This window comes from Ambystoma mexicanum, chromosome 4p (genome assembly GCF_040938575.1).
Source record: "Ambystoma mexicanum isolate Mex_15411 chromosome 4p, UKY_AmexF1_1, whole genome shotgun sequence".
Taxonomy (NCBI): domain Eukaryota; kingdom Metazoa; phylum Chordata; class Amphibia; order Caudata; family Ambystomatidae; genus Ambystoma; species Ambystoma mexicanum.
The window spans coordinates 839,312,977-839,385,065 of NC_090927.1; positions in this window are offsets into that span (position 1 = coordinate 839,312,977).

Below are 72,089 nucleotides of genomic sequence, written 5' to 3' on the forward strand. Positions count from 1 at the left end.
GAAATAATCCCTGGAAAACAAAATCCCAATATGGAACAAGTGCTTGTGGTCTTGTGAGTGTCTGCACTGGGAACATGACAACATGAGTAAAATCCTGGTAGCCAAATTCTTGAGCAAACTTGCCAACCTAAAAGAAAAACAAGGGGTTGCTTCCACCCTCTGACAAAAAGTTACGCTTCCATCCACATGTGTCCTTTACTGGTGCCATGAAAAGCAGCCACAATCAGGGGAAAATAACTGCATCAGTGTCCAGGATTGCAAACTCTCTTTCCACATTGTGGGCAAATACTCATGCTATGCTTTCCCCTCTCAACATTTCCCATCCTCAACCCCATGTGTAGCTTTCAAAAATGCTCTGCTTTATAAAGATAACTTGAAAAGTACACATACCATAGTGTCATTCAAATATATAAATCCTTGTATAACTATGTTAGGCACATAGTACACAATTGTGGCATTACCCCCCCCCCCCATCTTGACTGGAAACTACAACTACCAGAATGCAATTCAGCAAAAAAGGCAAAAAATGTTCTCTGAGTGCAAAACTGTCAAGGATGATAGTAACACGGTTTAAAAAAAATAATAATGCAGATGCTGCGTGTTATGAGATATTTAAAAATAAGAAAACACATGGCATTCAGGACTGTGGACTGTCTCCTATCCATGCACCAACCCTGATTAGTTTCAAAGCGAGGAAGGGTTCAACCCCCTTAGGCCATGTTTCTCTAGGTGGTATTGTAAATTGGGCTCATTTATCATGCAACATATCCTTAGGGGGCTGTACCCTTCCTTGCTTTGAAGCTAAGCAGGGTTTGCCTCTGTTATTGTTGGAATGGGAAACCCACTGTTGCTTTAAAGATATATATACATTTTGTAGGAGACTACAACTAGCAGAATGCAATTCAGCAAAAGGCAAAAAAATGGTCTCTGAGTGCAAAACCTTCAAAGACTGACAGTAGCATTTTTATTTAAAAAAATAATTAATTTGCATGCACATTCGATCAACCTTCCATGCAGTAGCTGAGAATAACCCTGCTTACCTTCAAAGCAAGGAAAGGGCCAGTTGTCTCTCTAACTGGTCTTGCAACATTTATTGGGTGATATGGCCTGAGGATGCTGGTTACTTCCTAACTTTGAAGCAGAGTCTGTCCTCGTTATTGCATGGATGGGAGACCTGGATGGCAATTGTTTCACTGGCCAGGGTTCCATGGCCAGTAATTTGTATAGCTGTAAAAATATATTTTGAAAAAAACCTGTAACCTCGAGTACTGAACTGCACATACCCTCAGCTAGCTGTAGTCCTGTCTAGCAGCAAATATCTGCCAAAAGGTAGAGAAAAATGCTTTCCTTGCCCCCAGACCTTAATCAAGTGCCCCCCACATCTGTGCCAGCCCCCCCCCCACTCCCCACATGGCCTCCTTACCTCCCCTCTCCCTTTCCCCCCACATCACACGCTGTTTCTATGAAATGGCTTGTTTTGAGATGTCAGCTATTTGAAGCTACAGAAAGCTTTTTTCGTGTTGCAAACTCAGTCCCTAGAACTCCCCCGACACCCAAATGTCACTTGTGCCCTTTAGTCACCCCCCACCTCTAACCTGATGGCATTTGCATGTTTCATGACCTGCAAATAGGTTTTTGCGGCTATAGCGGATATCTCACATCGAGAGAAAAACAAGATAGCGGTCGTTTCATTTCTATACATCCCCGGTTTTGCGTAAATCCCGAATATATCTCTATCTATTTTTGCTAAGAGGGCACCCCCTTCTGCGTCAAATATTTCAAAAACTACTGCACGGAATAACCCCAGATCACACATGAACTGCAAGTCAATGCTTCGTGCCCAAGTTGTTTTGGACCTGGTCCAAATCCGTCCAGCGGTTTGGGCGGTGCACTTTGGCAAAAATGTACCTTATTTTTCCACGGGAAAATTAATATAAAGTAGGCCGCAATTTTGGTTAAAAAAATATTTTGGGACACTTAATAACTTTTTAAATTAATCTTTACAAAAATAAGCAATTCCGGAGGGGGTGGGGGGCATAGGTTTTTAATCACTTTCATAATTGCGGCCAAAAGCATTACTATTGCCGCACTGTTATATATTTATATATAGAAGAATGTGAATACCTACATTTAAAGTATATGCTCCTATTTGGGACACTTCCAACTACCCTGCATTGTTTGGTGAAATGACCTACTGCTGCAATCCATTTCAGAACGGTCTACTTATCTTAGAACAACTCTTATTCAATGGCCTATTTCAGGAATTAAATGACCTTTCTGAGATTGGATTTTTCTTATTTCAATATATGTAGCGTACATTTTATTTTTTCCCACCTGTGTTCAAAATAGCAACACTCAATGTAGATGTAGATAAGAACCCATACAATAGTTAATTACCCAACATCATAGATCACAATGCTACAGGCTAACACGACAGCAAGAATCCGATCATAATTAGCATATCACTCTTCATGGTTGACAGAAGGTATGAGGTTTCTGGAGAAGAACGGGGTAAGTGCCACGGGCTCACTTATCAATTTATAAGAGTAACTTCACTTAAATCAATACTTTACCCAAGATAGGTTATGCTTTACTTTCTTAAAGCTGTGAATTCAACGTTGCGCCTCCAGCTAAATGTTGGAGGTGACTGTGTGCACATGCCTTTTGATAATAGCAAGTTGTTTAAGTACTGCAGCAGGATTACATTTAGGATTGATTTTACAGTATGCCAAAATGTATCTCTTCTAAAAATAAATTTCTGGGAAATTTGACAACAGCACATCCAATGAATTAAAACGTATACTTTTCTTAATAACCATAACTAAAACTCTTAGGGCCCAATTCACAGAAGTGTTTTATAATGGCAAACTCCCATTGGAAAACGCTCTGTGAAATGGGCCCTTAGCATTTCTAATTTGAAAAGCTCAAGATCCCCAACCCTTCAGAAAGGACTTTTAAACGAATGTGGTACTGTTTTTCAATTTACCATAACAGAAGGGGGTTCCATGAAATAATGTCAAATAAAATGGCCACTGGGAAAGGGAATATGTAGTCCATTTTCCCTTTCCATGGCAGCCATCAGGAGCGGACGCGCTGGGAACAGAAGTGTTCACAGCGTGTCCGCTCCCGAGAAAAAGGAAAAAACAAGTTAAGTGGGGTTGGGAGAGCAGGAAGGGGATACTTTGCAGGGGAGGAGGTGGAGGAAATAAAAAACTTAGCTGAGTCCCCGGCGGGGGACGAAGGCAGCCTCAGGGATTGCCCCCTTTTGAGCCTCCTCATTGGCTAAGGGGCTGCCATGCACCCTGCCGGGAACAAACGCAGGTGGAGTACCCGGCACGCGAGGGACGCTCGTACGCCCACGGGAATACCGTGTGATATGGCTCGGAAAAGAGCCAATACACGTGTAGCATTTCCCATGGACAGCGCGTGCCGGGTACTAATATGTTTTGTTTTACTGTGCTTTATTCTCTCCCTCTTTGTCTTTAGAGTCATGATATAATGAATCTCTTTTTTTCCCATGACAAAATGTTTAGCATTTTGTGTTTACTTTTTATTTTAGGCTTCTTTCTTAAATCGATTAATAAAATCATAAATTGCCATGTTTTCGTTTAAAATCCTCTATGCAATTCGTGATATGATCTGCAGTCTTGTCACTGTCTAGCCGGCTTATAGTACAACCAAAGGTGAATAAAAATAAAATAAAATGGAGAAATAAATAACATATTTTGCCTCGGCATAAAGTGCTTTGGGATTTGTGAATGAGACTTAGCTGGGCTCCTACTGAAATACATTGGGAATGTGGAGTGTTTCCATCTCTGTTGTTCTCAAAATACTGCGCATTGATAACATTGCCAACAGCAAAGAATCTGTCATTCTAAAAACTAAAATGGCTGTGCGGATAGTCTGCTGTAGGCTGAGCTGCATTCAATAAACTGAGCACTGCGGCGGCATGCTGCACGTCTTTTTCTTGGAGGTAGCTCTCGGTGGTAACTATATTGTCTTTTAATTAATGGCAAGCTCCACGGGGAATCAATGAATGGGTGAACGCTGGAAGCCAACCACAGAGCTTGCCATGGCGCGCGGAAGGATGCCGCTGCTTTTGCCAAAAATACTCTTGTCAGGGACGTGAGCTCTGTTGACAAACTGCTGTTTATGTGTTGTCAACATGAAGCCAAGTGGGTTGTTTCTCTGCAGGCAGCCTGGCTGGCTGTCAGGGGTTTGTTGTAGGCCGGCCAGCTCTTTCGCAGACAAAAAAAAGAAGCATTCCTGCAGCACTATGAGTGTGGAGCAATGCTGTGGACCTAGCTAGCTCTGCTGCTGCTACAGGCGTCTGCGAAATGCCTGCTCGCTCCCAACATAAATCCCCTAGTCATTCAGCAATATATGGCTACTCGTTATTCCAATCTTGCCAGGTATTCAATGATACAAAAGTGTAGTATCCTAATAATTCCTTATTGTGTCCCAAACGCAGCCTGTGGCGGCCCTGAATTACTCAGGGGTTGTTGCCAGTCAATGAGTGGTGACCATTAGAAGTGTGGTCGGTCACACAATGCGGCTGGTTCACACAACTAATTGTCCATATAAGTATGTGTAGGTGCCAGAGAAAAGACACATATGCAGAATATGCTATTTAAAGGGGCTATTGAATGTGGTGTCCTTAAATAAACACCTTTAAATTCATATTCGGAGTCCAATATGCTACTGAGTGTGAAGCTGACCGTGAAAGGGTTATGGATTTTTTTACTGCATCCTGTGATTACTTTGGAGACCTCCCCAGATGTGAATATACGCTCAGGCTTCTAACTGCCCTGTTTCAGAAGCAGCCTAGGGAATCTCCCTGGTTCTTGGATGCAAGGTGTCAGTGTCCTGAGCCATTGCAGTCCCAAATACATTTATATTTGATTTTAGAAATGTAGATGGGAAGCTATCTTCCACGCTCTGATTTGCCCACAGAGGGTCAATTATTACATCATGTGATTGGAATTAAATTTTAAGGTGATTTGTTTTGCCTCAACCTGCATTCCCAGAGGATCTCAAGCACTATCTGAGCGTCGTGCCTCAAAAGTGAAGCACCCTTGGCATACAACACCAAGAACCATGCATTCATCCTGTTAGGAAACTGGAAGCCATTATGAGCACGCCAATTGGCTCCTAAGGGGTCATGTGACCACATAATGTAACATCATTTTCAATGTAAGTTAGTGTTTGCCCACATCCTGCATTCCTAGAAGCTCATGAGCACCACCTTAGAGTTCTCCTTCAAAGATGATATTCCATGGGCCTACAACACAGACAACTCTGTCTGCTTGCCACCAGGAAGACTGGACGAAATCCTGAGCATGCTGATTGCCTCCCAGAGGGTCATGGCACACACTACCTCCCTTGTAATCAATTATTCCCTAGGTGTCAACCCCGGGAGTCTGCAGCTAAGGGCCAAAAGCAGCAAAAGGCAACTCCATATTGCAGCCTGCTAAATATCTTTTGGTCACCACTATTGCCCCTTTTTAGCCCAACTCAGAAGCCAAACCTGCTCCTTCCAAGCTAGCCTTTCCCCCTCTTTCCTTTCCACTCAACCTCCTACCCACACCCTCAAAATGTGCACCCTTCTTGCATTGCCTTCACTTGCCTATTTCGTTTACCCTCCACCATGCACCTTGTCCTTACTCCATTTCTCCTTGTACTCAGACTTCTACTCTAATTCTCTCATAGCCTTCAACCACAACTCAGTCTAACTTCCACCACATTCTGCCCACTCCACATAGCTGGGATCCCTCCCATCAGTCTGAACCCCTAGGTTTTGACACACCCATTCTTCTAAGATCTCCAACCTGATCTATCCCCCTCGCCTACGAAACACCTGCTCTACATCCCACCTACCAAAACTATTTCACTTGGCATCTGGAATGCACAATCCCCCTTCAACAAGTTGTTCTACATCACTGACACTTCAACTCTTATCGCTGACAACGTTCACTTCTTGTTATCACAGAATTCTGGATTTACCTTGGTGACTCTACCACAGTAGTGACTCTTCACTCTCACCCTGCTACCTACTCTCACTCTTTCTGGCCTGTTTTTGGAAAGGGCAGTGGGGTGAGGTTCCTTACCAATAAGGCTCTCAGCAATGCTCCACTGACACCTGACATCACCTCTCCGTCTTTTGAATTTTCAAGTTCTCTCTCCCACTTCATTCACTGACCTGACTCTCTGTCACCACATTATTCTTCTTAACTCCTTCTTCACCCTGATAGAGCATTCTCCTTGAGGGACTTCCCACTGACATCCCCATTGTCATGCAGAGGGACTTGATAGCTAACCACCTTGATATGATATGATATGGCATTTGTAACGCGCCTATACACAAGTGTTTCAAGGCGCGACGAGGCAGGGGGGGAGAACAAGGGGAGAACAGACAACAATCCTACTAGGCCAGGTGTCATTCAGATCGTGCAAGTGCAAGGGTAGGGGGACTGGGAAAAGTGCAAGGGGAAGGGGAGAGGGGAAGTGCAGTACATGGTTAGTAGAATACAAGATAAGTAATAGGGCCAGCTGGTGGCAAGTGCAAGGAGAGTGCAGTACATGGTTAGTAGAATACAAGACAAATAATAGGGCCAGCTGGTGGCAAGTGCAAGGTAAGTGCCTGGAGAAGGGGCTGTAGGATGCAGAGACAGTCCCGTAGTGCAGGTAGGCAGTGCAGGGAAGAGTGGCAGGGCCAAGGACCGAGATCGGTGAGTGGCCAGTTGCAGATTCAGTGCAGGTTCAGTGATTTTAGCAGGGGAGAGAGGGAGACAAAGCGGAGGCAAAGAGGAAGGTTTTGAGGTGCTTCCGGAACCGGAGATGGTTCTCCTCAAGTTTCAGGGAGGCAAGAAGGCTGTTCCAGAGGGAGGCCCCTGCTGCGTAGAGAGATCTACCCCCAGCTCTTTCACATTGGTCCTTCACATGACCTTAACTCCCTCCATCCATTGCTAGCCTACCCACTCTTGCCCTTGTCTTTCTCCATACTTCACTCTACTCCACTGACATCTCCATTTACTCCTCTTCCTCTGGGCTGGATTGCACCTTTTGGGGTGTGACTAAGCCTGATTGGCATATGGTCTTTCCTTTTCTGTAATGGCTTGGCAGGTTAAAAAACGATGGTCTGGAGGGTTGCCCAGAGCTGTGCCCGTGTTTATGATTCATTCAAAACCTTCCAGCCATCCCTTTTTGTTTTGCTTAAGTCACCCGAGAGGGATAGGTATGATCAGATGTGAGTTCAGTGCCTGCTGGACCTAGGGACCCAAGCTACTTCTCACTGATAACACTCAACAATGCTGAAACATGTCTGGAGATGCTTGTGGTCTCGTGCAAAAGTGATGTGACCAAGCAGTTTGGGCTGAAGTTCCCCTTTTGGGGTGGGACCAACACTGATTTGCATATGGTCTTTCCTCTTTTGTAATGGCTTGGCAGGTGAAGAACATTGGTCTGGAGTGTTGCCCAGAACAATGCCAAAGGTTAGGAATAATTCCAAACCTTCCAGCCATCACCTCCTTTATTTTGCGTAAGTCACCTCGAGCGGGACGGGCATGCCCAGAGGTGGGTCCTGTGTCTGCTGGGCGTAGAGACCCAATCTACTCCTCACTGATAACACTCAACAAGCCTGAAACATGTCTGGGAATGCTTGTGGTCTCGTGCAGAAGGGATGTGACCAAGCAGTTGGGCTGAACTGCCCCTTTTGGGATGGGAACAAGCCTGATTTGCATATGGTCTTTCCTCTTTTGTAGTGGCTTAGCAGGTGAAGAACAATGGTTTGGAGGGTTGCTAAAAGCAATGCCAGAAGATAGGAATAATTCCAAACCTTCCAGCCATCACCTCCTTTATTTTGCATAAGTCACCTCAAGTGGGGTATGCCCAGACGTGGGTCCCGTGCCTGTTGGGCCTGGAGACCCAAGCTACTCCTCACTGATGAGGTCCAACAAGGCCGAAACATGTCTGGGGATGCTTGTGGTCTAGTGCTGAAGGGATGTGACATAGCAGTTCAGGCTGGACTGCCCTTTTTGGGGTCGGACCAAGCCTGATTTACATATGGTCTTTCCCCTTCTGTAATGGCCTGGCAGGCTGAATACTAATGGTTTGGAGGGTTGCCCAGAGCTGTGCCAGTGATTATAATTAATTCAAAACCTTGCAGCCATCACCTTTTTGTTTTGCGCAAAAGGTGATACAACATCTGTGTGAACCTACGTAGACATCCTTTATTATGAGTGCCTGCTTACATGTGCCCATACATATACCCTTTTTTTTTTAGACAAAGTTTGTCTAATTTAGCAGAAGCATATCTTTGGCTGTGTGGGCAGCTCTTGCATTGTTAACAAGAAAAGAAAAAGTAGTCTCTCATTACCTTAATAATATATGAACTATCTATACCAGACATATAGTGCACTGATCTAGCCCCTCTGTCTCTTTCCCTTGCTATCTATCTCTCTCTCTCTCTGTCTCCATTTCTGTTTTTCGCTCTTTGGATGAGTTGTACTGTGAGGTGCATATCTGCTAGAGCCACCCCTTGCATTGGTGCGAGCAGCATGAACAGAGAAGAAAACAAGATATTTTGAAAGTCGAGTGAAGGGGATGCTGCGTTTCTATTGTTAAAAGTACAATTAGAGCAGCAGAAACAGAGATATCTCCTGACTACGGGTACAGACTGGTATTTTGTGACTTGCATTGTCATTTGGTGTGTCCTGCAGAATTAGTGCCATAACGCTGAGAATTAATTGTCTGCATGAGACACTGTGCTTATGGAAAGGCTCTGTTGGGGAGGGTTGGGTTCGGGGGTCATCGGAGACCTTGTAAGGCACCATTGGACCAGACTGCAGGGGCTGCAACTACATTTGTTATTTTGAATTTTGTGTTAATTGTTGGTATTTGTGCATGCTATAATAAATGTGTAGGCTATGCATCACTACCAGCAATCAGTGGTCAGCATGAAAAATGAAACACAGATCACTGATTTAGTTCTAAGTTCAACGCTTTCCAAGAAGGAATGTAATTTTGATGGACAAACCTGTCTATATTCTTGGCAAAAGAAGCAATAAAAAAGGAAATTGTTCAATTGTACAAACATTGCGCACTGACTCACTTAAAAATGTTCCATTGTTCATTTCTAATGATCACTTATGGAATGATTTGTAGTCATAACCATAAAGTTTCACTTGTCTTACTCAGCAAAGTACATCATAAAAATCTTAGAGAAAATGTCTCTCCCTCTTTCTCTCACTCTCTCGATATATATCTTTATGTATTCAAGGAAAATGTTTTGGTTGCAGGGACGTTAAGGTGAGAACTTAACGCAACAAACCCCCTTAAATTCAGCTAAAGCCACCTTAACTTAGCGCCCCCTGTTGCGCAGTCTATGACCACAGTGATGACAAGACTGATCAAATCACTGATTACCTCACTAATTACATTAAAACAGTAACTGGCATTAAGCATGGTCTTCAGCCATGGTCAGTGTGCATGACCAAATATATCTTAACACATTAATGGGCACTAGTCATGGCCTTCAGCTATATGCAGTGGTCACAACCTTCATCCCTGTGCACTAACAGGCTACCAACCATAGATTATGGCCTTTACCAGTGGACACAGCTTTCAACCAGGTTAGGCACTATCTATGGGTTTTAGCACAATACTGGCCACCATCTTTGGATGTGCCTATTATGTATCCTAACATATAAATAGGCCACTAGCCATGGCCTTTGACCTTGAGCAGTTTGTTCATCTTTTGGCCATGTCCACTGTATATTTTAAAATAATAAAATAGCAATCCAACAAAATGAATATTCATGTGCATCAATGAAAAAGTTGCAATCAACACAGTATTCATCTGAGTTCATTAGTTTACAAAATGTTCTACATTTGCCTTCTCAGTGGAAGTGGCATTATTCTAAGTTTAGATTTTACAAGTCAATTAAAAACAATGAAATAAAACAACTAACCAAAACAAATAATTAATATAACAAATTAAAATAAATAATTAAAATAATAAATACGTGGAACTCCATATGTCAGGACTCTTGTCTGCCTCTGATATGTCCCGACCAGCAATGTTATTTGGTTCATTCGAGTACACTTTCATCTTGGCAATCTTAGATCCATAGGAGTCAACTTTTTTAGCATTCTGGTTATCTTGTCTTCACCTCCACCTGGAGGCAGGCATCTTTTGGTCTTCATCCAGGGGACTCCAGGACTCCATCGTCTCCCGTGGCCTCTGATCCTGGAACCTCCGACCAAATAATGTTAATTTTCTAAATCAAATAGAAAATAAACAAATTAAGTACATAGCACAATACTAATTTCACCCTTTTGCCAAAAATAAAACATGCTTGGTAAAAATATTTCGTTTTTTTTGTTTTTTTTCTGAAATTAAACACAAGTTACAAGAAAACAAGCACATATAAACAGTATTCAATATTTAATACATTTTCTCTCCGCACACCAACCATGAGCTTCCATTATATATTTTTATTTATTTATTTATTTATTTTATATTATACATTTTTACATATATTACAGTGTTTATGTGCCATTATAACAATCAACTTTTTAACTTCTTTGTCACTGCCTCCTGATTGCACCCATTTATTTTCTCTTTTGTGTTCAAGGGACTTTATCTGTTTCTACATGCTCAAGCTGCCTGATCTCATGTCTGGGATGGCATGGTTTGATTTGATTTACATGGACAAACTGCTCTATTGCTGTTTCACCTTCATTTTTCAAAATTTTATAAACTACAGGAGAGACCTTATCTATAATTCGAAATGGCCCCTGCCAGGCTGCTAGAAATTTAGAATTTTTCTGTTTACTTTTTCCAAAATGAAACTTGTACACCTGATCCCCTACACTGTATTCCTTTACTGATGTCTTTTTGTCATAATAAGATTTTGCACTGTCAGCAGCTCTTTCCAGATTTCTCTGCACAAAAGCAAATGCATGTTGCAAATGCCTCCTCAGTTCATCAATATATTCATGAACTGTGGATGCACTCACAAGTGTCTGATCCTGTGTTCTGTATAGTAGGTGTTGTGGTAACACCATTTTCCTACCTGTCAAGACCTCATGGGGGCTAACACCTGTTGCTTTGGCAGGAGTTGACCTGATTGCCATCAAAACCAACGGTAAACGTAAATCCCAGCTGGAACCTGCTTCTGCCACAAATTTCTTTAAAATATCCACAACAGACCTATTGCTTCTTTCAACTGTACCTGAAGACGCCGCCCGATATGCGATATGAAGTTTCCTTTTCACACCTAGTATTTGCCATACCTTACTCATTAGAGTACTTGTGAAATGACTTCCTCTGTCTGATTCAATTCTTTGTGGCAACCCAAACCTTGAGAACACATGGTTCACCAGCAATGTGGCTGCTGTTTGCGCACTACAATTTGGTGCAGGAATGCATTCAATCCACTTCGACATCAAACATACCACACTCAAAATATAACGGTGTCCCCTGCTCGACCTTTTTAAAGGACCTACATAGTCTATTTGCAAATCTGACCATGGGAGAGTTAGGCCTCTTTTCATCAATGGTGCTCTATGCATTGGTGAAGCAGGTTTAAATTGGGCGCATACTAGACATCCTCTAGTATATAATTCCACATCTTGGGACATATGTGGCCAGTAAGCATAATCTTTTAGTATTTCTAATGTTTTTTGTGAACCTCTATGGACTGCAGTTATGGCATCATGTGCATGGTGTAGCATTAGTCCTCTGAATAAAAGGGGTAATACCCACTGTATTTGTCCTGTTATGGACTCTCTAATCATGAGTCCATCCTGTAATTTAATTCGTGTTTTGTTCTTTAATAGCACCCTCAACTCTTCTTTTCCCATACAATCATTTTCTGTTAAAGGATTTTGTTCGGGATCTATCAAATGATTATAATAGATTCCCAAAATTTGATCATTCTTTTGTGCCTCAATCAAATCTTGGTCTGGCGTGTCATGACTCCACTGCGCCACCGGTTGATCTACCTCCTTTGGTGCTTTAGAACGTGTGACTGCATCAATTTGTATTTCACCCATTAAATAATCAATAGGTAGCAATTCTCCCATCACAGCCCCAATCTTAGCCAGGTGGTCTGCCTTATCATTTCCCTCCTTATCCTCTCCTGGTGTTTTTAAATGCCCACGAATTTTTCTCCAGTATATTGTTAACTTATTCTCTGACACCAATTTGTCTATGGCTTGTATCATTTTTCCATGCTTAAGTGGCTTTTTGTTATATGTAACCATGCCTCTTGCTTTCCAACCAGGCAAATATTCCACAAAGCTATTCCGTGCATAGTCAGAATCAGTCACCAGGACAATTTCACTGAACTTTTTATCAACTGCAGTAGCAATTGCTTTATAAATGGCTGCCAATTCCGCCACCTGACTGCTCCTATCTCCAATCCTCATCCCTATACTGGGGACATCTTCACATTTCAACCAGACATTTCCTTTTCCTGCCACTAATTGTTTATTACTGTCATTTTCAATGTGAAAAGCACAACCATCCACATATACAGTTGGCAAATCCTTGCATGTTTTTTCATCAAAAGCTTTGTGTGGTGATTGTTCAAATTCCTGCAAACTAGTTTCTACTTCCATTTCATTTGGTATTTGTTCAGCTGCACAGTCATGTAAGTCAGCTAACCCTTGAGCAATTGGGTTCTTTTTATTGTGTCCATATCTCACTTCTACGGGAAAACCTTGTAATGCCAGCGTCCATGAAGTGATTCTGGATTGCGCTAGATTACCTGATCTAATTCTTTTACTCTCTAAAAATTGCAAAGGTTGATGATTTGTTTCAATAATTACCTTTTCTCCCTGAACAATGGGGCGGAAATGTTGTAGCGCCCACACAGTGGTTAATAGGGCCTTTTCACATTCATTAAATTTCATTTCAACTTGGGAAAATGCCTTACTTGCATATGCAATGGTTTTGTGATTCAAATCGTGTTTTTGTGATAACACTGCTGACATACAATGTTCAGAAAAACCTATTTCTATAAAGAAATCCCTGTCCTTTATGGGGTATGCTAAACATGGGGCCTTTACAAGACATTCCTTTAATTTAGCCACTGCATCAGACTGCCCTTTTTCCCATTTCCAGGGAGTATTCAGTTTAAGCAGTTTAGTCAATGGTTGAGTGATTTCTGCATAATTTTCAATGAACTTTCTGTTATAGCCTGTCATCCCTAATAAACTTTTTACTCCTTTCACATTTTTAGGATCTTTTAATCTTTGTATGGCCTCTATTTTCTTCTTTTGTGGATTTAGCCCATGTTCAGTCACTTCATGCCCTAGAAAGTTCACTTTTTTCTTGCACCATTGTGCTTTTTGCAAAGATACTTTGACGCCTGCTTTCTGCAATTGGCCAAGTACATGTCTTATTTCATCAAAATGGCTTTTCAGGCTTTCATTTTTTATCAGGACATCGTCCACATAAACTATTGTTCCTCTTTCCGCTGCATCCGGCATGGCCTTTCTCAAAAATATGCCAAATTCACTCCCACTATTGATGTACCCGAACGGAGCTCTAAGCCAGGCATATTGAGTCCTGTCAAATGTAAAGGAAAATAAATGTTGTATCTCCTCTGCCAATGGCACGCACCAATATCCAGAGGTGAGATCTAATGTGGTAAATACATTTGAACCATGTACCTGAGCTAGGCCCTGATCAATGAATGGCAGTGGCCATCTAGATACTGGTACTCTTTTATTTAACTCTCTCAAGTCTGCACACAGCCGCCATTGACCATTTGGCTTTAACACACCTAAAATAGGTGTATTGGATGTGCTATGAATGGGCCTGATGATTCCCCGCGATTCCAAATTTTTAATAATCTCTGCCAATGATTCTAAACATGCCAGCGGTAGTCTATACTGGCGCACAAACACTGGATTTCTGCTACACCCTTCTGGTAGTGTGGCCACATGTAAATCAGTTAAACCTCAATCATAAGCATCTTTTGCAAATACATCCTTAAACTCCATAAATATCTCCCTCAGATTGTCCCTCTCTTCATTGCTTTCACACGCATTCGCTAAGGAGATCTGTTCTTCTACCATTTTGGAAAATTCTGGAAAATCTTCTGGTAAGGGAATCTCGGCGCTTTCCTCTAACTGTGTGGCTGTGTCTTTTTGTAAAGCTGCCACTTTTATCGGCTGCATTCAATAATCTTGTAAGGCAGACCTGAATTATGCTGCCTTCTGCAAAAATATTGTCTAGTTTTTCTTTCTGCACCTCACCCTGAATGCGGTTACTCCATTCTAACGTGCTATTCGACGACCAATTCCCATGTGCAAACAACTTTGCCTCTAAATATTGCACTAGATCTGAGAATGTGGTTTCCCTTTGTGACATTCTGAAATTCGTTTTTAGTGGCACACTGCTATTATAAAATGGGTTCCCTTTAATGTGCAAATGGCAGTGTGAGACACGCTTGCCACGCCCAGTAGGTACTCTATGATCACTTTCCCGGCCTGCAACGCACCATAAAAATGTAGGGTATTTTGTGGAGATTTGGGGCCTGACGGTATTTTATTACCGCCGAAAAAAATAACTTAGCAACAATCACTCCTTGTATTCAGATTGGGCCATGTACAACAATAATACAGTGGACATGCATTATTTCAGCACCCAGACATGCATATTTGGTATGCGTGGTTGGTATGCGTGGTTGGTGGTATTTTGGTGAGCATAATTCCCTTGTTTTATTTGTGGCCCCAATGTCCAGAATCCCTTATCTTTGCTTAGATTTTTCGTGTAATCACTAGAGAGACCTCAGACCTACATTTCAGGAATACCACATTTTCAGTGTTAGTGTTAGTGTGCCACCATGGGCGATCTCACTGACTTATTTACGACAGAGAGCTATATGTGGTAATTTTGTGGTAATTTCCACTACCTTATATACGGTAGGGAACTATGTCCAGAGAGTCCCTCTTCCCGTTGGCTCATGTACCTCCAACGAGCTATGCTACAAACAGCACTCACAACTGTCCATACTGAATATGATCATGCACACATCTGTCTTAAAATGACAATTGCACTGTTTAAAAATCTCCCCACATCATCAGCACTGTATTGGTAAATATAAAACACACCACCCGTCTGCTTTCAAATATTTTTCTGTATTATAAAAGTTGCATTTAAACACGATCTCACTCTTTACAGAAATAAATAAAATAGCACAGTAATAGCATTATCTGTGATACACTGAAAAGAGAGTGGCGGAGAAAAGAACTCAATTGGCAACATTAACATGTGATTAAGGCACAGGAATCTCCTTTCCTACACTGACTGAATATTCTCGTACACACTCAGCTCCCACACTTATGTAATTACCTTATCTGTTCAGCCCGAGTTTTCTTCAGCTGTTCTCTTTCTGAATGTGGCTCCCTTGAAGATTAACCCCAGTGAAAACGAGCGCCTTTCGTTCTCAAACCGGGGTCATTGCCTGGAACTCTCAGCTTTTTCAGCAGAAATGCTCCAACCAGGAAAAAACAGGTCCTTCTCCCAGCTCTCCAAATCTCCACTGTTCTCCCTCTCTCTTCAAACTCCCCCCAGAAAAACCCTAATCACTGCCTCTAGCATGATACTTGCTATGACGCTGCTCCAATCAGAAATCAATCATGCCATCTCCTCCCTCTCTACACAATGGCTCATTTTTATAGTAATACTTTGTAACCAACTGATTTCCTGTTCTTTCGAGCCCTTTTTTTTTCCTGTAGTTATGTGGACAGAGCAGCAGAGAAAACGAAAAAAAAAATGAATGTGCGTTTAAAAGTTCACTTTCAGAGTAGGCCTATTTCTGCAGGGGAGACACATTTTTATTAGTGGGTTATGTTAAATTCAGTTTTATTAGTCAGGTTATTTATGAGTAATGTTAGTTATTAATTTTCAAATGTGTCTCTTGCACCATAGGCATTTCAGGTGAAAAATAGTTTGCATTTTTGAATGTGCACGTGTGCTTTTAACTGTAAAAATAGATTTGCATCTTATATGTTAAAATCGTTTTTGACTGAATAGCCTGTCTTTCCTTGTTAATCTGGTAACACATATAGCAATGCACCATAGGCATTTGGTGCTGCATCAAAAAAAAATTGCTACCTGTGCAGTAGTGCTGTACTCTGTGCTGTAACACGCCAAATATCCTTACAATCCTAACATATAAATAGGCCACTAGCCATGGCCTTTGACCTTGAGCAGTTTGTGCATCTTTTGGCCATGTCCACTGTATATTTTAAAATAATAAAATGCAGTAAGTGATGACCTTGGGCCATGCCCACTGTGTATTACACAACACTAACCAACCACTCGATATGCCTTTCAACCTTGCCCACTGTATATTATATACACTAACTAGCCACTAGCCATGGTCTTCAACACAATACTAGCCAGTGGCCACAGCCTTTGGCTGAGAGGACTGTATATTCCGACATATTAATGGGCACTAGCTGTGGCCTTTAGCCATGGCCACTGATTATAGCTTCCAACATTACCCACTGTATATATTAAAACAGTGATGGCCTACTAAGTATGGCTTTTAACCATGCACACTGGTATTTTTTTAACACTAACCGGCCACTAGCGATGGCATTTGGTGCTGGCCAGTGACCCCAGTCTTTGTAGGTAATAATCAAAGTTTTCATGATCTACCTTATGAATGATGTAATGTCTAATTCCATTATTGATGTAATCAGTTATATACAATGCAATTGGTGTTGTCTGCAGTGATGGCATCAGTGATGGGATTTGTAATGTCATCATTGTTCTCATACAGCATGTCATTACTGATGTCATCAGTGATGTGATATGCAATATCATCACTGTGGTCATAGGCTGCGTAACGGGGGTGCGAAGTTAAGGTGGCTTTAGCTGAATTGCAGGGGTTTTGTTACGTTAAGTTCTCACCTTAACATCCCTGCAGCTAAAGTTTTTTCCTTGAATTTCAAGGGTTGTGTTATTCCAAAGATAAAATTAATAATACATTCAATTTGGCTTAACAAAACAACGTATTATGTCTAGAAATTAAAATAAAAATCAATTGTGCAACCACATTCCCCCCTTATAAACCTGCTGTTACAGAAAATGTGTTTGCATATGTACTTTAAAGTATTTACATGTATATGTATTGTTCATGAATAGTTATTATAGTGTTACAGTAACTGTCTAGAAAGACTACACTCAATATATTTTAAAATAAATATGTACAAGACGACTGCCCATATGTATGTATGTATTATGTATTATAGTTTGTATAGCGCCGGTAGCCCGTAGGCATCAGGGCGCTTGCACTTACAATACAACAACAACACCAGACAGACATAAAATAACAGACACTGGGCCTGTCCGAGACCCCGAAATAATACTTTCCCCAGGCTCTTCATCTGAAGAGGTATGTCTTCAGGTGCTTCCTGAAGGTAAGGTGGTTTATCTCTGACCTCAACCCTTCGGGCAAACTGTTCCATAATTTGGGGGCCATCACCAAGAATGATCTGCCCAAACCAGATTTCAGCTTGAAATTGGGGACTGACAGCAGACATTTTCCCTCCGAGCGTAGACTTCTCCTCGGTATATAGGGCACTAGGCTCTTTTTCAAATAGACCGGCGCAGAGCCATAGAAACACTTGTGCACCAAGCAGAGGGCCTTGAACTTGATACGCTCTTCTACCCTGAGCCAGTGCAGTGATATTCTATCTGCTGTGGTGTGATCTTTCTTCTTTAAGTTCTTGACAAGCCTGACCGCGTTATTCTGGATCACTTGGCAGCTAGCTAAGTCCTTGGAAGAGGCCCCCAACAGCAAAGCGTTACCATAATCAAGCCGTGATAGAATAATGGCTCTAGCTATCGTGGCCATATTACCTTCATTAAGGAACGGCTTGATAGCTTTCATTAATCTCAGGTAATACGCTGTGTTCTTATGCAGGTAACTGGTCTGGGCATGGGAGTCGACCGCAGAATTGACCATCATACCCAGTGTTTTCACTGTAGAAGCCACCTGAATGGTGGCATTTTTGATTAGAAAAGAATTGTACTGAGGTCCCAAATTTGCCAGCTGGCGGCTGGAGCCGAACAGCATCAATTCCGTTTTTGAATCATTCAGGCACATCCAGTTTGCCTGCATCCAATCGTCTATTGTCATGTAAATCCTGGCGATCAGTTCACTGTCCTTAGCGTGGTGTCTGCCCCCCAGTTCCAGTATGAGTTGGGTATCGTCCGCGTAATTCGTGAACGACACACCTGCTTCCACCAGTAAGCTACACAGAGTAAGCATATATATATTAAATAACATAGGAGATAAACTAGCACCTTGGGGAACTCCAAAAAGGATATCACAGGGATCAGAAAAACTGTTGCCCCAGTGGACTCTAGCTTGGCGATTAGATAGAAATGACAGAAGCCAGTCCAGGGCTCTTTCAGAGCACCCCACATTTTCTCTAAGTGCCTTGATGAGTAGATGATGGTCCACTAGATCGAAAGCGGCACTTAGATCAAGGAGCATTAATAACCCTAACTTGTTCTTATCGAGCAAACTCAGCATCCGATTCTGCAGGTCCAGCATGGCTGTCTCTGTACTATGAGACGCCCTGAAGCCTGACTGTTGCTGGTGCAGAACTCCCTGGTTCTCTACAAAATGTTGGAGTTGCTGTGTTGCAACCTTGTCTAGGAGTTTAAGAATAAAGTTCGAGTTAGTTATCGGACGAAGGTTAGCTGGATCCTTGGGATCCAAGCCAACTTTCTTTATAAGTGGTGTAATAGTGACTTTCTTGAGGTCTCTGGGAACTGTGCCCTCTTGGAAAGAAGCATTCACTATTCTCCGAAAGACCGGAGCAAAAATATCATTATGTTGGAGAATGATGCTAGGAGGTAGGATGTTTTCTGCACAAGTAGTAGGGTTCATATTATTCAGCAACTCAAGCATATCTGCCTCCGAAATGGGGTCAAATTTGAAAAACTGTTTTCTGACAGTTGCCCTCATTTGTGTGGGTGGCAAATCCTGTTTAGCGGTGGATCTAGCTTTAATAATATTTTGTCTGGCTTTATCCGTTTTGGCTTGAAATGCATTTAGGACCGTATTGCAATCGGCCTCTGTGGGCATAAAAGGAGGAGTGATGGATGCAGGTTTTTCAATACTCTTCAGAATATTGAAGAGTTTGCTGGTCTTGTTGTCTGCATGCTCTATTTCAGAGTTGAAGAATTCAGCCTTAGCTGTTTTGATTTTGTCCCTATATTCCTTATCTTTGCTTTTCCATTTATTTTTGCTAACCTCATGTGTTATATCTATGAAGATATAACACACGGGATGCGTTGCTAAAGCCATAGGAAGAGCACTTTGTGGACAGCTTATAACTTCACTCTCCCTGGACGAAACCTCACCAAACTTTGCAAAAAAGGTATATGGCCCACTCTGAATGTCTTTGTTAAGTGTGGTGAGGTTTCATGAAGGGGGGCCAAAGTTATAGGGGGACCCACATTTTTTCCCCATAGACTGAATAGAAAAATCTTTGCTCACGCCTACAGGTAAAACCGCTGGACGGATTTTCACCAAATTTGCAGCAGGAGTTGCGGCTTGGTCCTGAAAGTATGCTTTTGTAAATATGGTAAAAATCCGTCTGGTGGTTTTTCATTAAGGGCACGGCTGCCGCCGGAGTTGCATATTTTCCGGCACCCATGAATGGGCAAGAACCAGGTCATGCCGAGCTTGGCGGACCCGGTAATTGCCCATTTGCAGGTGCCGGAATCAAGGGCCTCCCGATCCCCTTTCGGACCCATAGGGCTGGATGGGGATGGGGAGGTCGGATGCACCGGCACATACAGAGTTGTGCTGGTGCATCCGACATGTTCTGCTCATGGGTGCCGTTACACCCATCAGGAAAAACCTGGCAGGTGAAACGGCATCTGTGAGCAGAGCACGTAGTATGGTGGTCCAGGAACTACGGTACCGGCATGCTTACCGGTACCGTAGTTCACGGACCGCCATGCTTGTAATGAGGCCCATGGTGTTTTCTCCTTCAGCCATGGCTAATTCTGCCTCATTTACTATGAGTAGGTCTCCCAGTGGTTCTTTGCTTCCTGTAAGAGAATGTTGACTGCTCGTAGGAGTGTCAACATTTAGTTGTGCTTGAAGTTCTTCTTCGTGTTGGCGTTCATTGTCCAACATGTTTTTGTATTGTGCAAAGGTTATATCTATTATAGTGCTTTAACTTGCATTGAAAGCTTCTTCAAAGGAGGAATGGGTGTCCAATAAATCTTCTTCGTTTCTCCATGGTTTAAAAAGTTGCAGAACGGACAGATAGTAAAGTGCTTTATGTTGAGGAATTTTTAATGATAGCTTCATATGATTAATGAGGCTGCATTTGGTAAGTTAACCAGGCTTCCCTCACAACTTTCGACTATGTATTTACCTTTTTTTTCTCATCTGGTTTAATATTATTGTTGTATGAGAAGTTTTGGGCTATGTGATATAGATACATGGTTTCCAAAGTAGTACTCCTGTTTGCGTAGTATGTGTCCAATAAAATGTTTTTCAAAATGTCCTGGCTGTTGGGATAGTTTTTGGCTATTGTTTATATGTCTTGGTACAATTTGAGAACTATTTTTCTGGATGCAGCAGGACCCAGGCTTAGCCAGACTATGGGGTCATTATGAGTTTGGAGGCAGCCATGGCGCTATTAGCCAAACTCATGTCCGGGTTCTTGGAATGGGGGCTTACCGAGTCATTCCAACCTTGGAGGACCCAGTAAGTCCCCATTCTGCAACCATTCCCCATTCCCATTCGAGCCCCCCTAGGGCTCAGTGGGAATGGGGTATGAGCTAATAACGGGCCTGCAAATTAGCTGCCTAGTCCCTTAGCGGCTTCTGCTAAGGGCGGCTGGTAAAACCAGCCAGCCTTAGTGGGACCTGCTAAGGGACCTCGGAATGCGGCAGTAGGGGGTTAACGGCACCGGCATCCTTACCCCCTATGTTTTCAGATTTCCCATACAAGGCTGTGCCGGTTAAAATGTCTGTGGCTTCGTAGCAGCCATATACTCTAGGAGAGAGCGTTTTTATGCCAAAGCTGTATACTATTTGTGACAGTGTGCATGCCCGGAAATGCAGGCTAGTGAATGTCCTTGCAGTCCTGTGTATTTGCGCACTGGACAGGAGTCCATGGTTTGTAATATTTTAATTTTTAATTTGTTTTTGGCTTTTACATATTGATTGAGGAACTGCCGCAAAGATTTGAAGGATTGTTTTCGTATGTTACACATTGAGGTGCACAGCCTTTTTTAGACGGGACGGATTGGTTCGATGGAATGGAGAGTTGATTGTAAGTTTGTGGGGGATATTCTTTCAATGAGCATTTGATCTGGCATAATAGCATTGTATACCTTTTCAAACCATCGGCCACTGCTACGTATGGTAATTGGGTTTGTTTGCTCTCGTTTGTATGCCTCTTCATTGGAATATGGCTCTGTGTTGGTTGTGTGAATCCACTCACCTGCACAGAGGTTTGCAAAAGTATCTATGTTGATATTGCGTATGTTGCAAAGTACTTTTTGCAGCTTAGTAATTAATTTTGTTAGTGGTCTCATTCTGTTTAAAATTAATATAAATAATTTCCTTTTGAGGAGCATTGCACTGTCTATGAGAGCTTCCAGTATCAGGTTTCTGCAGTAAATTTGAAGGGGTGAGCGTGATTTTTCTCCTGTTTTTATAAGGTTCTGAAGGATTCTATGGTGGAACATTTTTTGTAAAAATATTTTTTGGGATTGATTACTTTTGGCTGTGTTAATGTTGGTAGATGTAGTGGTAGCACTACTGGTAGTTGCATTCTTCTTAATACATTTAGTTTTAGTTTTACATTTTGGAAGAGAAGTCACAATTTTTCCTGCTACCTGGTTCCATTTTGCTCAGTGACTGTATTAGCTGTTTTGTTTGAACTTTTTGATAAAAGTCTGCTAGAGATGGATGGCCATTTTGCATGGTTATAGTTTTGTTTTCTCTATTTCTGCATTGTTTTCTACAGAGCTGCTTTTTGGTAGGCATTGCCTTGTGTCTGTTGGAGAAAAAAGGAAAATGTGGGTTTGGAAGTTGTGCAATGTATTTGTGTGCACTGTGCATGAGTGTTTGAATATGAAGGTAGGTATACTTAGAGGAGAGTGATTGTGCAAACGGCTGTTACTTCTAGTTGGGATGGTTGTAGTGGTATGTGTGTGATGCTGTGGGAAATGTTCGCTTCAGTGTGTATAACAGTGTAATGTGGTTGTAGAAATAAGGACATTATAATGTTTTCATAAAACTAGTGTATAGTAACATACTGCTGTTCTGATTGGAATAGAAACAGTGGACCTGGCAAGGTGCAATGAGTAAGGGTGAAGCAAGTTCTCTGAGGTTGGAAAAAATGTTATTGCACATACTTTGTTGGATGTGAAGTATTGTTTTTTTCTGGGTTTTATCTTCCAGCAGAGACGTCACGTGCTTTTAGAAGACAGTTGTTTAATGCAATTGCAAAAGAAGGAGGTTAGTGGGTATGTGTGTTAATGGTACATTAATTGCACTAGGAGAACACATTGTTTTAGATTGTAGGAGGATTTGTTGGCAGGAAGAGTTAGTCTGTGTGGGCAGGCAATTGTACAGTACTGCATACGAGGGGGTACTTGGGAGTGTTAGCATTGTTAGTATGGGGGAAGTGCTGCAGTGATAACTGTGGCAAATGGGGATGCATTTTTGAAGGGTGTTTTGCACTATTGTTTTGGAAATGGATTAGTGGAAGTCAAGGTATATAAAATAAATAAATAAATAGTATAGTGAGAAAAATGGCAGAAATATGTACAGATTGGGAAGGAGAATATTACAGTACTGAACAATTACTAAAGTGTGTGCTTAAAACGCAAGAGAACCGAAGCCTGTAAATTTAACGCTCTCAATTTGCTGTGCCTACCGTGAAGACCAGTCAACAACAACAAGTGAAAAAATGCTCATAAAACACTTTTCCAACCATCTAAGGATTTCTACTCTTTCTTTATGGGAACTATGAGAATTAAGAAACGTGAGCCAACACAAATTCGGTTAATGTAAACACATGGGTGATATACATGTCAATACCAGATGGGATATGATTATCATCAAAACCTAAAAGACAGTTAACAGGACGAACATTATTCCCAACAACAAGTCCTTTTGTTTTTTGTAGATGGATCTGGGATTTAACCCATGAAAGTATTCACAAGACATTAAGAATACTAGTGGGAAACAGTGCAACTAGGTAAGGCTGTGTGCGTAGTACCTGATACCATTATAATTAAAAGTAAATCAAGAATAATAATGAAAAAATAAACAATAAAAAATAAAATATACAAATCAAGAAGTGCATGGATTATTACATGAATACCTGTTCATTCACCTTTGAAAAGTATTAGTGAAATTTAACCTTATGGTATTTTGTGGTTTAACTTACCATTTTCTCTTTTTTCTCATTCTAATTGTTTTTTTCAATCCCTAACAGTCCTACCCTTCACCTCTCACTAAAATGGCCATTCTTTAATTTTATTTTATCTTACTTAATTTGTGTATTTTTGATTTCAAAAATTCGTTGACTTGAATGTTCTTACTTGATAAATCAATGACTCTCATATGTTGTTAATATGGGAATATCATGGTATGTGCTTAACATGTGCAAATTATAAAATTAAAAATGTCTATGTAATACTAATAGCCCTGATTTGAAAAAGATGATTTAGTCATCGAAACACGTGTAATCACAAAGGGCACCAGAATATCTCATAATAAACCACAAGATGTGGAGTTTCTGAACACTGTAAAGGGAGTCATTTGTCATCCTTTTCAGTTATCTGTGGGCGCTTGGGAACAAGCCAATGTAACACCCCAAAGAGTTTCATTTTTCAAAACGGAGGAGAGGAACCAAGGACTCCGTTGTTACTTTTCCATGCGACCCTGAAAATTCATACCAGCAATATAACCAAGGGCGCTGAGGTCCAGCAACAGGATAACCCCACCGAAAGAGTTCCTCGAAAGATATAATGTTTTACTACTATTGTTCACAGAACAAACTGCACAGTTATAGGAAAAAATATAGTGTACTTACCACTTTGTAGTACAGTTGTGCTGTGAGTATTTTCCACTTGTCCCCTGCCACTTGCTTCTCAGTTTGTATGTAATGCAGCATTGAGGTAATACTGTTGGAAGCACAGATTATTTTTGTGATTGGTGCATTCCATTATGTTGCATACTCTATGCAATTGCATTTCTGCTTTTGTAAATACAGAGTTCATAGGTCTATTAAATGTTTTGTTAGAATTCACTTAATGTGTTGGTCTTTAAAGATGTTCTGTTTCTTTACTGTATGCTACCATAATGTGAAAGAACCCCCGCGCTATTGGGCACTGTGGAAGCTGCCCAATACCAGGGAACAGTTGCATGGTCCACAGGCCCTGTGGTTATTAGCGTTGGAGCAGAGAGTTCAGTATGTTGTATGGTGCATGTCTACACATTAAGGGTATCCTGGTAAGAACCTATGAAATTCAGTGAACACACTTTGTTAAAAGGACATTATGGTTAAGTTGTGGCAATAAAAATCTATCAAATTCAGTGAAAAAACATTGTTAAAGGGACATTATGGTTCAGTTGTGCTAATGAAAACCTATCAAATTCAGTGCAAAAACTTTGTTAAAGGGACGTTACAGTTACTTTGCATTAATAAAAATGTATCCATATTATGGTTACAAAGTAAAACCAAGAAAAAAACCCAGAAATTCTCCAGTTATGGTAAACTAAGCAAACATAACTCGCGCCACCACCGTGCACTGCTATGACTAACACTGATGACATCAGTGATGACATCACAAATGTCATTGATGACATCACAGATGACATCACATGTCTGGCCCCTTCTTTTTTGTTCACTAACACATCTAGGCCAGGTGTTTTTCTTCATTGACAGTAAGAAACGGAAAATTCAAAAGGTACTGTATTTGCAGACGTTACCCTTCTCATATGTTCTTACAGTACTTGCAGCCATTCCTTGCATAGAAGGCAATCAGCACCACCTGCAGGACCTCCACCCACCAGAGCACCAACAACTCCAATGGGAAATGAGACTTCTGCATCAGCACAGGTATCCACTACACAACCTCCTCTCTTACCAATATCCGATCCAACCTCAGTGAAAGTCATGTGTAAAAAATGCTGTGAATGGGTAGTGAAGGAAGATGCCACATTTAACAAATGTCAGAAGTTAATAGCACAACAACAGATTTTTATTAAAGTGGCAATTTGCCCCCCTTTTTTTTCTAAAAAAATACAAATAAAATAATTTAAAATATATGTTTAATTTTATTTTCCATTGTTATGTTTCATCCTTATGTGTTTTCCTTCCCTATTCCACCCCCCTCTTTTCATCTTACAAAACGGCACTGTTATGGGCCACTTTTTACGTTACAAGAATAGATACAATTGAACACAAACTGCACAAATATATTACAATATCTATTGTAATTTATTTTATGCAGTTTCAGTACTCAAAATCCCAATTGTTGTTTGTAGCCGCGGTTGACAGGTGAAAACCATTCAGCAACGATTTAAGGTACTCACACATTGCTCACTTTAGCCGCACAAGACAAATCCTGCAATTCATTGGCTAATACTGTCACTGCGGCTAGAAATAATATTATAAAAGAAATATACAGCTGTTTGTGTGTACAAATATGCATTACACATATAGATTTTTCAAAAGTCTTACAAAATACTTCAATACATGTTCGCCTCTTTCTTCAAAATTACCAACTTTGAAAGAAAAGAAAATGTACTTAATATTAATGTTAAAGGCCATGTATACCGTGCACTATAACCACCAGAGTGGTCCTCTGGTGTTCATCATAACAAAATAAATACAATTATTTATGTTCTTTTTCATAATGATACTAAAAGTACACTGATTGTATTCCAAGTTCACAACCATTAACAGGTTATTTTCATTAATCATGCTATAAAGGAAAATAACTTAATGTTGGAGAAAAAAATCTATCTTCTGTTATTTTAAATATTTAACATATAGGTAATTACAAACTAGTTTTTGCATCAGCATATTCGAAAAAGAATTGCCTACAAAAGGCATTTCACTACAATGCACAGATGTTACAATACTATAAAAACATTACTTTATACTACATGATGACACATATACAGATTACTTTATGCAACCTTCACCAGGAAACCAAGACATACAACCCAACTATGTCTTCAGTTTTACAAATAAATAAATGAAGACATGCCAACAATGTAACATCATTTTAAGTATTAATCTTTTTAAAGTATAGTCATACCTATATTTCAAATAATAGGTAGGGACAATAAAACATTTCTGTGTAAACATATGAACTCTTGGCAAAAACTACACTAATAACCTATAAAATTTAATTTCCATACTTCTTATAAAATCTGTGTGCGTCATTTGTTTGGCCACCTACACACATGAGAAGTTCATAATGACATCTCATATTATACACATCTTATTTTAAAGAAAGTAAAACTACAAATTATGATATAAACGTCTGTTAGCACTGATACTTTTACGCAGTGTGGAATACCTTTTTTGACCATATCAAAATTCATTGCCATTTCATAACTTCTTTCATAATTTGGTGTGCACCCTTTTTCTGGCCACCTACACACCTAAGAAGATAATGTCAATTTTCTTAAACCTACCATACAAAATAAAAAAAGAATGCACTGTTTAATGACTGAATAGTTTATCTGATGTTTCTGAAAACATCACACTGCACATAGAACATAGTTATACATTTAACAAACAAACCTTTTGAGTAAGGTATTTAAACATTTTTATTATAATTAGAATACTTTAAAAAAATGCTGTGTGCATACTTATATTCAGCACCCATAGACATAATAAGTAAACAGAGCATATCTAAATTTTTCCCTAAACTTATCTTCATAGTTACATCCCATTTATTTTTCAAACATAGCACTAGAGGCCTCATTATAACCTTTGCGGAATGGGTTAACGGGCGCCGCTAATGGTGGCGGACCCGTTAAACCCATTCTGCAAGATTACGAGGTTCCCTCATAGGACCCGATGTGGACGTCTGGTTTTACCAGACATCCATAGCGGGTCCCGTGAGGGAAACAGGGAGCTAACAACAGGCCGGTCTTTATCAGCCCGTTGTTAGCTCCCACACCCATTCCCATTGAGCCCTATGGGGGCTCAAATGGGAATGGGGAAGGTCCGGGGCCGGGTTTCCTGTAGGAGGAATTATCGGGCCCTCCAAACTCGGATTGGCCCAGTAATTCCCCATTCAGGGAACCTAGACCCGGTTTTGGTGGCAGCCATGCCATTGTTAAGGGCAGGGCTACCGCCAAAGTTGTAATGAGGCCCTATATGTTTTTTGTATCTACAACATACTGTTTACTTGTTCCATATGTAAACAGTCATGACCTTCTACACTCCCTTGCATTCAAAATAATGTACATGGAACCATTTATGTAACCTGGCACTTATAGGGAACACTTGTACATATTAAAATATACAGTGTTTTACACAATAAAACAGAAGTAGAAGATTACAGAATGTTGTTTTCTTTTCTAATTTATATAATCTTCAGAATATTACTGATACATTTATTTAGTACTGTTTTTAAAGTACATCCTAGTAACAATCCATCTCCTATTTCACATTAGTACCCGGCGAGAGTCAAGCAGAATGCAACACGCATTCTGATTGGCTCTCGCCGGGTCCTTACCCGGCCGAGAATCCTTTGATTTTCGGCCGGGACTCCAGCTGCCTTGTCCTCGGTGGGGGGGCGTGGCAGCCCCTCAGCCAATGAGGAGGCTCGAAGCGGGGCCATCCCCGCTCCGAGCCTCCCCACGGCTCAGAGGCTGCCTCCGCCCCCCGCTGGGGACGCGGATAAACTTTTTTTTTTTTCCTTCCCTCCCTCCTCCCTACCCCACCCCACTTACCTTCTTGCTCCTGTGTCCCTGGTGGGGGACGATGGCAGCTTCCCCCCTTCCCCTCCCTCCCACCATCTCAACCCCACTTACCTTCTGCTTCTTTTTTTTTCGGGAGCGGACGCGCTGGGAACACTTGTGTTCCCAGCGCGTCCGCTCCCGAAGGCCACCATGGAAAGAGAAAACAGACTCCCATTTCCCCTTTCCCGGCGGCCATTTTCTGGGTCGTTTTTTTTTTTTTTTTTTTTTTTTTCCGAAACGCTGCGGCTTTTCGGGACAGAAAAAAATGCTTTTAGTGCCCCGGTCACGCATATAATGCGGGCCGGGGTACTAATAGCAATATGACCCTCGCGGCGGGGGCATTACCGACTCAGGTAATACCCCAGGGCCTATAACTATGGGCCCCGGGGCATTACCTGAGTCAGTAATGCCCCCGCCGCTCGGGTCATATTGCTTAATTATTACCCTTTTTTTCCATTTCAAACTTTTATTTTGCATGTTTATGTTCACAAAGAATATTACAGATATATTTAAAAATGTTGCTTCTAACAACATTAAAAAAGCATTATTTAAACCCTTCAGCAATCTAGCTTTGTGTGTCCCTATAAAGCCATTAAAAACAAGCCAATCTACTTAGGTACACACCCATGTTGTGAAATATCCACATTTAATGGATGCCCCTTCATGAAAAATAATTGCACATATTTTAAATGTTTTCTTACTAATAGAAACTTGACCAAATGTATTGACATGTTAATTTTCCTACCATCTACACTTTATCTTTTAAACATAATCAATACATTCTTATTACAAATGAGATTGTGCAGTGTTGATTGTAAATTACAACCACAGTCACTGCAGTCAGGGAATGCTTCAATTACAAGAACAGAAAAGTGTACGTTTTTCTGATCGGGCAAATGCAGATACACACATCTTTCACAGAGATTTGGAGTAGAATAATCTTTCTAACATTTTGGACACATATGATTCCACTTGTAACTAATTCCTACATACCTATATAAATTAAAAGTTTCCTTCACTAACACATCAAAGAACATCATTACAAAATCTTGACTGTTTTCCTATTTATTTTGAGAAAATTGTTGATTTCCACTTGCAACAGCTACTACATTTCAGATTGACATTGCCGAATGTAAACTGTGTGGATTTTCATCTACAGCTATTTTAAGAAATTAAGTTTCCACACATAGCTGCCTCTCTGCTGTGCAAGCTATTTCTTGCATCAATGGATTCATTTGAAACAAGGTACACAAAGCTGCATTACAAGAGCCTTCAACTCATATTTAATTTCTAAATCTCCAATGAGAATATGTACTAATTGAACGACTCTCCAACTCTGTTAAATTCCGTTGTGTTTTAGTCTCACAGGGACTGATTTCATTTGAACGTGCTTTCACTGACTCCTTACATTTCCTGAATGAGTGCTTCACAGATACAGGTATATGGTTCAGGTGAGAAGCATACAGTACGCAGAACCTATTATATTCTTCAATGCAAGAAATGTTAGCAGTCACTTTTCTTTCATCAAAGTTTATTTAAAATAAACCTTCCATATTTTTCAAACATGACAAAGCTAAACATGGCATTCCTTCTGTAAACACTGTATGACCAATGTCAATAAGTGCTGCTTCTAAAGTCAACCCGTGTGATTTATGAATAGTTATTGCATAAGCAGAGCACAATGGAGACTGGGCTCTTTTCACAAAGGTATCCTTAAAAAACAAGTAACTTGCTGAAGTCCGATAAATGAAGTGAGTTTTTTCTACACAATCAAACTTAACTTCAACATGTTCAATATTTGTACTTTGAGGAAAAGTGTAAAATGCAATCACTCTTTCCATCGCTCCATTGACTAGACCAATTTCTACATTCAAGTTCCTCTTTAACATTACTCACGCATTGATACACAGTTTTAAAACTCCTTCCAGACCTGATGTTTTAGAAATTGATTTCTTTAGTTGACCTAATCAAGCTTTTGCTCTCTTATCCAAATCTAAAGGCATAACACGACCATATAAAACAGCACACAATTTCATCTCTATGATATTTTGCTTCTCTAACAGTAGCATTGTAGAGTTAAACTTGGTACACTCTGCAAGTGTGCACATCAAAGCAACACAAGAAAGGTTTCTTTACTTAAGAGTCAACATGAAATCAGACGGACTGCAATCTGCATGAAATATGTTAGCAATCAATGTTCCCTTTAAGACTGCTTTCATGTTTTCCTCAAGAACACCAATACGAATCTTATCAAGCATTTCTGCTTATCTAAGTCTGCAGATTGCCTCATATTAATGGTAAATTCCTGGAATTCAAAACAATTCCAAAGGTTAAAATGACCAATACTTCCTTTACTTTTTTGACTATCCTTAGATTGCAGCATTCTGAAAATTGATTTTGACCTTTCACAGGAGATTCACCCCCATCACTAATCCCACGTGTGACCATATATTGTATCCTCTATTTATGTATGACAAAGCAGCCTTCATGAGATTTAAAAGGATTTTTTATGAAAGTGTTAGCTAACTGATTATAGCAGATAAGATATTCGAGCCCACGTACCCTTGTCTAACGATGCAGGTCGACTACCTTCACATAATATGTATATATATGCATGCAAAATGTTAGATGTTAGAGAAGAATTATGTGTCATGATGTAATATGTATGGCCCACAAGGCAGATGTAACCAGAACAATTTTGTTGTAGACTGACCATTTTTAGACCTTTGTAACTATATACATATATTAATGTATATAGTCCTAGTAATAACCAACCCCCTTCCCCGAGTATCCTGTACAGAGGAGGCTATGCAGAACTTGTTCAAAACACATTTTGTGTACCTTTAACTCCATTATTTGAATTAGGCCATCCTACGGTAACTGCAGGGCCTTCTCTCCCCTCAGCAGCGCTGCGCATGGCTAGCATACGGGCACCCATCTTTTACCTCCTCATGACTGTGCTGCCAAAGGCCTATTTCTCACGGATGTCTCAGGGCAACAAATGTATCCTCTCATCCTTCCAATGGGCCTGCCTGCACTGGGTGCCCACCCCATTCCCCCCTAACAGAAATGACCCCCACACCTCTCACCTGACCAGTGACCAACGTATAAAATAGATGTGAAATATATGGTCTTCTCCCCAACTGTCGAAATGCATATGATTGTCATTTATTGCATACTTTGAAGTAGTGTTTAGATAGAGAGCTAGCATCAATCACTTCATCCAGAGCCACATGACCTTCACCTCGCACTGACCAGCCCAGATGATGCACGTGATGTCTGCCTTCCCACCAAACAGCCATCCAATCACATGGAAGCATTCCCTGCACCTATAAGTAGATATACTGGTCCTGCGGCTCCACCAATCGAAATGTAACTTTTGTACTGTATATTTTTCATGTCTAATAATGCTGTAACCCTTATTAATGCAATGATAGTGTAATGTTTGGCAGAGCACTCTCAGAGCATGCAGAATCCTCTGTGTGCCCTATTTAATAAACTTTATCTCTTAACTTCACCCGCACTTGGTCTTGGTCTCATTCCCTACCGGGGTGTGTCTGTTATTGACTCTCATTGGGGAGTTTGTATTGTATTTTGGGGACTGCTCACTTTAATTTCATAGCACTTCGCATCAAATGGATTGTCCAATTTCATCGCTCCAAGTGGGAATATTTCACTGTTTGCTTTTCTCTCTCTCAGCTTGGATAGTCATTCCGATAGGCTCCTCTGCTGTCTTTTGGCACTTGGTGATGCAAATCTTCACCACGCATAGTGTCACTAATGCCCATATTAGTGCTCCCAATATTACCATAAGACCATCTAATAGCCACAACAGCATGCATGACCATATGTATGCTATCCTGCTCTGGTCCTTTGCAGTCCCCTTTGCTTATTCTTTCATTTTGGCATGCATCTGAGGTAGCTGTGTACTGCCTCTGCCAGTGTGCAGTTATCTTTGTCATTGGCAGGTTGAATGTGCAACAGGAACTCCCAATTTGTGTGCAAACTCCTCCTTCCATTGCTGTGAGCAGGTCCAAAACATATCTATTCTAGAGCACCACCAACCTTACTGCTTAGAGATCTTCCTTTATTGCATTGAATCCCTTCACTGTAGAGTTTATCATCATCAGCTCCCAAGGGTAATCTGCAGCCACTTCGTGTTCGTGTATGTCTGTACAGATGGAATAAAAGATGTGAAGAACATTTGCGTTCTGCTAAACAGCCTGTGATCTGCTGGCACTTCAACCAGAGCTGCTTCTGATTTCAGTGAGAAATAATTGCTTCTTTTCACTCTGCTTAATTTTGACAGCGTTTCTCCTCTGCCTGTCTGTTCTTTTCTCCACAGATCTTTACTTCCTTTTTTTAGTGTCCATCTTTGGGAAGTCATCAAGCTTTACGTCCTTCCGTGGTACGACCAATTCTGCATATTGATGTGTACAATAGGGTGGCAGTTTCTCATATGCCTTGTATCCACCAGCCCGGTAGTGATCCATCAATACTGCAGTGCCTGTCTTCATTGCCGCATGCTTTTCTATGCTTCAGCGCCGTGTATTTTCTCCAACTTCCAACTCACCGTCATTTTGGTAACACAGTGCTGGCATTTTTAAGGGTATTATAGGCATTGGTCCAGCTTCATTTTCCACCAATGTGAGCAATGTTTCACCCACAGCCCACTCCTTCAGGCATTTATAATTTTCTTCTTGTACCTTGTTTACTGGAATTTGTCCTAGGTTCAGCGCCTTGCTCCCCACCACTCTATCCTTCCATCCATTCTCTGTGTATACTTGACCATACACTAGTATCTGTGGTCCTTCGCTGTGCCCAGGGTCTCCTCCCGTCTGCTTCACCCTTGTCCATGTCAAGAAAATGGTTTTAGCGTTATCGTCTTTGTGTGCCATGCCTCTGGTCCATCATTTATATATTGTATTGCTGAGTCTAACTGCCAATAGTTGTTCATCATATCGAGAGTCTTTATGTAACTGTCCTCACATGGGAACGTCGCTTGAGACATCCATCTCAATGTTGCTATTTTCCCTTGGAATCTCCATAGAGTTGTCACCATCGCCAGGTACATCAGGCATTGAGCTCTTGCTGCTGGTATTTCAGTTACTATACACATTCTGGGGACCTTAATGGCATAGGGGATTAATGAGCAGACATAACAGCTCTCCTCCACCGTTTCCTTACCTACTTTATGTAAGCACTTATGTGCTTGTACCACATGTTGTTAGACACTCGATCAGTGTACGTGAGGTAGAGATTTACCCCTTTCATGTCTGTGCCAACACTGAACTTACCTCTGCTTCCGTGCCTGCGGTGCTCTTCTGTCCACCTGACATGCTCGTTCCACCTGCTGGGGTCAGGGTCATGTTAGTAGAGAATACAGTGGTAGCGCTAGCAACAAGCTAAATTCTCCAAAATATAAAAGTAAATACTCCACTTGGAGTAAAGAGACACAACAGTATAATCACATTTTGTATTATTTCACCCATCTTTACCTGTGCTGCTTGATACATGTGCAACTTGAAGATATAGTTTCCCGCCTGAAATGCGCAAAACTCAGTGTTATTGGGTTAGTATCAAGTTAATATTTTAAGCCCTGAAAACCATGTAGTCATTAACCACAAAAAGAAACACCTGCTCACACACGTCTTTAACTCCTGTGTCTCTTAATATGGTGAGAACAGAAGGGCTGCCTTGTCCGAGTTGTGGGTAGGCTTGGGCCAAATATTCTACGAAAACAAGATAATACACTCTGGGTGATCGTGCTCTGAATCGGCTGGGTATTCTCACATTGTGGACAACTTGGTTAGAAAAAGTATCAGGGTGATAGTTAGTGGGTAACATTAACAATCATCAATTAGTACAGTCAGCTTTCTCAACAAATGTATGTAGAGAATAAAATAACAGACTGTGTATCCTCATCTAAATATATGAGTAGTTAATTCCCTAGCCCTGCTGCTCTTGAGCAAGTAACCATTGGGTGTCCCCCACTCAGCACTGTAAGTTTAAACTTGTCATGTTGCTCCTCTTGCTGCTGATCGTTGGCCCTGTTGAACTCATTGCCAGGTGAGGCCACTGCTTGGTAGGGCATCACATCCAAGAGGTGGTTCCAGACTGTCTTCCCCTCGAGCTTTATAGCTCTATCTGCCACTCTTTCCATGGGGTAGGGACCAGTAAATTTGGGTGTGTCCCTCCTCTGTATAATATTCCTCAGCAAAACAAACTCCCCATTGCTAAATAAGTCTTTCTGGTGCCCAGTCATTGGGTCTGCGTTACTGTTGCTTTCTCAGCTGTCTTCTGGGCCTCCCTTTTGTCGCTATATCTGGCAAGAGATAAAAAAAAGCACTAGCAATCAAGGAAGTAACATAGTCGTACACTTCCAGACCTAACTGAGCTGCACTACTCTATGCATCCTTCAATGCCCTTGTGGGAGGAGCCAGTGGAAGTTGCATGCATCATCCTGTCACCACCTCATGGGGAGTTAAATGGTAGTCAGACCCAGGCTTATTCCACAATGCAAACAGTGCAAACAGTGCAAGGGTTAGGTAGTGGAGCCAATTCTTCATTGTGCTCTGCTTTGTTTTAGCTATTGCTTCCTTCAACAGGCCGTTCAGGCTTTCACATATCCCATTTGCTTGCGGGTGATAGGTACAAGAGAACTTAAGTTGAATGCCCATCAACGTGGTTATGTGCTTGAACATCTCGTTGGCAAAGTGAGGCCCATTGTCAGACCGCAGGACCTCACACATGCCCCACCTTGGGAATACTTCCCGGACCAGGAACTTCACTGTTCCGAGAGCTTCAGGATGTGAACAGGGGCCTGCCTCAATCCATCTAGATAATGGGAAGACAACCACTATCAAGTATTGGTATCCTTGACACACTTGAACCATGCCAACATAATCAACATGTAGATGCTGATGGCTCCTCTTATAACTCTTAATGTATGTCATGCAATTGCTTACAAATTCAGCCACGTGTTTTGCCAATTTAGGACAGAACCATGTTTCTCCAATATGGGTAGCAATTACCTCTTTCCCTGTGTGCGTTGGATAGTGCAACTGTGATAGTGCAGTGTTAAATAATGCTAGTGACATTACCACTTTTCCTGTGTTGTATTGCCACCATACAGCATCTGTCGGAGATACTATACATCCCTTCCTTGTCCACAATTTTTACTCTTCCCTCGGTGAAACTCACTGCAACTCTATAATCTGTGTCTCTGGCAATGCATTGTATCCTTCCTTCAGTACCATGTTCCTTGCATAGTCTCGGGCATGTGATTCTGTCTCCATTTCTAGTAGCTCTCCAAAATATTCTGCACATTTTGCCTCTGAGTCTGCTGCCTCATTTCCCTTTGCAATAGGATCTTCCCCTTGTGTGTGTACCTGGCACTTCACTATTGCTACATGCGTGGGGTAGTGTACAACTTCAATCAGTCTACCCAATAAAAATGCATGCTGTACAGGTGCCCCGTTTGCTCTTCTGAAGCCTCTCTTCAACCATCATGCCAGTCCTAAGTGTACTGTTGAGGTCACATAGGTGGAGTCGGAGTACACTGTCACTTCCTTTCCTTTGCTCCAGTGCTAGTATTAAGGCCACTAGTTCTGCTGCTTGAGCTGAATAATGTGAGGGCAATCGTGCACTGGCTACTACCTCACTTGATCCATCTTCCCTCAACCTCACCACTGCAGTTCCTGTATGTCTGAGCACATCTGTCTGTTCAATTGCTGATGGCCCATCAATGTACAGCACACCTCCCCCCTCAAGTTCATCCTCATGTACTGTGTGAGTGTCATTGAATTCTTGTATGTTCTCTGCGCAATCGTGTGCATAGTCTCCTTCCTGTAAAATGTCTGCTAGAAAGGTCGCTGGGTTAACAAGTCTAAACCTCACTATCTTTAGTGATGCATTTGATATTATCACCTCGTATCCTGATGCTCTCTGTGGTGTGAGTGTGCTCTTTGGCTTCCGCAGTATCGCAAAGAGGGCATGCTCCATGTTACGAGTGGTGGTGCACCTCATGGTAGTCCCTGCTGATTTCTCTACTGCGAATGCGGCAGCATCCTATGCTTGTTCGCACTGCTAATGTCCTCTCATTACTGGGTTAAGTTTTCCACTGTAGTAGGCTATGGGATTTTGCCCCAAACTTGTCTTATGCGTCAGTACTGCCTTCATCACTACTCCAGCAGTATGTGAGTACAGGAAAAATGCCTTTTTGTTGGCTGGGATCCCTAACACTGGAGCTGTGCATTTTGCTTTTTTTATTTCATTGAATGCCTCAGTAATTTCTATTGTGCAGTTCATTGTCTTGTTTCCCTTTTGTGCTTCATTCAGAGCACCCAGTAAAGGCTTTGTGCATGTACTGCAATCAAAATCCCATGCTCTGCAATAGTTACATAACCCCCTAATTGCTGCATCTCCCTCACTGTCATGGGTTTGGCTGTCTTGTGTATTGCCTTCACCCTTTCTTTCTGGTGTGATCTGTCAGCTATTTTGTAACATTGTCTGTCCAATGTACAATACTTCCTTCTGACAGTACTGCAGTTTGGCCTTGTCCACCTTGTATCCTTTGTCAGTTAACACTGTCAGCATGTCACTTCTATACTGGTCTTCTGTCATGCTGCAAATCAAAATGTCATCTACGTACTGCATTGCCATGCTCTCATTTGTACATTGCCTAGGTCCATCTGGAGGACCCTATTGAATATTGAGGGTGACTCGCAGTACCCTTGAGTAAGTCTTGTATGTTTCCACTTCCGGTTTCTTTACATAAAGAAAGTCAAGTCTTGTGAGTCTGGGTGTAATGGTGCTGAGAAAAATGCATTCTTCAAGTCTATGACCGTGAAGAAGACAGCTTCCGCCGGAATGCTAGACAAACTGGTCACTGGATTTGGGACTAGAGGATACTCTGCTTCTCCAATGTGAATAAGAAGGCATAAGTCCTGGATAAAATGCCATGACCCCGCTTTTGATTTTTTAACTGGGTACACCGCCGTGCTGCATGGGGATTCTGCTGGTATTAGAATGCCTCACTCCACTAGTGCTGAAATTGTTTCATAAATGCCCTCATCTGCTTCTTTTGTAAGTCAATACTGTTTTACTTTGGGTAGGATTGCTCCTGGTTTCAGCTTTATCTTCACTGTCCCTATTCCTTTCTGGAGCCCCACATCATAGGGACTTGTAGTTCATAGGATGTTGGGCACCTTGGCCAGATCCTCCTCGCAGAAGGATGGTGGTGCTTCCAGTGCCATTACCATCCTCTGTGGTACTTCTCTGTAGTGTATTCTCAACAATAAGTCACACTCATTTCAAACACCATCTCAGCCTCTGAGCTTTCTTCCTTGGATAGCTCTTCACCTGTTACTGTAGTCAACCAGCAGCCTTCTGCCACTGCAATCACAGCTTGCCATGGTCGTCCTGTGTCATCCATCCCATGGACTGCTATCCACTCATCTCTCACAAACCCTACCTATAATTCTATTGGAACTATAGTACCTTCTGTCCTCGTCCAATGGTATCTCTGGTCTGAACCGATAGTCATTTGGGACATGTCACATCTTCCCTGCAATCCCTGGGAGCCATGCAGTGGCAATCTCAGCCCCGTACTGGAACAGCCCCTGGTACACTGGCATCCCCCTCTGTACCTTCCGTCCACAATAGACTTGGATGATCTCTCTTACATTGAGCATATGTATTCCTGGTGTGAAGCACACTATGCCCTTGTCTGTGAATTAAATTGTCATGTTTAGTCTGCTCATGATGTCTCGTCTTAATATATTTTCAGATGTCTATCGAGAGTAAAGTAATGGCAGAGATAAATCATGTTCCCTTATTGAAAGAGAAATATTGCCTGTGACAATCTAAATGCTTCTTCTCCAATGCAGGACCTAGTTTCCCCTGTGTCTACAAGAAAGGAAACTGTTTTGTCATCCATCGCCACCCTTATGCGAGTTTCCTTCACAATGTTGGGTGTGATCGACAGGATGGAACACCTGAAGACTGTTGGTGGGCTTTCCTATTGAGAGTATATGGATATCCCATTCCCTGAAAAGGGTTTATTCCCCACCTTGGTGACCCCTCGCCGTTTTCTAATGGGGACCGTTGCCATGGAGTCCATGTGTGACACTGTGCCATCATTCTGCTGCATGCTGTCTTGTATTTGTGGCAACTGCTGCAAATTTCCTCAAATCCGTGGTGCTTGCAAATACTGTGTTACAGGTGCTTGCATCTGCGGTATGGATGCCTGCATTTGTGGCAGGGGTGCCTACTGCTGTCTGCATCATGATCCTCCTGATATGCCTGCTGATACTGTGCTCCCCAATTCTGCTGCATCCCCCTACTTTTACAAGCTCTTGAAATGTGTCCTCTTTGCCCACACGTCCAAAACTCTGATGGCTCTCTCCTTTGTCCTTGCAAACACCCCCGCATATACCCCTTGGCCCTGATGCACCTGTTGTCCATATCCCCGAAACTCCCCTGGAAAACCCCCTTGATTGTGATGTATCTGAGGTGCATACCCACGTACTCTCTATTGGACTCTTCTTCCTCAGAACCCTTTTTGTATGTTTCCCTGCCCCTTGAATCCTCCACCGTGGGTGGCTGTGTGTAGATGTACTCTGTCCTTAAGGCTTGCCATAGGCGATCCCTGCAATTTGCAAATGGCGAACCATTGTGTGCCGTGTTTTGGGTTGTCACTCTGGGGAACCCCACCCTTTTCCATACGTCAACAGCCTCTTCCCCGAGCATCACCACTAAAAGGCCTTTTATGTCCCCCGCTGCTAACCTCTGGCCCGCTGTCATCCTTTCCATTTTGTATATCCACTTCCCAGCCCCTTCTGATAACAATGGTAACCTACACCCCATGTTTTTCTTGTCAATGGGCTTCCATGGTACATACTGAGGTCACCCCTCCCCCTTTTCTGGTAAGGGCATCTGTGTGAACCCTACCTCCCCATTCACACTTCTAGTCAATCTGACCTGTCTGCCCGCATCTAGAATGTCAGTGTACACATGGGTTCTGTTATGGGTATTTGGACATTGTCATCTAGATCCCCATTATCCTCCCTCTCGAGCATTCCATAGCTGTCTCCTCCTTCCTTCATCCTGGGAGGTCTATGAGCATCTGTACATATGGTACTATGTCATCGATGTTACATAGCTTGTCCTCTAACTGTAGTGTGCGCTCATTCTTGTTTCCTCCTGTTCCGCCTGTGCCGGTCCCTCTCTCCCATGTCACCCTTTTGCCTGTCGCTGTCCACGTCGATGGAGGCCTATGCAGCTCCCCCTCTTGTCCCCACTGTTTCGCCCTTCATTGTTTGACCCCAATCCCACGTTACTGCCAAAGTCGTCTACGAAGCTCAGCCTTCTAGTTGTCATGTTCGTGCTGGGTTTCAGGTTAATGTCGATATCCTGCAAGTCCTATCTGCCCCCCGCCCCAGGCTCATAGGCAGTCCTACTGTGTAGTTGTGTTGTACGGTTCTGCTCACCCGACCCCTCCAGCTCTTTCATCTCCCTTATCTAATGTCCATCGTGTCAGATTTGTATATCTGTGATCCACTGGTTTACATGTGGGCACGTTGTGCCGCTCCCCAGAGTTGGGCTATATTTCTTTTAATTATCGCTGTTGCGGTCATCAAGAATAGCTTTTCATATCTGGACAAGTCTATTTCGCTGTCTGCTCCCACTAGCAATAGTTTAGGGTCCCTGGGGATTGTTTGTCTTAGGACCTTCATCAGGATATCACAGCATTGCTGCCAGTAGTGACTGATGTGTGGGCACTCCCACAGTATATGGAAGAAGGTTCCCTCCTCTCCACGACAGCGTAAACAGTTGGGTTCCGTTATTTTTCCCCAGCGTTATAAGGCCACTCTTGGATAGTAGATCCTATGCAATATTTTAAGCTGAACTAGCCTTAGTCTGGTCGAGATGGCAGTTTCCCGGGGGTGCATTAGGATCTGGACCCAGTCCTCTGGCATAATCTCCCCAACCTCCTCTTCCCACTTTGCTTTCAGCCGTGTCAGTTCTGGTGTGGCAAAGGTGGTTATAATGTTGTACATCACTGTGGTGACCTTTGTCTGGATATGATCTGTGATTACATTTCGTTTCAGTGGGGTACTATCTGGCATGTTGGAGAGGGCAGGGAGATGTTGTTGTAGTGCATGTCGGAGTTGTGTATAGTGGTATCTTTCCGACTCTGGGATGTTAAAGGACAGGGCCAGATCCTCGTAGGATCTAATGTTGTCATTCTCTATGATGTCCCCCAGCTTTCCTATACCACATCTCACCCATGTGGGTCATTCTGGCAGTTTGGTTACCTCGGGAAGATTCCCATTATTCCATAGGGGCTGTAGTGGTGTGACTTTATCTTCCCACCCTATAAAAACGTGCGACTCCCTCCAGATGCGGGTTGTCTGTGTTGCCATTTTGCTGGGACCTGCTCTGGGTGGTGCAGCATATATCTTCAGGGGGGATGACGCTCGCACGTGCGGCAGCATAGCTTCTGCATGCAGTGCGTCGTTTATTACCAACATTTGGCTAGCCCAATAGTAGGACTGCAGCCTCGGCAGGCAAATGCCGCCTTCCCATATCGATCTTTGCAGTGTTCGGAGGGCTATTCTCGGTCGTCCACCTCCCCATAGAAGATTCCAGAGTATGCAGTCTATTTTTTGGAACGTCTTTTCCGGTATGTGGAGTGGGGCATTCTGGAGTATGTACAGGTATCTAGGGAGTGTTAGCATTTTAAACAGGGCTGCGCGACCTAACAGGATCAGTGGCAGAGATTTCCAATGTTGCACATCTCCCCCAAACCGATCTGTAATGGGTTGCAAATTGTTGGACGTGTACTCGTTAAGGTTTCTTGTGATCTTAATACCCAGGTATTGAAAGTGGTCGGGGGCTATTTTGTATGGGCAGGGCTCTGGTGGTTCCATGCCTAACTGGTTTAAAGCAAATATCGTAGATTTGGACCAGTTCACTTTCAGGCCACTAAAGGCCCCATAGTTCTGGAGTATTTGCGTCACCACCGCACATGCTGTCTTGGGGTCGCGCATGTATATCAACAGGTCGACTGCGTGCAATGACACCCTATCTTCCCAGTCCAGTCCCCCCGGGGTCCCTCTCCATGTGGGCGCATCTCTTAGGAGCTGGGCAAGCGGTTCCTTGGCTAATGCAAAGAGGAGGGCCGATAGGGGGCAGCCCTGCCGTGTCCCTTTTCCCAAGGGGAAGGATCGAGATGTCCAGCCATTCACCCTGACCTCGGCCATCGGTACATTGTATAGTAGTTGAACCCAGGCTAGGAATTGTTCTTGGAACCCCATTTCACGCATGATCTGCCAGAGTGCCTCCCAGTGGACAGAGTCAAATGCTTTTTCAAAGTCTATTGCGAGGACTCCCAAGGGAACATCTGGGGTCTGGGAGCGTTCAATGGCTAAGTGTATCCTCCAGATATTCATTCTCGTAGACCTGCCAGGCATAAAGCCACATTGGTCTGGGTGGATCAAGGATGGTATGACCCATTGTAGGCGTGTTGCTAATCATTTGGCCAGTATCTTCGCCTCGGTGTTAATAAGGGATATCGGTCTATATGAGCTAACCTTGTCTGGTGAAGAACCTATCTTTAATGTTATAATAAACCTATTTTTGTTCTATATTAAGTTTACTAACAACTTCATCACAATTCACATCTGCAACTTTACTTTGTTGCATTACAATTTCTTCTTCCCCCTTAGCAAGCTCAACATCAGTCTGAATAATTGGCTTACCAAGGACATTTTGACTTCCTGCTGCAGATTGTTGACTGCCCTCAGGAGTCTGTTTTGCCAATTCAGCTGCCAAACTTTTGTATTGCCGTAGTTCTTTCACTGGTATCGCCAAGTACTGTTCAAATTGGGATACGTAATTAAGCCTTTTTAGCAAAAAATGATTCTTCAAAAGTTTCAAAACTTCCAAGCAAATTACTTTCTGCACGCCATGTGAAGAAAAACTGCAAAAGACAAAAATAAAATAATTTCTTTGCAGTTTGGCAAGACAGATTCATGTGGTTAATGAGACATACCTTCTCATGTCTCACTAGACAACCACTAGATCCATGTACTTTAAACCGTCCTCTCTCACTGTTGGCTTCATTATTTCAATATGAGTTTCATTGTGCTACTTCATATAAACAAAGATCCTCCAATTTTTTAGATCGATTTGGATAATATGTATCAATAAAGTTGATTTTCATAATCTCTGCTGCTTCAGCTAACTGCTCTATTTCAGTCAAAGGCTTCAATAACTGATTTCTAGTACTAGCTGGTCCAAGACTTCACCAAACTACATTAATGCTACATCCATACAGAGGCGCACTTGTTAGCTGATCTGCAGCTTTGTAGCTACCAAGCTCTCTATGTGAAAACATCTTCACTCAGACTTCTCACTCAGACATTTTCTGCTGATAAATCTGCGCCTACTTCAACTGCATTGCTCTTTTCTGCTTTTGTCATGTATGCTGTAACATAACGAGCAACGGCTGTTGAATCATCAGCAATAAACTGTACATCAGTGTTTGCATTCCATAGCTGAGCAATGACAGTATTGTAATCATTAATTAATTGGCATTCCTTATCGCTTTTCAAATGATAGGTATGTCTCAGTGACTTACCAGTAACATAGTGTTCAACAGATGACATTCAACTATTCACTCGATCAACTGGTTTAGCAGGTCTTGGAAAGCCAAATCTGCACTGAGTGTAGTACTTGTCTTTAATTGTGTATTTTCTATGACAGTTCTTTCCAGATGAATGCTTTTGAAACCTTTCCACCTTGTTCCATAGATCAGCATTTACGTGCTGAGCAGGAAATAGAACAAGTAACATATTTTTCAATGAACTCCATCACACAGCCATCACTTTTCTTACCAAACTGAGGAGCATCTTTAATCCACAAACACATATGCATATGTGGTGCCCCACGTGCATGGTCCATAGAACGCAATTCTCCTGGTCATTGTTATATGTTTTCTTTCTCTGCATTAGTTTCCTGAATCCACTCTGCAAGATCATACCAACCATACTCAGTACAATTTAAAGTCACAAACCAGGTTGGAGATCCCAAGTTTCTGATCATGCATCTTACCTCGGAGTGTCTCCTATACCAACATTCTTTATTTCTGCTTATTTTAGCAAGAATATTCGTAGGTTTTCCCTCTAACACTTCATTTTTTTCTTTCACCTGTTGCAGCATCTCACATGCATAACGATTTCGAAATCTAGCTCCGGTCTAAAATGTATGAGAAACAGCATAACATAATGTTGAAAATTCACTTTCATAAAATAAGTGAAAAATATATTCAACATCAGTGCGGAATTGAGAATCTTCTGAATACATTCTTTTACAACAATATTCTGAAACAGAGATCCGCACCTTCCGATCATCCCATCTCCCTCAAGTACCAGTTGGAAAAAGCATAGTCAAACAAGGGGATTCTAATGTCTTTTCCCAGATACTAATTGGTGCACCTTTCATTGCTTTCATTTGATACAATTCTAAACTGTTGCCCATGACTTCACGTGAGTGTAGAGGATGAATAGTGTAATGTTCATACAAACTATTCACTTCTGCAACAGTAAGGCACTGAAACTGACCTATACTGCTTTTGTTTGTTGACTCAACATCAAGCATAGACATATCTGATACAGTGGCACTGCCTTTGTATAAATCATTGTGCTCCAATAGAAATGCCAATGCGTTTTTCACTTTTACAATATCGATAAGCTGTTGCCAAATCCTCTTATCTTTAGTGGCACCACCATTTACTAAAACTAACAAAGAATCTGCAATGTTGCGCTTCACTCCTAAAGCATTAACATTTTCTTCCAAATTCAGAGGTAAATACACAACTCTGCATCTCACACCTAGCACTAATGGCTTTTTAGGCAGATTTGACATCTTTGTTTGCAATCTAACAATAACTTGGAAAGGATGAACAGTTTGCAATGCATTCACTTCAAAAGTTCACATTTTGAAGCACAACAGGGATATCAGACACTACCATGTTGTTTAAGACACTTCTTGGAGGAATACATGTTTGATTGTAAAATCCAACAGTGTCTACAAACATGAAGTACCTCACTTACGTCAAATCTTCTACAAACAAATACAGATAAAGTTCTTTCCAAACATCTTCTTTATTATGTTTAATTTTGTTCTCAACATACACTAGTTGCACTTGAGACTTATAAAAAGTGTGTAGACAAGATACTCAAACAATCAGGTATTTCAGTAGAAGACAACTCAAACATTGCAATACTTGTTTTATACTGTTGAAAAATCTGATCCTTTGAAAGCATAGGATCATCATTTCCACTTCCTGTAAGTGGTTCATCTACATACACATAGGGCCTCATTACGACCCTGGCGTTAAGGGTTTAACGGCGCCGTAAAAGGTGTCGGCGCCATTAAACCCTTAACGCCTGATTACGAGGTCCCTTTGCGGGACCCGACCTTAACGGCTGGTTTTTCCAACCGTTAAAGTAGGGACCCACAAAGGGACTTTGGTGCTAATAACGGTACTGCAATTTGCGGTACCGTCATTAGCGCCTTCCCCATTCCTATTGAGCCCTATGGGTCAAAAATGGGAATGGGGAAGGGCCATGGCGGCATGGGGAATTACCGCCCCAACCTCGGAATGGGGTGGTAATCCCCCATTCCGCCATGGTGGACACCGGCATGGACCATGGTGCTAATAGCATCATGGTCTTCCGCCTGGGTCGTAATGAGGCCCTCACTCTTTTAAAAGCATTATATTTATCATTTGCATTATAGAAACTAAACTTTCTACAGTTCCAGTCAAAAGTATTTGATTTAAAACTGCAAGAGACATACTTGGAGTTTTGCACTCATATAGTTTATCTAGAAGGTATCTCATTTTAGTATGATGTGCAGACAGCATTTGTATATGATAAAACTGACTCTTACATCTACTTTTATCAAGACAAGCTAGAGAGTGACCCAAAAGACCTATTTTTTCATGACCTTCAAAATCATCTATTCTTTGTAGCATCCTCATCTGTCTTTGAACATTATGTTTATGTAAAACTTGCAAAAATCTCTTTAAATCTTTACAAGAAAACGTATCGATATTGCTCAAATAATTGCAAGTCCGTACCTCAACATCCTTCGTTTTATTTTTAACTGACCTACATTTTCCATTTCTGTATTATTACACTATATAATTTCTTCTTTTTTAGAAATCACACCATTTCGAACTTCGTGGCTACTTCCACTCTCATCAATAGCTAGTGGAACATCCTTTCCTTGAATATAACTCTCCTCATTAAAAAATCATTCAGTATGAGAAGTGTTTTTCCACTCTCAACCAAAGATGTCACAAAGTTGTCATGTGTAAGTACATTAACTGTTTCTATATTTGTATAGAATGGTGTAGTCACCTTAAGTAATTTCTTAAGTTATTCAATATGAAAATGAACAATTTTCTTTTCATATCAAAAGCTTTCTTAATTATTACCACTACTTTTTGTGTGCAAAAAAACGTTTTACCACACATCTATATTTTGGTTTTACACTTCTCCAAAGATTTGTAAAAACTCACGAGTGATATGCTCAAATGGAGTACACCTCCCATCAGAAAAAGAAATGTCCACCACGAGTTAAATCAGAAAGAGCATTGTCCCTTTTCAGATGACAGCAAACATAAAATTGGGCAGCATGATTCAATAGGGAACCTTTAAACTAATATTACTACTACTACTGAACAAAACATATCAGCATGTATATCCTCCCTCCACTAGCCATCCCGACTATAACTACAGTTTGAATGGATAAGTCCCCTGGCAGCACCATAAAACTACCCTACCAAACCTAATCAATAATACCATAATCCCCATACCACTGTACACTTAAATAATACCTTGCATACTCTACACATAACTTCAGAGTACAATTCCCAAACAGCTTCTAAATAGAAGAACTGTTCACTAGAAACATGCCATTTCTTCATTCACATTCATAAAGGTGTTCCAAAATAATATCTAACACATCTTTGCTTTCATATACCAACCAACTATTCATTCATCTATGTTATGTTCTCAATTTAGAAGTAGCGTGATAAGAGAACACAGCACCAAGACAATGCACTGTCACTTAGTTGGTCCACCCAACTCCAATTTTCACACCTCACAAGCCTGTACTTAACAGCTGAATCCCAACTACACGCACTCAGCATTGAGTATACTAGTGGTCACATAACTAGGCCCTACCACATCCTTCGTTCTCCCAACACCCATTTCATTTCTCTTCCTTAGTTTACCTTTGGCTCTATCCAGTTGCGCACACAGACCAGCAAGGACCACCACTTGTCCCCTCATGAAATAGTAACTGGTAGACGCATACAAACACCGCTGTCACCAGTGAGGAGAATGTCAGACGCACATAGGACAGCAACAGTATTGGGCGAGGAATTTAAGGAGTACCTCACACAACTAACCAGTTCAGTAAGATGCATTGACAAACAAATTGCCCTACCTTTCACAAGAGAAAAAGAAACAGACACCACAATTTCAGCAGCTGACAGAACAACAACACCTCTAATGACTGGGGAGCAAGTATATGTTTGAAGCTTTATGAGGAGGTGGAACCCACCAAGGTTCCACAGTCCATATGAGGTAATATACTGTACCCCTCTAGCAGTGAAAGTAAAAGGGCTAAAATACTGGGTGCACCTCTAAGATTTAAGGAAAGCACATGACAGTGTGGCCCGAGGGGCACTGCAGGAAAATGAAAGAGAAGCAGCGGTGCCATAGATAGATCCTCAAAGATTACTGAAGAAATATCTGCACAGGGAACAAAGCCAGGTGTGAATATAGAAATTAAATGATACATACTTTTTCTATTTTTTACTCATCTTATATCTTATTCAACATCAACCTTTTATTAATCCCCATCCCGTTTTATCATTTTCTGTAGGTGCTACGATGTTGGAAACAACACCACTGAAAAACATGAGTTAGTTAGTAGTAGGAATGGAATAAGTGCCATAAGAGTATACAACTATGATTGTGGCTTGTACTGTGTAGCAATAGTATTTAGCATCATCATGCTGAGTTTGGGCATTTATTGAGGAGCATCTTTTATTATGGGAGATATAAAAGAAGGGGATGGAAACTAATACGGGAAGGGGGAAACTTAATATGGGATGTGGTTAAGCTAATTTGGGATAACACAATACTGTCTAACCTCACTATTTTGCACAAAAATATAACCAAAGCAACTCCAGAGACTGGAATATTTGTATATACTTGATGGAAAAAATGTCATGGGCCCTACGCCCACTTTGTTTACAATACAAGCTACCTCACAACCCAACAGTGTAACTACCTCATGGCTTACTCAATAGTATGATATGTTCCCTACTACCGCTAAAGGTGTCTTATCGGATACCCCATACTGGCAACAAACCATTGATCCCAATGCAAATATAGATACTGAAATATTCCCAATATATCATCCACAACCCTTTAATACACGCAGAACCTTCTGTATTACAGTTAGGTTATGTAAAAGGCCCTTAGCTAAACGTCAATATCTTTTAGCAAAAAGCAGAAAAAGAAGGCAAGTACAACAGCATAAGTACTACACCTACCATGGTTTAGGGTTGGATACGGTAGAAGACCTCCGCCATCCTGACCAATCTAACAAGTGGTACTGAGCCATGAGTACCACTGGAAAACAGGCGACGAATGGCAGCTGCTATGCATGTTCACTGATACCTCATGCGTCAGGTACGCCTAAGGTTTTAGTGCCTCATGAAACTCCTTTAGTGGAAGCCCAATGTGTCATTCATCTCATACTATGTCGAATCAGGAGTACCTTCCAGGCACACACAGGGAAGATGCAATTGCTTCCGCTAGATGAGAAGACATACAAAAATAAACCTGATGGTGCAACATCCTTCAAAGAACTGTTCCTGGAAATCAATGGGACAATGTTTGCAGAAAATAAATGGCAAGATGCAACAATAATGTGCAAAGCAGAAGCACTGCACGCTTTGTCGGATAAGAGACTGCAGTGGATGGAAGACACATGTGCCCAGACATTGACCCAACACATCACCAAGCTGATGTGGGTGATGGCCCTCGAAAAACCGATCAAGATCCAACATGAAGAAAAATATGAACTGTGCTTCCTTGGGGAAGGAAAGGTACCCCTGGGTTCAAACACCCGTTGTAACAGAACATTCATGATCCCAGATATGCGAAAGGGAACTGCTGCCCTGATGGACCACTACTGGGTGTGGGGCAAACAAGCATACTTGCACCACCCGTCACCATGGAGGGGTTACTGTGCTCTGGCTATGCTGCACTCTGCATTGTTGGTAACCCGGAAGAATATGTCACGGGGAGCGGTGCCCACCAAAAATCAGCAGGCAACTCTAACAACGGATGAAGCACCCCCCATCTTCCTTATCATCTCTGAAGACAACTTGCAATATCAGGTGTCACGCAAAAAGAGAGCATCCAACTATCTCTCTAAAGACTCTTCTAACCTCCTTAGAGAGATCCCCAATAAATACAAACTTTTCAATTCAGCTGAAACATTTTTTGCATCACTGATCGCCAGCATCCAAACAAGAACAAATGCCAAGTGGCTCCAGATAGTATGCTGGGAGATGATCAACTGGCAAGCAACACTGAGGAGGGGTTCAACGTCATCAAGGTAGAAATACGAGCACTAAGACTAATGACGATGCAGAACAGGTACGTGCTCAACCTCCTCACAGCTCAGCTATGGAGGGCGGTGTTTGCCAAAAAATCGGGAGTGCATGTTGCACATTTACCCCTTCTTCAGATGCTGAGAATGGGACACTTTCACATGTAATAACAGCAGTGCATGAACTTGGAGTAAGATTGAAGAAAGAAGATGGCATATAGCAGAACGATTGGTTCAAGGCAGCCTGGCTCGGAACAGTGATAAAAATGCTGGTCCCCATCGTCATCTTCCTCTTGCTGATCTTCTGTGTGTGCCACTTTATTTATTTATTTATTAGCATTTATATAGCGCACAGCAGCCCTGAGGCATCATGGCACGGTTACATATAATCATGACTGGTTACAGGATAGAAGCATGCTTAGTTATGTGGCAGTGTGATAGGATATACATACTTGATTACAGGCATTGCATAAAACATTCCATAGGATATAGCCGTGCGTTAGGATAAGAGTACTTAGTTACGGGCATAATAAAGACGTGCAGGTTCCAAGCGGCGAAACTGTAGTGTTTTAGTTGAATAGTGTAGTTTTGAGGCCTTTGCGGAAAGCTGTGATGGAGATCTCAGCTCAGAGAGTGGTGGACAAGGCGTTCCAAAGTTTGGGTGCTAAGTGAGGAAAGCCGATCCCCCTGCTTTGTCCCTTTTGAAAGGTGGGATGCGCAGTTGCTTTGTGTAGTGGGTTCTCTTGGGACGGGACGTGCAGACGTATCACTGAAGATGGTTTCAGCTAGGTAGGGAGGGGCCGAGAGGCTTAAGCATTTATGTGTTAATGTGAGTGTCTTAAATGTGATTCTCTCCTTTACCGGGAGCCAGTGGGCATCCCGTCTAGCCTGTGTGATATGGTTTCTTTTGGGATGTTGAGTGCTGCTCTAAGGGTGTTATTCTGGACTATTTGGAGCCAATTTAGGTTTTTGGATGAGGTGCCTGCAAGAAGGGCATTGCAGTAGTCTAATTTAGCTCCAATGGTGGCTCGAGCGATGGATAGGCAGTTTTGGTTGGAAAGGAACGGTTTTATAGCATTTATTAGTTTGGTGGTGTGGGCAGGGGCACATGCAATGTCACTAACCTGTCGGTTCATGGACACGTTGGAATCAAGATAAACCCCAAGGGTCTTCACGGAGGAAGATGCAGGGATGAGCGTGTTGTCAATGGTGAAATTGCTTTATTTATGGTTGAGTTTGGACAGTGTTTCTTTAGGGCCTAGGATGACGATCTCTGTTTTGTCTCCATTAAGGCACAGCCCACTGTCTACCATCCAGGCTTGGATGGTGGAGTATATTTGGAGAAGGGCTGCAGAGTCTAGGTCGTACGAGCCGCTGAGAGGGAGGAGTGCTTGATTATCATTGGCATAGTTGGTGTGAGCTATGCCGAGGGAGTCAAGATTGTCAAAAAGGTGCTTGGTAAACAGATTGTAGAGGGTTGGCACTGTGAAGGAGCCCTGGGGAACTCTGCAGTGGATGGTGGCAGAGGCTGCGTTAGCCTGGTCCGAGAAGACCTTCATGGCTCTACCTTCTAAGAAGGAGGTTATCCAGGAGGAGGCCTGTTTGGAGAAGTGGGCTTCATTGGTGAGATGGGCAGTGAGGATTTTGTGATCAACGAGATCAAATGCAGCTGACAGGTCCAGGAGCAGTAAGAGGGCAGGTTTGCCATGGTCCATTATCTTGGTTATCTGATTTTTAAGATCCAGTAGGGTGGTTTCAGTGCCATGGCCTTTGCGGAATCCTGATTGCTTTTTCCATAGGATGGCCTTGGACTCTAAGAAATGTTGGATCTGGTTGTAGGCGGCTTTATCTAGGATTTTAAGGAGAAATGGGACGTTGGTGATAGGGCGGTAGTTGTTAGGGGATGAAGGGTCTAGGGATGGTGTTTTGAGGAGGGGGCGGACCCAATTTTCTTTTAGGCTGGATGGGACAGTGCATGTGGTAAAAGAGGCATTAATAAATGCTGTGATGAGAGGATCCAGGTAGTCTGTGCAGTCTTTAATAATATTGGGTGGACAGATGTCTCCTTTACACGTGGAGGGTTTGAGGTGTGGGAGGAGATCTAGGACTTCCGATTCTGAAACATCTCTGAAGGAGAAGAGAGGGATAGGGGACCTGTGCAGGGGGGCGTTATGCTTGGCAGGATAGTCACACTTAAGTAACGCTTTGCGTTGTATTTGTATTTTGTCTTGTAGAAGTGTAATTTTACTTAGCATGGCTGCCTGTATGCTGGAGCACCAGGATTCATCTTTGATGATCTCATCAGGGCTAGTGGGTGGGGTGGTGAGATCTTAGAAAATTGAGAATATTTCCTTAGATTTAGATTTGGCGTTAGAGATCCGTAGGTTGAATACGTTAGACTTGGCATTGAATATCGCTTTTTTGTATAGCGTAGATAGTCTTTTGAATTCTATCTTGTTGGAATCACTGGGGTTGGTCTGCCAGTTGGCAGGAGCGATGCGTTTGCTGGTGCGAAGGTTAGCAGTTTGATTCCTAGTAGTGGGATTATACTGGTGACTATTGGTAGCCAAAATAGTAATGGTAAGGTGCCTCACAATACTGGAGAAGCCCAAGTACAAACAGGAGAAAGTGACGAGCCCAAATACTGTATGGTGGCAATATACCAAACAAGAGATGTAATGGCCAATTATTATCACACCACAATTAAGCAACCCCAAGACCTTGAGAATCACAGGGAAATGTGGGTGGATCTAGACAGGGATGGGGATTGTATATATATGTCATGTACTCCTGATGAATATGCCCACCATGAAGAAGTGTATGCAGAGCTTGGATGCCAATAAAAGGCACCCCCACCTGGGACGAGGCAGTGAGAGTTGCAGAGGCACGTAGATATAATGGGACAAAGTATTAGTTACATTAGAAGTAACGAAAGGAGGGAATGTTGGGGGAGAGGTGGCATCATCCCACCCCCCTCCACCATTCCAGCAGCAAGTACACCACAGGTAAGCAAAAGGAGGAGGTACCCCCATCACCTCTGTATACATGTGCACAATATATCCGTGGACAGTATGCCAATAGCCTAATGTATGTAGATGTCTAGAGACTGCATTGTGTGCCCGGCCAACCGGCATCTTTTGTTACGCCCAAAAATCATCCCTTTGTCAAAGCCAATTCTTCCTTCCCCTGCACCGCACACAGACAGTCCATGGCACTTCGACCCCATGTCAGCTCCGCACGAGCCATGTTCTCACAGAAGGCTAGTCATTTATTGTTGCAATTAGTACTGACAGAAAGTGTTCACTGCAAATTGTGAGACCGGAGCCAGCACCAAACCCTGTGTCCATCCATCACCGCTGACCTACTCTTGCTCTCTCCACCCACTCCCTGCCAGGCCATGTTCCACTGGCCCCATGCCCTCCGCTCTCTTTGAAAGTAAATGCTGCAGGACCCCTTCCAAAGACTGCACTAGTTTACCCACCATATACTTAATCCTGTGCAGCAGTATATTCACCCTAACACCAACAACAGTCTATATATTCGTTTGAATCGTGAGGCACCAGGAAGCATAAATTACAGATCAAACCCCACAGATAAGGCATCTGGGAGAGGTGGGCCAAGTGCCACCCTACCCCCATAAATGCAAGGGTCGAATGCCAATATATTTGTCGATACTTTTCAAAAGCCCCCATCCATATAATGGTTTATGTCCACTATTATTCTCTGTATTCCAATGTCTCTTGTTTAGCTTAGATTAGTTAGCAATGTAACTCTTTTTGAACTGACCTGACCTTCACCACAACGATGAGCCCAGCTGACCATGTGTACTATGACTGATGAAGAGACAGCGACCAATGGAACCCAGGCATCCCATATGGGGCTGGGATTACAATATGTGCGTAGCCAATCCACTTTGTTAGTTTATCACCTATATGTTATTATTATTATTTGGAATTTCTTAAGCGCAACGGTCACCCAAAGGCATCTTGACGCTAGAGGAGAGACAAGTGTCCAAGTGTAGAGAGAGACCAGCAGAAAAAAGCCAACCTAAAAGAGAAAGGTTTTCACAGCTTTCCTAAAAGCCAGATGACTGCCCAGTTTCTTTATAGAGGATGGCAGCTCATTCCATGCCATGGCAGCAGCTACAGAGAAGGAATGGCCGGCTATCCTAGTGTGATTAAAAGATGGCACAACAAGCAGATCTGCCGATGCCGAGTGAAGCTGGTGACTGGTAAAATATCGAACAAATTTAGAGGTCAGAAACTCTGGACCAACATTGTGAATGGAACGATGGACAATGCACAGAGCTTTAAATTGAATGCGCTGACGAATTGGAAGCCAGTGTAGAGAGCGCAAAACAGGGGAGATATGTGCCCCATAGGGGGAGCCGGTGGCCGTCCTGGCTGCCAGATTTTGTAGGCGCTGTAATCTTTGAATGAGACCTTTCGGTTGGGCAAGATATAAGGCGTTAGAGTAATCCAGCCGAGATAGTACAAGAGCAGCTACAACCGGGGGGGCGAAGATGTTCTGGGATAAGGGGCAGTATTCCTTTTAGAACTTTCAACTGAAGGTGGCCAGTTTGGCAAACCATGGCAACCTGACTCTCCATAGAAAGAGAGGCAGTCAGTGTGACTCCTAAATTCTTAACCTTCCTGGTGGGAATGGGGAGGTTGCCCAGAGATGTAGGCCAGAAAGAAGACACCGAAAGTGATGGATTGGTGGGCCACCCTACCGCAAGAACTTGTCTTATCGCTGTTAAATTTGAGCCAGTTATGGCTTATCCAGTTCCGCATGGCAGTCAGGGACTCATGCGGACATGCTGCCATCTCAGCCTGACCTAGATCTAAATGTATCAGGATTTGAGTGTCATCACCATGCGAGTAGCACCTGACGCAGAAGGACTGGATGAGACCAACTAGAGCCCAAATATAGATGATAAAGAGAATCAGTGACAAGGAGGAGCCCTGTGGCACAATACAGCTAAGAAGACAGCGGGTAGATAGAAAAGGGGGCATATAAAGAGTCTGGGTACGATCCGCCAGGAACAAAGTGAACCAGGCTAGTACTTGACCAGATATACCCATCTGGGAAAGACAGGACAGCAGGATGGGGTGATTGACAGTGTCGAAGGCCGCTGATAGATTGAGTAAAATCAGGGCCCCCACCTGAGTCCACCAACCTGGCTATATCATTCTGGACTGAGACCAGAACACTCTCTGTGCCTCTGCCAGGTCTAAAGCCAGCTTGAGCAGGACTAAGAAGAGAACAAGATTCAAGATAAAAGGAGAGTAAGGTAGAGACCAAAGATTCCAATAGTTTAGCAAGAAAAGGAAGGAGCAAAATAGGACGGAAGTTGGCCAGGATCGTAGGACCCAGAGTGGGCTTCTTTAACAGGGGACTCACTCTGGCCGCCTTCAATTCTTGGGGGATAGTCCCTGACTGTGATGTCAGTCATGATGCTTGAAGCCTTCTTAATGTGCTGCCCATGTAATGTTTGGCAGAACGCTCTTGGGCAGCAGAGTTCTCTGCTCTCATTTCATATTTTATATAAATTTGTTTTCCTTGCAGTTATTCTCTTGGTCTCATTCCCTAGCGGGGTGTGTCCTTTATTTTGGTCTATTGGATATGACATGCATTGTTGGGAGTACGCCTTCAAGTGCGATAAGCAAACACAGTTAGCAGGCCTCATGGTTAGGTACAAGAACTGGCTCTCGGGCCATAGATTCTCTATGAATGATGTGGGGTGGAGATATCTGAACAGGTTAATAGCTATAAATGATCCTAAGAAATGTTGGCACAGGTTGTATGGGCATTTGCCGAAATCGTTGTCGCAAGACATAGTGGGTGTATCAGAAATTAAATGGGCTGCTTACATTGGTATTGTTTTTGAAGGTGGGGAAATAGATGGCGGGGTATGTGTGTGTGAATCTATGGCCAACTCATTGGTCAGCACGCACATTAAGGAGGCAAATCTGGAGACTTATATAATCAAATCTAAGGCTTCAAGATGCAGTTGGCCCTGATGGCCTATCTATCTTGATGTTGAAGGCCGACCCAGAAATGTCGGCTCATATTTTATATCAACTATTTCAGAAGACTTGTGAAACAGGGTGCATCCCTAGAACATGGAAAACATCAATTATAATTCCTGTTTTTAAGAAAGGACCCTGTGACCTGCCCTCAAATTATAGACTGTTAGCAATGCTTGACTGCAGCTCGAAGATTTTTGCCAACTTATTACTGCTCTGAGGTTGGGTGGAGGAGAAGGGCCTGTTACATTACCAACAAATGGGATTCAGGAAGGGGTGTGTAACCATTCATTTCATCTGGATCCTCCTGACCCTAATCTCTGACACTCAGTGTTATCCTGGGACATCATTAAACTTCTGTGTACTTGACTACTCAGCTGCGTTTGACAGTGTTGTAAGAGCAAAGCTTTGGGCAATGCTTGAATCCTGGGACATAGATCCATTTCTTCTTCATTTCATTAAGGCTCTTTATAGTGAGACGGAGGTTAGAGTCAGACTCTCTCAGGGGGGAGAATTGTCTGGGCCTTTCCCCACCAAGCGAGGACTGAAGCAAGGGTGCTCTTTAGCCCCTTGCCTTTTAATCTTTATACCTCCCAATTCCTGCTAAGTTTGAGACAGGTTCAGAAATGTTTTGCCATAGTATGACAGAGAGCTTCTTCCTTGCCTATCCTATGCAGATGATGTTGTCATTTGGATAACACCCAGATTGGCCTTCAGCGCTCCCTTTATGCACTCCATAGTTTCTCAAGTGACCTAGGCCTCACTCCAAATACCATCAAGACTAAGGTCATGGTTTGTGGTAGGGGGCCTACGTTAAGGGCTCATTTAGTTGATGGCTGGGGGGGGTTCTGCTGGAGCAAATTATGGAATATAAATATCTGGGTATCCTTATTACGGCAAACTTGTCCTTTGCCCACCTGACTGATGACATATCCCATAGAGTTTGGTATAAGTGTCTCATTCTCTTGTATTGAAGCAAGAATTCTAGCATACAAGACCTCTATTGTACCAGCGATGACGTATGCACTGTAGTTCTTACCCCTGAGGCCGGTGGTCTCTCTGGGTAAGCTTGAGTAGAAGCTAATGCGGTCATTGCTGAACCGACCGCCTTGTGTTTCAGTGGAGGCAATTAGGTTCTAACTTGGCCTTTTATGTTTAATTTCTCTTTGGTCGCTGGTGGCTTGCAAATCCTGGGAAAAGATACAGTACAGTATGACCTGGTGGGAAAGGATCCTCTATTGGGTCATTTGGCTCAACACTCTTTGAGATTCTCTAGGAGCGCTTTGTTTCGGAATCTGGATGCCAGAGTGAGATCATATTTGGGGGATAGTGGGGTGTCCCCACTGCCAGAATCCTGGCTTGATTTTTATCTGGCAAAGATCCCAGAGAAATCCTGGTCCTTTGATGCGGATCGGGTACTGACTCACTTAGCGACCCTACAGAAATGTGCCAATTATTCTCACCAAGCTTTTGTACTTGGAGCTCCTGAGACATACTTATTAAAGCTCTGTGTCCCAGCTCTTACCAGATTTATTCTTTCACTGCGGATACAGACACTACCGGTCCTGGAAATTAATAGGGCCTGGGTGGGTATCCCGATGAAGATAGAATCTGTAGACTCTCTCATAAATATGTAGAATTCGCCCAACATGTTCTGACCCAATGTGAAGCACGAGACAGTCTCCATGAGAGAGTATATGGTAAATTTGGGCCGTCGGCATCTGATCAACGCTGGAATAATATTTTTGGGGCGGAGTCATTGGTCATAAGGGCAGCGGTAATTATGTCAGGATATCACTTGCCAGTAGACTACCCTTATTAACAGTGATGTCTAAATGAAATGTAAATTGTGCTGCCATACTGTTGAATTTTTTAAATTAGCTTTCTAAGAGTCTTTTTTTATGGAGTTATTTAAAAGGATATTGCTTTTTTCTACATTTTGTATACAGTGTAAAAGGCTGCATGCATTACAAATAAAAAAAAATAAACAAAACGTACCAAAGGCTAAGGCTACAAAAGTGAAATGTACTGAGTGCAACGTTGTACTCAGTCGCGGACAACCTGGGCAGTACTCCTACGGGACAACCTTCATGCGCCGCCACTCCAAATTCAACCACCGGGATTCTCTCAGAAAGCCTGCTCCTTTCTTAGGAAGTAGTACGCTGTATTCATCTACCTCATCTTCCTCAACAAATACTGCAACCACATAGCCTACTCCTGTGGGACACAAAATCCCACCAGCTACCTTGCAAGCCATAAAAGAGGCTGTTGATCCATATCTTTCAAAGACAACAGTACTCTGTATATATTGCAACACATCACTCTGCAGGGGGAGCAGTTTCAAAGTGCTTTTGAAGCTGTAATCACAGAGCATGAGAAACACTGCCTCCTACCTTAGATTTAATGCACGCGCAACATCTTCCTCTATCCACCTGCCCTTCCATATCTGTGGTTAGTGCCCATTCCCTCATTTCCTTCCCCACATTACTTCATGGCATCTCCTACAAAAAATGTAAAATAAACAACCCCCACCCCACCAAAAGAGGTTCCTTTAGGAACCACATTTCAAAGTTAAAAAATAGAAGTAAAGAAAAATAAGCTTCTGGGCTCTGTCTACTTTACATTTTTCAGTAAAGTAGTTAGACTCAATAAGAATCTCAACAATTCCCATTAGCATTTTCCACTATGCTAAAGGTAATAATGGATGATTCAATGCTACAGAAAAAGAAAAAAGCGCATAAATATTTTTTTAACGAAAATCTTCTCTCTAGTAACCAATAAATACATAATACAGGCCCTTAATGAATATACACAGTCTCCACATTCCTCTGTCTAGCTCATGCTTTATAAAAAGAAAACGAATTGTACATGCACACTATCACACAACACAGCCCTCCTACTCTTTTGACTGTTATGTTTGTACCACTCCCTCATTGCCTGCTTGAAATCATTCACACATATATCCACCAATCAGTTAAAAAAACAGTGCATACACTGTATCAACATAATAAACTTCCACACACCAAGTGTCGCTAAAAACGTCCTACCAATCATTTGTATTTGTATTTATTGAGTTTCATATAGCGCTTTTAACCAAAGCGCTTTACAGAGAACAATATGCAATACATGAAATAAGCAATGTGAGTCAATATTTACAATCAAGTAGCAAAGAACAGGCAGTTGACTGGAGTAGGTGCGTTTTTAAAGAAGAGCGGAAGAAGACTTAGGAGGTAATAGAGCGGAGAGAGAGAGGAAAAAAGTTCGAGTGAAGAGGATCAAGAAGTTGGAAGGATCGAAGACGGGATTGTTCACAAGGGGCATGCGGTACAGGAAGTAGGAAGTGATCTGCTGAGCGGAGAGAACGAGAGGGAGAATAGAAGGATAGGAGGGATGCAAGATAGGAGGGGGCAAGACTGTAGAGAGATTTGAAGACAAGACAAAGGAAGTTGTACTTGAATGGAGAGTGAAAGGAGAGCCATCACAGTGAGGTAAGGGATGAAGAGATTGAGTCCCGATGGGAAAGAAGACAGAGAGAACGGATGGAAGAGTGGTAGATTGGTTTGAGAGGAGCTAGACGTGATGAAGGAAGGCCAGAGAAGAGAACAGAGCCATAGAAAAGTTGAGAGAAGATTAAGGAAGATAATAGACGTTTTCTGGCGTGGAAAGTAAGGAAAGGGTGGATTTAGCGTATGTTATACAGATGGAAACGACAGGCTCGGGAAGTAAGAGAGATGTGGTGAGCAGAGGAGAGATTTGTGTCGAAGTGGATACATAGATTGCAGGCAGAGGGGGAGATAGGAGGAAAGGGAGGGAGGAAAGAGAATGGAAGGAGGAGGAGAAGGGGGAGGGAGGACATTAGCAGGAAAAAATAGAACTTCTGTTTACCAGCGTTTAGGGTAAGAAAGTGGGAGGTCATCCAGGATTTGATGATGGTGAGACAGGATGAGAGTTTGTGATGGATGTCGGGGGTGAAGGATGAGAAAGAGAGAAAAAGCTGAGTGTCGTCCACATAGAAGTGGTGAGAGTCTGCAAAGGAAGATAGGAGCGAGAAGGGAGGTGTACAAGGAGAAGAGAAAAGGGCCAAGTACGGAGACTTGGGGGATGCTGTGGGTGAGAGGAAAGGAAGGGGAAGTGCAGCTGCCCCATGAACGGCAAAGGTACGGTTAGATAGATAGGATATGAACCAGACAAGGACAGGACCACCGAAGCCAAAGGACGAGAGAGAGTCAAGTAGTAAAGAGTGATCTACCATGTCAAAGGCAGCAGATATGTTGAGAAGGATAAGGATAGAAGAGTGTTTAGAGTAGCAGGCAATGAGGAGGGAGTTAAGGATGGAGGTGAGAGCTGTTTTGGTGGAGTGGCAGGATGGAACCCTGATTGAGTAGGAGGGAGAATGGAGAGATTAGAGATGTGTGCTGTGAGTTAGGAGTAGACAAGGCGTTCAAGAATCTTGGAAAGAAAGGGTTAGAGAGAAATGGGGTGAAGGTTTGATACTATAAAGGGGTTTTCAGTGGGTTATTTCAGGATGTGAATGATGGTTGCATGCTTGAATGCAGAGGGAAAGGTAGAGGTAGCTAGACAGATGTTGAAAAAGTAGGTAAGGAAAGGTATCAGGAGCGGGTAGACTTTGGGAATGAGAGAGGTGGGAAGAGGATCGCCAGGGGCAGCTGTAGGGTGAGTTTTAGACAACAGAAGGGAGGCTTCAGAGTCTGAGACAGGAGCGAAGTTAAGAACGGTGGTGGATGGTATTGGGAAAGATGGAGAGGAGGTGATTTATGAGGGGGATTGCAGAATATCCTGACGTAGAGTATGTGCCTTGGAGGAGAAACAGTTAGCAACATCAGTAGCTGAGAGAGGTGAGGCAATAGAAGGGTCAGGAGTGGGAGAAGAGAGAAGGCGAGTCAGAGTTTGAAAGATGCAACAAGGGTGAGTAGACTGAGTGTGGAGAAGGTCTGAAAAGTAAATTTGTTTGGCAGATTTGAAGCAGTTGTTATAGAGAGTGTGGTAGGAGAAGTAAGTTGTCTGGTTAGCTGGAGAGTGGTGCTTGTGCCAGCGTTTTTCAAGGTGGCGGGGGAGGCAGTGCATAGATAGGAGATGAGGAGAGAGCCAGGATTGAGCGGGTTTGCGGGTAGGGTGGAAGGTGGTGAAAAGATAGAGTTGGTCAAGACTGGAAGTGAGGGATGATGAAAGAGTGAATATAGCCTCATTCGCAGATAGAGTGGAGAAATGAGTGAGAGGGGGAAGAGAGTTGGTGCAGGGGTTGTAGAAAAGTGAAGAATCAAAATTGTGCAGGTCCCATCTGTAGAAGGAGGTGGAGGGAGGGGGGAATAGGAGGGGGAAAGAGGGGAGAAGAGATACTGAGAGTAAGGAATGGTCCGACAAGTAGTTAGGGAGATCAGATACAGAGGAAGCAGTGAAAGAAGAAACAAAGATTAGATCGAGAGTGGAGCCGGAAGTGTGAGTGGTTGGAGTACGGAGAGGAGTGACTAGGTAGGAGTCGAGTATTGAGAAGAAGGGGGAAGTTAGGTGAGTGGTGGAGAGATGGAGATTAAAGTCGCCAAGCATAATCAGTGCTGTGAGGCTAGGTGAGATGTGACCTAGAAGGTGGTCAATGTCCTCACAGAAAGACCCTAGCGGGCCAGGTGGACAGTAGATGATGAGAAAAGATATAGCTTGTGGTGAGGTGAAGATTTTGTACATGTATTCGAAGAAGGGAAAGTCTGGTAGAGGTACCGGACAGGGAGCAGATATGTAATTTGGGTGATATAGAAGTCCATTGCCACTGCCACATCCGGAGGTACGGGGAACGTGGGCGAATGAAGAGAAGAAGGAAGGGGGCAGATTGCTTCAGACCTGCCAGAAACCTTGGAGGCGGGGACAGACAACCATTTGTGAATTCAAACAGCACAGAAACCACATTTTTAAAAAAGACTGATAAATGACTGTGCAAATTTGTAAAAATTGTAAAATTTCATTATTGTGACTGTGATGTTTTTGTGCACATTTTAAAAGGAGCCAGAACTCTGTGCGATGTTCTGAGAAGGCACAGTGAAAATTCTGGTTGTGTAGCAATTGTCTTTATGGCAGAAGCATGAAACTTCATATGATTATGCCCAGATACCATGCGCACATTTGTACAAAATTGTGGACAAATCAGATGTTGTGTCCCGGATAAAAAGTGCAAAAAGTTGTGAAATCCAGACCCAAGATCCGACCGCAACGAGGATTGGAGACAGTGTGCTCCACAAAATATGTGATCTATGTATGTTATTGGTATAAGGATTGTACACATGTAAAGATTTATTATATCAAAAATAGATTTTATGTGCAAAAGGCAAAGGGGAGGTTTTCCCTGCCTCATAAATCGCATCATCATGATGACACTCTGTTTTCCCCTCCAATCAAGGGAGAGAGCAGACTTAGCCAATAGACTACCTAGGGGGTACCCCTAGGATAATTCAGCATACCCACCCCTTTATGAAACACATAAATAGAGACAGCTGAGGACCTAGAAAGGCACACTGATCCACCCACCATCCCGAATTAGGCAAAGCACTCTGACGGAGACCCATCCATACTCCTTGTTCCAGACTACAGAAACTTTGCAAGCAGAAAGGCTCAGAGCATAGCTGAACCACTTTCAGCTGGGCCTAATTTCCAGAACCCATCCCTAAACATAAAGGGGAACACAAAGAAGCAGCCAGGCTGTGCTGTAACTGCTTGCCTGCCAAAGAATCATCTTCATAACCAGAAGGGCAGATTAAACCCAGTCTGGTGCTGTGCTGTGCTTTGCAGACCAGAGAGCCCGTGCAGATCCAGTCCAGTCATGCTGTGCAGTGTAGACCAGAGTGCCTTGCTGTCCAGTCCTGCCGTGCGGTGTCCAGAACGCCTTGCTGATCGTTGAACCAGACCAGTCCGGTGTACCCAGCAGAATCCCAGAAAATATCCCTGACCAGAATCCCTGAAGGTTCCATTCAAAATGTTGGTAGTGAGTATCCATAGTATAGGATTGTCACTAGCCTATGTACTGTCCATAGTCATCCCTATCCAAATCAATGTATCTTATATCCCGAACTGTATTGCTAGAAATCCTTTTTGTATTGCCTGAACTCTCACTCTTATCCTATCATCCTTCTGTCATGATATTGTTAAAATCATCTTTGCCCTGATATATTTCATCTGAAGAGAGCAAGCGTCTCGGCGGGCAAAAACCTGATTGGTGGCGTCCTGTTCTGGTTGTTGTGCTGTTGTGTAGTTTGTTTCTTCATAGTCCATCCCTAGTGTAAAGCAACCTTGTCTGTATTTTAAAAGCTCATCCTTGTTTTACACTTTGGCTCGATCTGAAAAAAACGACCTCCACGAAAACGTTCATAACTTGTACATACTTTATGCTAGAAACGAAATTTAAGTGTCTACTTGAAGCTAACATCCTAATTACGTTTAAGAAGCCAAAACCGCATCTCACTTTCTTATAATTATCCCGCGATAGCGATTCCTTTATGCGGAAACGTTTGCCATGAATTTTTCGTTTGGCTAAAATCTATAACGTGTAAAATATCTTTTCATTGCACCCAACCCCATAATTAAGTTTTCACATTGCTTCTTCCTCTCAAATCATTGCTAGTGCTTGTCTGAAACCATACAAAGTGGCTTCCATTAGTATTTCAACCATTCCAGTGAATTAAACCGTTTTCAGTGTTTTACCCATTCATTCAAAGCCAACTTTAAAACCATTTTTGACAAGTTTGCCAATCAATTCTGTTTTTCCCTGGTGTTTGCTGGGGGGAAATTGGGGTTGATACCATTTGCTTGAATTCTGCATTCCTGAAACCTGTTCTTTCTCCTTCTATCTCTTTATATTGCATATTGGGGAGATTGAGGAGTGTGCAGGGGAAATAGTAATCACATTGCCATTTGATTGAAAACACACAAAAGTATTATTTCTATGCTGCATTGTTTTTGCTCATCATCACTCCTTGTGATTAAAAAGATTGTTTAGTGTAACATCACCCCATTGGTGATCATGGTATACCCATTAAAATAGTGTGATATATATATATATATATATATATATATATATATATATATATATATACATTGTGCAATACATAACTAAATATTTTTAACTTTGCAAACCAGCCTGATTCCTGGTTCAGTGTGACCGGGCAGGGTTAAAAGAGAGTGGCGTGATATAAGTGGTACATCGTTCAGAATAAAATAATTTATAGACAATAATAAGTCATTAAGGGTTTCAGTTGTGCATCCCACGCTAGGCATTGACTTAGGTGAAGTGCCGGATTGAAATCACTTACAAGTGCTCCTAGTTTGTTGAGTGCTCTTCAAAACTTGGTTCAGGCAGTGATGGAAGTTGTTCCAAATGGCAAGGTGATTTTTTCTGAAATATTGCCTAGGGTAGTATGGGAGAATTCTAATGTTTTCTGTCCCCAGGAAAATGGTGCAAGGTGTTTGCTAAACAGAGGGATGTCTGTTTTCTTGTTTAGAAGTGGAATGTTGTCCTGTAACAATTACAATATTGATTTTGCCAATGGTGACTATTTTAAAGCAGATGGCATTTTTTTATTCATATTGGGAAATGCTATGTTATTTCAAAATATAAGGAGTGTTTAACAGAGGATAATGTGAAGACAAAAGGAAGAAAATAAGTGAAAAAAAATAACAAAATGAAAGTTGTTTTTTTATAAGCACTTTCCAAAAAAACAAAAAAAAGGCTCTTTTCAGAGCCAACCTCAAAGGGGAAGTGGTGAACACTATTTAAATTTTCATTCCCCACTCTCAGAATTTACGATTTGTCTGCGGACACTGCAGTTTTCCGCAGAGAGCGTGTATTACATATGGAGATTTGAGGCTGAGAGGCATGCAAATGCGACTGTGCAGGCCAGGGTATTGGTCAATAAGGTTACTGGGTATGATGTGTAAGGAGAGACTTTGTCAGAAAGTCTGTTTCTGAGAAGAGTGTAGATAACTATGGCTGTGTCTTTCAGAAGTCAGATTGTCTGGATTTTGGGTGACTCGTGGATAAACTGGTTGGAGGTGCATGCAGATCGCTGTGGAGTGGGTGCACATCTTGGATTCCCTCATTCGGATGTCCACTGGCATGCAGTGCACAGAATGAAGTGGCTGGATTTGGTTCCTCTTTGTGCTACTTTGGTGACACAGCGTCATCCAGACATTATTATTATTCATTGTGGAGGGAACAGTTTAGGACATGTCACTGGAACCTCCCTGCAATTTACAATGAAAGAAGGACTTGGGAAAGTCATGAACATGTTTCCAAACTCCCAAGTAATTTTTTCTCGTATTGCGCACAGGCAAATGTGGCTGTGTTCTTCTTCATTTGGTCCACAAATGGAAAAAGCGAGGCGCAATGTGAACAGGGTTGTTTGCTCCTTTTTAAGAGATGTTGGCTTGTCCTCTTTCCACAATGAAAATATTATGTTTCGTTGCACACATATTTTTCGTAGAGATGGAGTCCATCTTACTGATGCTGGGAATCAGATTTTTCTGCGAAATATACAAAATGCATTGCAACCTTTTTTGGATGTGTAGCAATCCTAGTTCCAGTAGCTGTTGACTACTTGAACTTTTAGAAACTCAAAACACCACAAAAAGGCTCTTTTCAGAGCCACCACTTACTCTCGGAGAAGCGTGAAATGGCTTTTATAGTGCAGTACCACAAAAATGTTAATGTCCGCGACTGTGAAAGGTGGCTATGAAAAGAGCTTTGTGGAGAGGGCAGGTGGAGAGAGGAAGATTTAGGGTGGGCCTTACTCAGGTAGTGGGCAACCCTTCTCATTCTCCCGGAACGTAGCCTCGAAAGCAATTTCAAGAGTCTTCCCCTGCAGAGTACTGCGTCGCAGTACATAGACAATACTGTGTAAGGGTCTACAGGGTCACGTATGGTTTGCGAGGCAGCTTGAGGGATGCGCTGCCCCACAGGAGTGTCTCTTGTGGTGGCAGGAGCAGAAATGGAGGATACTGTTGATGAACTCAACCTACTACTTTTATCTCAGGGGACAACCCTCCAAACTGCCCCAGTGTGGAATGACTTTAGGTGTCACTTCATGGAGGTAGTACCGTAACTGTACAAACCTGGTTTGCCACGACTGAGCACCATCTGGCACTCAGTGCAGCGCACCTTGTTTGCACAAGCTTTAGCTACTCCTTCAAGAGTGGCAAACAACCTGCGCACTCAAGATTCACGGGGGCTGCTAGTAGTAGGGACTTCTGCTACCTCGCCATCCTCTTCATCCATCTCTGCATCCTCATGTCTGTTCCCCTCTCCAGGCCTTTGGGAAGGTGGTGGTGGTGGAGGGGGTGGGGGTGGTGCTGAAGCCGAGGCAGCTGCACAGGTGGAAGCCATGCTTGCCATCCTGAATGTAGAACATCAGGCAGAGGAATGGCACAGCAGACACAGCACGCACAGGACAGCAGGCAGCAGCCAATGCAGTGTACATAGCACAGCACACCAGTATTGACAAATGCTCTCTCTGGTAACCAGAAACAGAATGAGGAGCAGTTCTGGGGTGTGGCCTTTTATAGGGGTGCTGGTGCATGCTTCGCGGACAGCCGTGCTGCCCGCAAACACTTCAAACACCGAAAAGGGCTCAAAAACTTCCAAAAAGTATCCAGATCGCTAGGGAGATGGTCTGGGACATGTGCAATGGTGAAGTTTCTGAGTAGAATTCCCTGAATTGCTCAAAAAAGCACTTTTCCGGTGTCCATGGGCCCGGACTGTGTTCACGGACAATGACCCACCATTAGCGTGGGTGCGGTCACATGATGACGTCGCAAACACGTTCGCAAATGGGACAGCTGTCTGTGGGGCATCGAATGCACGAGGTTGGTTGTGCGCATGCACACTGGTGTTCTACGGACAGTGTTTGGGTCACCAAACTAATTAAAAGTGTGACACACGTGCGGCGGACAGATACAGACAGGTGCAATGTTCGTAGGAACCGAATGTGGCATGCGCTCAAGTGTCCGCCGGATAGTGTTTGGGTCTCCGAACTAATTAAAAGTGCGGCACACGTGCGATGGACAGGCACGATGTTCGTAGGACCCGAGGGTGACATGTGTATGCGCACAAATGTCCGCCGGACGGTGTCTGGGTCCCCAAACTAATTAAAGGTGCGCCATAACTTTGTAGGCATGCGGAAGGGTTATGTGTTTTACGGACACATACACTCTGATTGTGAAAATATGAACAGGGGGGATGTTCTTAGGACACGCTATTTTGACTAATAGCAGACATGCGGACTGATTATGTGTCCTAGGAACACCTCCATTTTGGTTAATTGCAGACATCCCGGACAGCCGCACCATCCGCAGACACCCTAACAGTCTTTAAAAAAAAAAAAAACACAGGGAAATGTAGGAACAGTATACATAATATGTTATTATTGTACAACAATATAGAAATTATGCAAGAGAGGGGGAAGCAGAAATTGAAACATACACAGGGAAATTAGGGTTTTCTAAATGTTGGATGGTTGGGGAGGAAGGGATTGAGGTTTCATCATTACATTTTTGGTGATGGGAATTATTTGGAGATGGTTGACTGGGACATGGAGAAGGGGTACAGGTGCACGTGGGACAGTGATATTTTATTTTTCCATGACATGGTTTTCTACAAAGTTCTTTAAAATAATGAAATTGGTCATTAATTGATCAATTTTTTGTTCTAAACGTTGTAGATGATTTTCCACAGTGTCTGTTTGTTCTTCCATTATTACATGATGTAGTGTTTCAGTATTATTCTCATTTTTTTATGTTCTGTTAAAGAAAATAAATGTGTTAGGTACACACAAAATAATGTGTATTAGTTGGCTTATTTAGAAAAGTGCAGTGTCTACCATTAGTATCACTGTTTTCACTAATTTTGTCCTGGGGAAAATTTTTGTCAAGACACTGCAAAGTACTAGACATTTCTGTGTAAAAAAAAAGATACATTATTTTTTAGTGTATCCTACTACAGAAAGTTTATGAATATAGGCATTAATGCAGTGTGCTTACCAATTTGTTTTTTTAGTTTTCCTGTTACTTCTTTGTAGGTCTGCTGTTGATATTTGTTATGCAGTTTCTGTATAAAATATCAGTGAGTTAATTCTGTTGGAGGCATATGTTATTTCTTTTTTGGTATGTTCCATTATGTTTCATATGCTATGTAATTGAGCTGTTGGTGTCTTACATATACAGTTTGAACTTCAGGGGCCAAATTACAGAAACTTTGCACCTGTGCAAGTGCAAAGTTTGCGCAGTATTAGCACTAGGGCAAACTTTGCCCTATTTTACAAACACTGGGGCACATTAAAAAACCAATGCACCTCGACAAGTGCAGTTTGCATATTAAAAGCACCAGTGCAAAAATTGCCCTAGTGCAAAAAAGATACTTTTTCACAGCATTTTTCACGAGGGCAAAGTTTGCCCTAGTTCTAATTCGGAATGGTATTAGCATTAGGGCAAACTTTGCCCTGCGGCAAAAATGCATCAAAAATGTATAATTTTAGCACTAGAGCAATTTTAGCCCTGGTGCTTTTAAGCCAAACTGCACTTGTCGAGTTCCAATGGTTTCTTTGATGTGCCCATGTGTTTTTAAAAATTGGGAAATACATTTTTATGCTAATACCGTGCAAACTTTGCACTTGCACCTGTGCAACATTTTTGTAATCTGGCCGCAGGTGTCAAGTGTTTTTCTTTAAAACAGTATATTTTGGTAAACACTCTGTATTCTGGATTATCTAGTCTTAACAGGCATGCCTTTGATCCATGTGGCCTCCATCCTGGAAATGTTCACCCAATCACTGCATGATTTTAAGAAGGTCTTTTGAGCTGCACTTCCAATGGGTTAATAAAAGTTGTGCATCTTCCATTGCACGTGAGCCATCGCAAACAAGTCTTTCTTTGCAGCTCAACGGAAGGGCTTGCCACACAGTCCCATTATGCCCTTAATATATTATGCTACTTTTGGATTTTGAAAACGGTGGGGGCAAGTAGACACCACTCCTCTCCAGCCCCTTATTCTCACTTCCCAACTTTTATGATCCTACTCTACGTACCTCCTCCTTCAACAAGTCACAGATCCTCTACTGCCATTCAACCCAAACAAATAGGGGTGGAGGATAAATCATGAATATAGCCAAGTTACATGTCTTGTATATATTGTTACATGCCACACGTCCCTTCTTATTTTGAAGATGATCATTCAGATGTCCTTTTTACTTTGCATGTTGGCACTTGTAGTACAGGACACTTGATGCGCAATACAAAACTACAAGTCACAAAATGCAAACAAAAACCATGAAATAGATGGGCATCTTCCGCATTACATGGAGACATGCACACAAACACACACACACACACGCATACGCATACCGACACTGAAAACTCACACTCAACGTGTCACAATGCTCACATACACACACAGGTGCACACGTGTTTGCACACAATAACACTCGCCTTCACAGAGAAAATGCACACTGCATGCACAATCCCTCACACAAACATTCACACCATGTACACACCCACACACGCTCACATCAAACACACACACATTGCATGCAAACCCTCTCATATGACATAAACACCCTCACACCACAGGACTACACCATTTCTGGGCAACATTATAAAACTGAAAAAATGAAATAAAAAAATTACATTTATGCTGAACGCTGCCATCTGAGAACCCTGGCCTGCGGGAGTTTGAGAAACAGCACATAACCATTATGCTAAAAGGATGTTATTGTTTGGATTCTGTCAAGTTTTATATCTAGCCTTTTATCATTGAACATATTAAATGATAGGCTAATTATGAAATGTATGCCCCATTCAGCACCAAGCTGTTGTGGCCTAGTGGTTAAATGCTGGGTCTTGAACTCTGGCAGACCTTTATGTTTTAAAAAAAATGTTATTGAACTAATTTAATTAAATTAATAGAAAAGCAATGTAACTGGGAGGTGATGAGATTTGTTGCAGTGCAGTCCTGTGATCTTATTTGGCATGATGGCGTTTAGACATGGCTGCAAAGTCAGCCACATCCAAACATCCCTCGCACCAAAATAACAGAGCCGGAATGACTTTTGTGCCCAAAAGGAGATGCTGAAATTAGCGCTGCGGCAGAATGGCCATGTCAAATTGGCCCGTGCCAAATTGATGACGCTGAAAAGGGGTGTATCGCTTGAAGAACGCTGCTTAACCAAAGTGTGTGGTCCTTGGCAAATAATCGAATCTCACTGCGCATTGCCCAAACATATTGTGAGTTCTCAAAGCCTGTAGTCCAAAGGCCATGGCTTGTGGTCTGGTAGCATTTTAAAATGGACAGTGGGCAAGCCCAAAGGCCAGGCCCACTGACCATGGGCCGAAGACCATGGTAGTAGTCTGGAAGCATTCTAAAAATATATGGAATAACAAAACCCTTGAAATTCAAGGAAAACACTTTAGTTGCAGGGATGTTAAGGTGAGAACTTCATGCAACAAAACCCCTGAAATTGAGCTAAAGCCACCTTAACTTTGCGCCTCCTGTTGCACAGCCTATGACCACAATGATGACAGCACAGATCACATCACTGATGACATCACCAATTACATGTTGTCTGAGAACAGTGATAACATTAAAAATCACATCACTGATACCATCACTGGTGACAACACTAATTACATTGTATATAACTGGTTACATCAATAATGGAATTAGACATAACATAATTTAGAAGTTAGTCCATGGCCGTGGACTTGGCCAGGACAAAGGCTGGGGTCACTGGCCAGCACCAAAGGCCATAGTTAGTGATAGGGTAGTGTTCAGCAATACCAATGCGCCCGGTTAAAACACATGCCTAGTAGCCCATCACTGTCATAAAAGGTATCCATAGAAAAAGTCGAAAAAAGAGTGAATGGTATAACTGTTCCACTTTCGGCTGCGCTAAAGTTTAATTCAGCCAAAAATGTCAAACAATTACACCGTACGATACGATTATAGCAAAGAGGGGGATCAGGGATGTGGGGGTGATCCCTGCTCTCTTGTTTGCTATCATAGGATCTGGGGTTGCGTGGGTGTGCCCCCTTTTGGGCGGGCAGACAAATAAAAATGTTTTAAAATGTTTTAAAAGGACAATGCAGCGCGGGTTCCCATCCACGTAAGTGAAAGGAACTGTCGTTGTTGGAAGATAGGAGAGCTCATTATACACGATTATGCTACGTACCTCTTCTTTTCTATCATTAATTCTGCAGACTAACTTCACTTTTTACTTATAATTTAATAGCGTTTATGCCCACACATGTAATACTAACATTAATTTGACCATTTTTGTGGCGCGCACTTTTCTCTTTCGGTATTTTCACATACATCACTTTAAAATATACAGTGGGCAATGTTGAAAGCTGTAGTCAGTGACCATGGATATAGGCCATAGCTAGTGCCTATTAATATGTTAGAATATACAGTCGGCACAGCCAAAGGCAGTGGCCACTGGGTAGTATTGTGTTGAAGACCATGGCTACTGGCTGGTTAGCGTATATAATATACAGTGGGCATGGCCACAGGGCATTGCTATTTTATTTTATTATTTTAAAATGTACAGTGGACATGGCCAAAAGATGAACAAACTGCTCAGGGTCAAAGGCCCTGGCTAGTTGCCCATATTTGTTAATGTTAATGTTAGTGTTAAAGATCATTCATACCGTGCACTATCACCACAGTAGTGGTCCCCTAGTGCTCTGGTGGATATGGGTGTGGGGTGGGTTAGTAGGGCATAGCGAGAAGAGATAGAGCAAGACTTGCAATGTCCTGTAGACAGCTTCAGTTCAGTTTGTACCGTTCACTGAGCTTGGGTTGCGATTTATGCCTCAGTAGATCCTCATGTCCTGTTGTGCTGGAATATGTGTGGTTTGTTTTGCTGTTGCAGTGTAGTAGTGCATACGGATTGCTGTGCAGAGAATCGGTTGTGCTTGCTTAGTGTTTAAGAGGTGTATGTGGAACCTGAGGTTTTAGGGTTGGTTTAGTGGGACTTTTCTTACCTCGTTGGTTCGGACTTCTGTGCTCAGTGTCTCTGTCTGTGCTATGCTTATGTAACGGCTCATTAGCCTAGTTCTGCACATGGTGGTAGCTTTCCTCTCTAACTGTCTAGCGGTCTAGGTTCATGAGGTGAAGGTCGCCCCCAATCCCTGGGTGGAGGTGGGTATGATTGATGGGTTTGCTCTTGGGCTGCCAACAGTGTGCCTACCCTTGCCTACTCCCGGCCCTTGGTGTGGGGTTCCACCCCCGTGGAATGCACTTTAGGGCCTCCAGGAGTGCAAGTTAATTAGGTAATGCTCCTCCTTCTGCAGCTATGGTGCGCGTCCCTGGGGTGATGTCTTGAGTGGGCTTATTGTTTGGGGGTGGGTCTTTTTTAGTGTCCCTCTTTGACTTCTTGCTTCCATGTGTGCTTGCTGCAGTGTGTTCTGTTTCAAGTGGTGTCTTTGTCATTCCTAGTCGTTCTGTCTGATTCTGAGGTGAAAAGCCAAGTTTTAAGTAGTTTTCTGAATTGTTTGTGATCCTTCGTGTTCGGTATTTCTTTCGGGAGGTTGCTCCAAATTTTTGTTGCCAGGTGGTAGAAAGATGACCCCAAAGTAGTTTTCTTGTGTATGGTTTTGGTTCTAGGAAACTGTAATTGCTTGATCTGAGTGGTTTTGTCGGTCAGTAGATCATTATTTTCTTTTTTAGGAATTTGGCTCCTTGGCCATGGATTGCTCTGTGCATTATGCACATTGTTTTGAATGTGATTTGTTGTTTGATCGGCTGCAAATATAGCATTTTTGGCACTTGGGAGGTGTGTTCCATTGGCAGTAGACTGAGAAGAAGTCTAGCCGCTGCATTCTTGATATGTTGCAGTTTCCTTAGCAGGCGTTCCAGGGTATAGGCTATTGGCATAGTCCATTTCTGGACATGATTAGGGAGATGATGGTGAGTGTTTTAAGGGTGAAGGAGAGGAATGGGGGGATCCTTTTTACCATGTGCAGGAGGAAGAAGCATTTCTTGATTATTGTGTTTACTTGTGGTTCTAGAGTTAGTTTGTTGTCCATTAGGACTACAAGGGTTTTGACTGGCTTCGATGGCGTCGGTGCTGTTCCTAGTTCTATGGGCCATGGAATGCAGTGGTTATTTCCTGGTTTTTGGTTATAACCATTATTTCTGTTTTGCCTGGGTTGAGTTTGAGGCTGTTTGTGTTCATTCATTCATAGATTTCTCATAGAAAATCTTCCAGTGTTGAGTTTTCTTCTAGTGCGCGTTCGATTTTGTAAGATGATTTGCGTGTCATCTTTGTAGTTGTAGCACGTAACACTGTGTC